Source organism: Leptodactylus fuscus, chromosome 5, assembly GCF_031893055.1.
Source record: "Leptodactylus fuscus isolate aLepFus1 chromosome 5, aLepFus1.hap2, whole genome shotgun sequence".
Lineage (NCBI taxonomy): Eukaryota > Metazoa > Chordata > Amphibia > Anura > Leptodactylidae > Leptodactylus > Leptodactylus fuscus.
In genome coordinates, this window is record NC_134269.1 from 100,314,630 (window position 1) to 100,386,718 (window position 72,089).

At 42.0% G+C, this 72,089-nt stretch overlaps 2 protein-coding genes across 2 annotated transcripts in view; both read right to left on the reverse strand.

Moving 5' to 3' along the window:
* Window positions 1–17,456: 17,456 nt before the first annotated feature.
* Window positions 17,457–40,726, reverse strand: RBM28 (RNA binding motif protein 28). Its single transcript, XM_075273879.1, has 19 exons — window positions 40,561–40,726; window positions 38,600–38,758; window positions 37,960–38,051; window positions 36,092–36,167; window positions 34,314–34,406; window positions 33,875–33,946; window positions 33,287–33,470; window positions 32,661–32,833; window positions 32,376–32,442; window positions 31,897–32,006; window positions 31,185–31,258; window positions 29,175–29,310; window positions 26,124–26,188; window positions 25,303–25,461; window positions 24,907–25,056; window positions 23,279–23,353; window positions 20,914–21,335; window positions 19,673–19,772; window positions 17,457–18,243 (listed from the first exon to the last, which is right to left on the reverse strand). Exons 1-19 carry the CDS (start codon window positions 40,676–40,678, stop codon window positions 18,103–18,105), a joined length of 2,466 nt encoding a protein of 821 aa, XP_075129980.1. The 5' UTR covers window positions 40,679–40,726; the 3' UTR covers window positions 17,457–18,102.
* An 18,753-nt stretch (window positions 40,727–59,479) lies between these two features.
* The window catches only part of LOC142204926 (transmembrane protein 53-like), a 15,544-nt gene continuing 2,934 nt past the window's right edge, over window positions 59,480–72,089 (reverse strand). Inside the window, exons 2-3 of the mRNA XM_075276256.1 lie at window positions 62,106–62,637; window positions 59,480–59,957 (exon numbers count right to left, since the gene is read on the reverse strand). Of these exons, the coding sequence (XP_075132357.1) occupies window positions 59,593–59,957; window positions 62,106–62,637 (897 nt within the window). The 3' untranslated portion in view covers window positions 59,480–59,592. The remainder of the gene's footprint in view (window positions 59,958–62,105; window positions 62,638–72,089) is intronic.

The window sequence follows — 72,089 nt, forward strand, 5'->3', positions numbered from 1 at the left end:
TCAGCCACAATGATAAATCTGGTGCATTTTATACCTGTCTAGTCTAAATATTAGATAAGATTAGTAAATCTGACCATTATGTTTCAGTAATCTGCTGCTGACATTGGATCTGTATTTATTCATCTTACTGCCTTATTCTTGGATAATGCACTCAATATATTGTAAATTGTATGTACATGGCAGTACATAGAGTAGTTTACAGGTGGCTTTGTCACCACTCCTGGCATGTCTATGCTAAATAATTGTATTCTTTAGAAAATAATAGAGATGAGCGAGTAGTATTCGATTGAATCCCTCGCTCCCATAGGAATGTGTGTCAGCGGCCGAACACCAAGGGGTTAAGCGCATCAATATATTCACTGCACTTAACTCCTTGGTATTCGGCCGCTTACACGCATTACTATGGGAGCGAGGTATTCGATCAAATACTACTCGCTTATCTCTAAAAATAACAATTCTGGAACGTCTTTTCTTGGAACTCTGCATTGTGCCATTCCTCTCCATTTCTCCAATGTATGAATTTTTTTATTTTTTTTATTTTTTTTAAATGTAGATTGTGAGCCCCATATAGAGATCACAATGTCCAATTTTTTTGTTCCTATCAGTATGTCTTTGTAGTATGGGAGGAAATCCACGCAAACACGGGGAGAACATACAAACTCCATGCAGATAAGATAAGATAAGATAATCCTTTAATAGTCCCACATTGGGGAAATTTCAGCATGTTACAGCAGCATAGTAATATAGGTACAGGATAATACAGAGTAATATATTACAGACGTAGACACACATAAGCTGAGAAGAGAAGATATACTAGGAGTCCATAGCAGCTAAGGAAAAACGGAAGAGAAAGAGGAAGACCTCATAATCATTAGTTCTCTGTGCGGAGTGATCTTCGCTTGGTCTGATGTAGATTATACAGCCTGGTCGCGGTTGGAAGGAAGGACCTGCGATAGCGCTCCTTCTCACACTTGGGGTGAAGCAGACGGTCACTTACAGTGCTGCCAAGTCCCATCAAGGTCCCATACATGGGGTGGGATTTGTTCTCCCGCATGTAGGTCACTACAGACAGTATCCTTCTGTCACCCACCACCTGTACTTGGTTCAAGGGGCTCCCCAGGACAGAGCTGGCCCTCCTGATCAGCCTGTCAAGTCTATTTCTGTCCCTGGTTGATATACTGCTCCCCCAGCAGGCCACACCAAAAAAGATGGCTGAGGCAACCACAGAGTTGAAGAAGGCCCTAAGAAGTGTCCCCTGGACTCCGAAGGCCCTCAGCCTCCTGAGCAGGTAGAGTCTGCTGTGGCCCTTTCTGTGCAGCGCCTCCAGGTGATCAGCCCAGTCTAGTTTATTATTGAGGAGCACGCCCAGATACTTATAGGTCCTGACTATCTCAATACATGTTCCTTGGATCTCCACTGGGGTTGGAGCACCTCTCCGTTTACTAAAGTCCACCACCATCTCCTTGGTCTTCCCAGCATTAATCCTGAGCTGGTTCTGCTGGCACCATACAACAAAATCCTGGTTTAAGTCTCTGTATTCCCTATCGTCGCCATCAGTGATAAGGCCTACTATAGCAGAGTCATCGGAGTACTTCTGTAAGTAACAGCTGGAGGAGTTGTGCCTAAAGTCAGCAGTGTACTGTGTGAAGAGAAATGGGGCAAGAACTGTACCTTGTGGTGCCCCCGTACTACAGATCACAGTGTCAGACACACAGTCCTCGGCTCTCACATACTGAGGGCGGTGAGGGTTTGTCAGGTAGTCTAGTATCCAGTTGGACAGGTGGTGGTCCACACCACCAAGGTTCAGTTTCTCCCTCTGTAGCCCTGGCTGAATGATGTTGAACGCACTGGAGAAATCAAAGAACATTATTCTCACAGTGTTCCCGGGTTTCTCCAGGTGAGAGAGAGCTCTATGAAGAAGGTGGATGATGGCGTCATCTACCCCAATGCCCAGCCGATAGGCAAACTGGAGGGGGTCCATAGCGGAGCTCACTAGGGGGCGTAGGTGTGTCAGGACCAGTCTCTCTAGGACCTTCATCAGATGGGATGTCAGTGCTACTGGTCGGTAGTCATTGTAGCCCATCGGGTTGGGTTTCTTTGGGACTGGTACCACGCAAGATGTTTTCCACAGTTGAGGTACCACTCCCAGCTTTAGACTCATATTGTACATGTGCGTAATAATGCCACCTAGTTGGTCACTGCACATTTTAAGAACTCTCGCACTTATACCATGTTGTGATGTTGTTCCTGGCAGGATTCGAACCCAGGACTCCAGCGCTGCAAGGCTAACCACTGAGCCACCGTGTTGCCCCTAATGTATGAATAATTTGACATGTGGTTGTTACTAGTTGAGTGTGTCCCTGCGCACTTTAGTTGGCCAAACAGTACTGACATTGCCCAATTGTGTACAGATATGGTCATTGTTGTCTGTGGCTGCCAATTTGCTTTAACTCATTAAGTGTCAAGTTAAACTTTGAGTGTGATCTGACTGTTTGTTACATAGTTGCTCATTATTCTTGTCTGGTTCACGGTATATCGCCCTATGCACATGACTTCGAGGATGTGAAGGGTACTTAAGGATTTGTTTTTCACAAATTACATTTTGGGTCTCCCACCTACCTATTTAGATGTTTTCACCTATGTGATGGGACCATCTTGCATATATTTAGTTACCTAGCTTTAGTTCACATTTCCAGTGTTTTGGTCTTAAGGCTGAGACCCCACGTTGCAAAAATGCAGCATATTCTGTTGCAGATTTTGCTGTGTTTTTTGAGCCAAACCAGGAGTGGATTGAGCAGATGGTAGAAGTATAAGAACTTCCCATATATTTCCCATTCTTTTTGTATGCATTCTTGGCTTTAGCTCAAAAAACCACAACAAAGTCTGCAACAAAAAAAGCTGCGTTTCGGCAACATGGGGCCTAAAGGTATGTTGATATGATACTTCATACAATTTTATTTTGTGAAATGTCCCGTCTTTTTATTTTTTCCTCAGTGATTGCAGTTTTGGACATTACCAGGAGCCCCCTGAAAATTGTTGGTTGTTCTTAATGTTGCCTATCAGTTTCAATTTTGGGATAGTGTAACATAAGATAAAAGCAAATCTCTCTGTCTCAATACAAAGTTTAAAGCACAAGCCAAAACTGCTGACAGAATATTTTTAGAAAGCCAGTAAAGAGTTTATACCTCAATTTTCGCATAAAATATTTACACATTACTTACAGTGCTGTAGGGAACTCGTCTGGTTGCCAACATAATAAGAAATAAATGCTGAAATACTGAATGTGCAGCAGATTTGCATCGGTAAGCATACCCATTCCATTCACTTTAAAAATGTTGATGAACTGTTGGCAAACTGTAGTGACAAGACGATATATATATGTATGTATGTATGCCGATTAGTCACAACATTAAAAACTAAAATTGTGTTGCCCCCCTTGTGCAGCCAAATACAGCTTTAATACATCACATTCAATACCTTTAATGCTACTGAAACCATTCCTGAACAGTTTTTCCATGTAGCAAGATGCTTTACCCACCTGAGATGAGAGCATTGCGATTAGGGAATATCACTGCCATTAATGGGTGAACTTCATGGCAACAATGTTTAGGTAGGTGATATGAGTCAAATAAATGTTTGCATAAATGCCAAGACCAAAGGTTTGCTAGCAATACACATCTCAAAGCACCACATTGCCTCCACTGGTTTGCCTTCTTCCCATAGTGCACCTTGGTGCCATCCTTTCCCTATGCCAGTAAGTGATGAATAAGCAGATAGATGGCTATGTGACATAAAAGAAAAATGTGATTTGTTACACCAGGACACTTGGTTCTATTACTTTATGGTTAAGTTCTGATGTAAAAATGTCTATTGTAGTTGCTTTAGTACTTTGCTTTGGTTGCTCTGGTTTGTGCGCTGAATGGTTTGTAGATAAGTTGAGTGCACTCTGCATTCTAACACCTATCACAGCAGTGTTAGCTTTTTCAGCAATGCGTGCTGTAGTAGCTCTTCTGAAGCAGCAAACCAATATGGCTTGCCTTTGCTCTGCACATGCACCAGTATTCAACTTTACTACATTATGATTTGGAGCTTTTTAAAATGTGCAAAAAAATTTCACAATCTGAATCCTGTAGGTGGGAGTCATAAAATTGAAGCAACATCCCTACGTATATAGTATGTAGACAAAAGTATTGGCCACACACACACTATACCTATGAAATCATAATCAATGGTTGTAAGTGTTAATATTGAGTTAGTCTTCCCTTTTGCAGCTAAAACAACTTCCAATCTTCTCGGTGGTTTTCTACAAGATTTGGCCTAGGCCTACCCCTGAAAATCAAGGCTACATTAATCCTCCTCCACCAAACTTTATAGTTGACACAATGTAGTCAGGCAAATAACGTTCTCTTGGTAATTGCCAAAATCGACCAGGCTCGACCATCAGACTGCCAGACTGAAAAGTAAGATTAGTCAAGACACAAAAGACGTTTCCACTAACTCTTGGCATTGTGCTTGATGTAAGGCAGCATGCATCTGCTCGGCCATGGAAAAACATGTCTTCAAGTTCCCAGGGAACAGTTATTATGTTGATGCCAGAGGCGGTCCAGAATTCTGTACTTATTGATCCAGCGTAGTGTTGCATCTTTTATGCATTATACATCTCAGCACTTTATAAATTTATGTGGTCTGCCCCTTTGTGGCCTTTTTGAACTCTTTGGTCGCTTCATCCATCTATTACGGTGTGGCCTGCTGGGGGAGCAGTATATCAACCAGGGATAGAAATAGACTTGACAGGCTGATCAGGAGGGCCGGCTCTGTCCTGGGGAGCCTCCTGGACTCAGTACAGGTGGTGGGTGACAGAAGGATACTGTCCGTGGGGAGCTCCATGCGGGAGAACAAATCCCACCCCATGTATGAGACCTTGACGGCACTTGGCAGCACTGTAAGTGACCGACTGCTTCACCTCAAGTGTGAGAAGGAGCGCTATCGGAGGTCCTTCCTCCCAACCGCAGTCAGGCTACATAATCTACATGATCATTTATGTCTCTTTTGCCTATGAAATATCTAGAAAAGAAAAATTTACAAATTGACTGTCAATGGTGACATTCAGTGAACTCTGTAGAACAATCAATTCTCTCTCAGATGTCTAAAGGCAGACTGCATCGCTACGTGCTGGATTATATACACCCATGTAAACATACACCTAGATTCAATGATTAAGAAGTGCGATCCAATACTTTTGTCCGCGTTGTGTATATAAGGCCACTGTTACAAATGGAATTTTTACCTTACATTTTTAAACAACGTTTTGCATTTCTGATTTTTTGATCAGCATTAGTCATTGCTGTAGGAAACATATCTCATACAAAAACACTAGTAAAAACTGCACATGTAATAGCATAATAAAGATGCAGCAACAATAGAACAATGGGGGATTTACTATTATTCTGGTCTAATATTGGTGCATATGGCTATTGACTTTTTTTTCCAAATAATTTTGACATGGGGGCATAGTTTAAGATGTGAAAATCTACACCAAAATTGCTCCAAAATTACTGTATATCATAAAATTACTAAGAGGTATAAAATTTGACTATACAGTCTAAAGATGAGGCAATATTTTGTCCCACTCAGTATAATATGCTCCACAGTGGCCCCACACAGTAAAATATGCCCCCCAAGAAGCCCCACACAATATATGCTCCATAATGGCCCCAGATAGTATAATAGGCTCTCCAGCAGCCTCAAACAATATAATAAGCTCCTCGCAGTGCCCCACCCAGTCTAATTTTACAGAGTGGCTCCACAGAGTATAATACACTCTTCAGCAGCACCACACACTATACTGGGCTCCCCCTACCCTCTCTCAGTATAATGCTCTACAGCGGCCCCACACAGTATAATACCCCACAGTGGACGCCCACAGTATAATATGCTCCCCACAGTGGCCCACGCAGTATAAAATGCCCCAAGAGCCTCAAAATTTATTTTGAAGAATATCTGTGAGGTTCGGCCCTCCGGTTAATGTTGTTGCTATTATTATACTCTTAGTATAATAATGGGAGACCCAGGGGAGGTGATAGAAAATAAGTCATACTCACTTTGCTTCACCTCTCCTGAGCATCCGTGTGTTGCTCCCCTGTCTGTAGCTGACATCACACGTCCATGATGTCACCACTGATGCCTGTGATCGGGCCTCAGTAGTCATATGTGGCACGCTGATGTTTGGGCCGCGACAGTTACAGGCATCATACTGTAATATGCCCAACATGACTGCCAAGGCCCAATCACAGGCCTCAGTAATGATGTCCGGAATGCTTGACTTTTGCTGCAGACCTGAAATGGTGAGAGATGACATTGGATGCCCAGGAGAGGTGAGTATAAACGTTTTCTATTTTTACACACCTTCCCTGGGCAGACTTCTACTGGAAAGTGACTAGGCATTTTCACTAAAATAATGCTGTTCCTGGTCTTCCTTTTTGCATTTGACCACACACTGAAACCAATGATCTCTAGTGTAGTTCTCTCTTCATTAATATTTTTCCATCTGAAGTGGATCTCTATACTTACCTAGATAAGTTCTAGCTGAATACTATCTTCTAAGCTACAGCCCATTAGAAGATCACAGGTTTTGCACACAGAATTATCAACGCATCTACTACATTGACTGAAACCTGCCTACTTTTCCCACCATACTTACCTCCTCATGGAAATATATAGGACATTTTTCCCGGTCCATAATTTCTTCATCATTGAGCCACAGATATCCGCAGGTTGCAAGCGTTCATGAACTTTTAATAAAACAACAATATTACCATTCTTAACAATTTGGTAATTTTACACCACCAGCTTTAGTAGCCTATTATATGCATATCTGAAACCATTACTTGTACCCCTGTGTCACTTAAGAAATGCACTAATGCAGCACATCTACTTAGAACAGGGATTTTAAAGTCTGCTGTGTGTTTGTTTAGCACAAAGTATACTTATCTTTATGCATTGTATCACTTTATATGTTAATTTTTACAAGCTGCTTTGCCTTTACACATAAATAAATTAAAACAAGTTGATCAAGCAATCTGATGTTTGAGTGAACTTAGAGTGCCATCCAGTGGCCACAGCAGAGAACAACAGTGCCTAGAAATCAATGAGATTTGACAAGGATTTATAAGTTGATTTTTACATCTATACCAAGAAGATTGTCATGTATGCACCCAAAGACCAATACCAAATGCAGCCCTTACTAATAAAAAAAAAAAAAAAAAACTGTCTAAGGAATATAAACTAATGATGTATGCAAACCAAAAGCCTACGCCCTATGCAGTTACCATTAACTGGAGATACTGTTTGTTTTCCAGTGCTCAGCATTGTCTTAGCTACAACCTATGAATGACACTTGTTTTACGCTAATCGATATTTGTAACTCTCTTTATATCCTCCTTATTCCAAGGTTCTTCTTCAGCTCCAGACACTGCTGCACTGGGCCTGTGATCAAAGCAAAATTAACCAATTAGATTCCACCATTTCTTCCAATCCAGATAATGATATATTTGATAGCGGCGCAGGAATGACTTGTAAGTCTCCGTATGCCTATGTAGGCACACACTCTCCCTAATGTGTATGATTATCCCCTGACCCTGATCTATAGTCTCTCACTCTGCCAAATTAGTATCCCTGCGCTATGCTGAGGAGGTCCAAAAGACTGAAACAGCGCTATCCATAGATGGGAATTTGTTCCTTTTGGAATAGAAATACTAATTTGGGAATTAAATCCGCATCATGTTAGTAGGCTTATTAACTGAGTCATGCATGATGTTAAGGAGGCTCTAGAGGGCAACATACAGAGGCACTGTTCTCCTAATTACATCTTGCAGAATAGATTTGCATATTTTATACAGTAGCTTTGTAAGGCTTGCTTCACATCTGTGCTCATACCCCATGCAGAGATTCGGTTTCCCTCTCTGCATGAATAATGCAGAGAGAAAAGTGCTGTAAGGCCTGGTTCACATCTGCGTTTGGTATTCCGCTTGGGGACCCCCGAACGGAATACCGGCTGCATTAAAAAGTGGTCAGCTAAGAAACTGCAAGGACCCCATAGACTATAACAGGGTCCATGTGGTTTCTGCTCAAATCATGCAGAGAGAAAAGCACTGCTTGAAATACTTTTCTTTCCGTATGATTCGTGCAGACACTGCGCGGAAAATACACAGACCCCATTACAGTGTATGGGGTCCGTGTGGTTTCTTAGCTAACCACCTTTTAATGTAGAAGAGACGACGAAAATCCAGCATACACCAGGCATGGATGAATTAAAAACTTGAATCTTTATTCTTCAATCCGTAAAAAACAACAAACCATCATATCCACGGGGAGTAACAAAGCTTATCACCGTTAGCTACGCGTTTTTCGTCGTCTCTTCTATAAGTATTCGGCAACGGCTCAAGTTCCACCGGTTTCCGTGCATCCCGGCTATGTGATTTTTTTTTTTTGTCTATCCAAGGGAGAGCTGGACTATATTTTTTAATTTTCTTAGTGACTAGAGATGAGCGAACACTAAAATGTTCGAGGTTCGAAATTCGATTCGAACAGCCGCTCAATGTTCGAGTGTTCGAATGGGTTTCGAACCCCATTATAGTCTATGGGGAACATAAACTCGTTAAGGGGGAAACCCAAATTCGTGTCTGGAGGGTCACCAAGTCCACTATGACACCCCAGGAAATGATACCAACACCCTGGAATGACACTGGGACAGCAGGGGAAGCATGTCTGGGGGCATAAAAGTCACTTTATTTCATGGAAATCCCTGTCAGTTTGCGATTTTCGCAAGCTAACTTTTCCCCATAGAAATGCATTGGCCAGTGCTGATTGGCCAGAGTACGGAACTCGACCAATCAGCGCTGGCTCTGCTGGAGGAGGCGGAGTCTAAGATAGCTCCACACCAGTCTCCATTCAGGTCCGACCTTAGACTCCGCCTCCTCCGGCAGAGCCAGCGCTGATTGGCCGAAGGCTGGCCAATGCATTCCTATGCGAATGCAGACTTAGCAGTGCTGAGTCAGTTTTGCTCAACTACACATCTGATGCACACTCGGCACTGCTACATCAGATGTAGCAATCTGATGTAGCAGAGCCGAGGGTGCACTAGAACCCCTGTGCAAACTCAGTTCACGCTAATAGAATGCATTGGCCAGCGCTGATTGGCCAATGCATTCTATTAGCCCGATGAAGTAGAGCTGAATGTGTGTGCTAAGCACACACATTCAGCACTGCTTCATCAAGCCAATACAATGCATTAGCCAGTGCTGATTGGCCAGAGTACGGAATTCGGCCAATCAGCGCTGGCTCTGCTGGAGGAGGCGGAGTCTAAGATCGCTCCACACCAGTCTCCATTCAGGTCCGACCTTAGACTCCGCCTCCTCCGGCAGAGCCAGCGCTGATTGGCCGAAGGCTGGCCAATGCATTCCTATGCGAATGCAGACTTAGCAGTGCTGAGTCAGTTTTGCTCAACTACACATCTGATGCACACTCGGCACTGCTACATCAGATGTAGCAATCTGATGTAGCAGAGCCGAGGGTTCACTAGAACCCCTGTGCAAACTCAGTTCACGCTAATAGAATGCATTGGCCAGCGCTGATTGGCCAATGCATTCTATTAGCCCGATGAAGTAGAGCTGAATGTGTGTGCTAAGCACACACATTCAGCACTGCTTCATCAAGCCAATACAATGCATTAGCCAGTGCTGATTGGCCAGAGTACGGAATTCGGCCAATCAGCGCTGGCCAATGCATTCTATTAGCCCGATGAAGTAGAGCTGAATGTGTGTGCTAAGCACACACATTCAGCACTGCTTCATCAAGCCAATACAATGCATTAGCCAGTGCTGATTGGCCAGAGTACGGAATTCGGCCAATCAGCGCTGGCTCTGCTGGAGGAGGCGGAGTCTAAGGTCGGACCTGAATGGAGACTGGTGTGGAGCGATCTTAGACTCCGCCTCCTCCAGCAGAGCCAGCGCTGATTGGCCGAATTCCGTACTCTGGCCAATCAGCACTGGCTAATGCATTGTATTGGCGTGATGAAGCAGTGCTGAATGTGTGTGCTTAGCACACACATTCAGCTCTACTTCATCGGGCTAATAGAATGCATTGGCCAGCGCTGATTGGCCGAATTCCGTACTCTGGCCAATCAGTGCTGGCCAATGCATTCTATTAGCTTGATGAAGCAGAGTGTGCACAAGGGTTCAAGCGCACCCTCGGCTCTGATGTAGCAGAGCCGAGGCTGCACAAGGGTTCAAGCGCACCCTCGGCTCTGATGTAGGAGAGCCGAGGGTGCACTTGAACCCTTGTGCAGCCTCGGCTCTGCTACATCAGAGCCGAGGGTGCGCTTGAACCCTTGTGCACACTCTGCTTCATCAAGCTAATAGAATGCATTGGCCAGCGCTGATTGGCCAATGTATTCTATTAGCCTGATGAAGTAGAGCTGAATGTGTGTGCTAAGCACACACATTCAGCTCTACTTCATCGGGCTAATAGAATGCATTGGCCAGCACTGATTGGCCAGAGTACGGAACTCGACCAATCAGCGCTGGCTCTGCTGGAGGAGGCGGAGTCTAAGATCGCTCCACACCAGTCTCCATTCAGGTCCGACCTTAGACTCCGCCTCCTCCAGCAGAGCCAGCGCTGATTGGCCGAATTCCGTACTCTGGCCAATCAGCACTGGCTAATGCATTGTATTGGCGTGATGAAGCAGTGCTGAATGTGTGTGCTTAGCACACACATTCAGCTCTACTTCATCGGGCTAATAGAATGCATTGGCCAATCAGCGCTGGCCAATGTATTCTATTAGCGTGAACTGAGTTTGCACAGGGGTTCTAGTGCACCCTCGGCTCTGCTACATCAGATTGCTACATCTGATGTAGCAGTGCCGAGTGTGCATCAGATGTGTAGTTGAGCAAAACTGACTCAGCACTGCTAAGTCTCTGCATTCGCATAGGAATGCATTGGCCAGCCTTCGGCCAATCAGCGCTGGCTCTGCCGGAGGAGGCGGAGTCTAAGGTCGGACCTGAATGGAGACTGGTGTGGAGCGATCTTAGACTCCGCCTCCTCCAGCAGAGCCAGCGCTGATTGGTCGAGTTCCGTACTCTGGCCAATCAGCGCTGGCCAATGCATTCTATTAGCCCGATGAAGTAGAGCTGAATGTGTGTGCTTAGCACACACATTCAGCTCTACTTCATCAGGCTAATAGAATACATTGGCCAATCAGCGCTGGCCAATGCATTCTATTAGCTTGATGAAGCAGAGTGTGCACAAGGGTTCAAGCGCACCCTCGGCTCTGATGTAGCAGAGCTGAGGGTGCACAAGGGTTCAAGTGCACCCTCGGCTCTCCTACATCAGAGCCGAGGGTGCGCTTGAACCCTTGTGCAGCCTCGGCTCTGCTACATCAGAGCCGAGGGTGCGCTTGAACCCTTGTGCACACTCTGCTTCATCAAGCTAATAGAATGCATTGGCCAGCACTGATTGGCCAGAGTACGGAATTCGGCCAATCAGCGCTGGCCAATGCATCCCTATGGGAAAAAGTTTATCTCACAAAAATCACAATTACACACCCGATAGAGCCCCAAAAAGTTATTTTTAATAACATTCCCCCCTAAATAAAGGTTATCCCTAGCTATCCCTGCCTGTACAGCTATCCCTGTCTCATAGTCACAAAGTTCACATTCTCATATGACCCGGATTTGAAATCCACTATTCGTCTAAAATGGAGGTCACCTGATTTCGGCAGCCAATGACTTTTTCCAATTTTTTTCAATGCCCCCGGTGTCGTAGTTCCTGTCCCACCTCCCCTGCGCTGTTATTGGTGCAAAAAAGGCGCCAGGGAAGGTGGGAGGGGAATCGAATTTTGGCGCACTTTACCACGTGGTGTTCGATTCGATTCGAACATGGCGAACACCCTGATATCCGATCGAACATGTGTTCGATAGAACACTGTTCGCTCATCTCTATTAGTGACCTTTTAATGTACTTGGTACTAAGTATAACAGTGCATTTGTACCTAGATTTCTTCAGTATCTTAAACATAGAACTTCCCCAAGATATAGTATAAACGTCTGTTATGTTTGGAACTTCCAACCGCAGGAGACAAGATGGAGAGGTGGACACACATAGATGTAGCTTTCGCCATTGCAGTTTAGAGGCGTTATGAATCCTAAGCACCTTGTTTCCTCAAATGCCATAGATGGAAGACCTAGAAATCAAACCCCCACCAGTAATGGGATATAATGTGTGTTGTTCCAGAAATGGCACAAAGTAAAATAAGTTTGAATGAGACTATTTGGAGTGGGATAACCTAACACTATGGCCCCATGGGAGTAGTACGTGTGCCGCTGATGCAAGAGCAAATTTTTCTAAATTATTTGAAATTGAGATGTTGTATTTCGTGCAATGGAACAGAGAATTGAAACAAAGTGGTGCACGAAAGTTTGGGAACCCTGTGGAGGTTTCTATACTTCTCAATAAATCTGACCTACTAAAAGTTGATAGAAAGAAACCAAATCATAGAAAAGGAGTTAAAAATAATAGCCTAGGCCATTTATTTATAGAAGAAAATGAAAACTTCACATGAATTTTGAGTGGTAAAAGTACAAGTGTGTTTCAATAAATTAGAGTATCTTCAATAAAAAAATTTTTTTTTTTTTTTAGCAATTCAATTGAAAAAGTGAAACGCATTATATTGAGCCATTACAAACACAGTGAACTTTTTCAAGTGTGCATTTATGTTTGACTAGCTGGTACCCGCGACTTCGTCTGCGGTGATTGTAGTAGTGGGTATATACAGGCGTGGGTAAAGTTTTCGTAGTGTGTATAAGGTATGGGATATGAAATGTAACTTTGTATCTTGTTTTTGCTATAATTCTGAGAATACGTGAGACTTTTGTGTTGAAGTTAATTTGTATTTGAGCTGCTATACGGTGTTGTGAGAAACTTTACATAGTGACTTTGGGACAGAAGTATTTGAAGTTAACACTTTGCCGCCGGTGGCATTTTTTGATTTTCGTTTTTCATTTTTGACTCCCCTCCTTCTAAACCCCATAACTTTTTTATTTCATATGAGGTCTTAATTTTTCCTGGGACAAATTTTTCTTCATGATGCCACCATTAATTATTCTATATAATGTACTGGGAAGCAGGGAAAAAATTCAGAATGGGGTGGATTTGAAGAGAAAATGCAGTTCTGCGACTTTCTTACGGGCTTTGGTTTTACGGTGTTCACTGTGCAACCAAAATGACCTGTCCCCTGTATTCTGTGTTTCGTTACGATGCTGGGGATACCAAATTTATATGGTTTTATTTACATTTTGACCCCTTAAAAAAAGGCAAAACTGTGTTAAAAAAAAAAAATTTTTTTGAAAAGTCGCCATATTCTGACAGCCGTAACTTTTTTATACGTGTGTGTACGGGGATGTATAGGGCGTCTTTTTTTGTGGGACCGGGTGTACTTTGTAGTTCTACCATTTTCGGGAAATTTTATTGCTTTGATCACTTTTTATTAAAATTTTTATCAGAATCAAAACAGTGAAAAAACGGCGGTTTGTCACTTTTGACCATTTTTCCCGCTACGGCGTTTACCGAACAGGAAAAATATTTGTATAGCTTTGTAGAGCAGGCGATTTCAGACGCAGGGATACCTAACATGTATGTGTTTCAGTTTTTAACTACTTTTATATGTGTTCTAGGGAAAGGGGGGTGATTTGAATTTTTAATCCTTTTTATTTGTTTTTATATTTTTTTTAAACTTTTTTTTTTGCATTTATTAGACCTCCTAGGGGTATTGACATGGGTGGGCGGTGTCGTGGATTGTCAGAGCAGTGGGGGTCGGCAAACATGGCAGCTCTGGAGCGTTAAAGAGAGCCTCCTGGAGTATCGGTAAGGTGAGGAGCAAAGTGGTAAAGTATATGTATATGAGATTGTGTGGGGTTAGGGGCTAGGCTGCAGAGGGCAATATGAATTTTGTGGCTTGCTATGGTCCAAAGTGTGTGAGATTGCAGAGATGGTGGTGTGAGTTTGGGTTTTGTGGGGGTCCTGGCACAAATGTATGTGCGCTATTGTGACGAAAAGTAGCCTATTGCGCAATCGGGTGTAGTGACTATGTTTGTGGAAAATTTCAGCCAAATCGGTCAAGCGGGTTTTGCGTGATTGAGGAACAAACATCCAAACTCACAAACTTTCACATTTATAATATTAATAGGATTATGACTCTTTGTAATGACTCAATATATGTTTCACTTTTTCAATTGAATTAGTAAAAAAAAAAATGATATTCTAATTTATTGAGATGCACTTGAATGTGATTTTTTTTTTCAGTATTTGATGTGACTCTAGTAATAACTACTAGAGATGAGCGAACAGTGTTCTATCGAACACATGTTCGATCGGATATCAGGGTGTTCGCCATGTTCGAATCGAATCGAACACCGCGTGGTAAAGTGCGCCAAAATTCGATTCCCCTCCCACCTTCCCTGGCGCCTTTTTTGCACCAATAACAGCGCAGGGGAGGTGGGACAGGAACTACGAAACTGGGGGCATTGAAAAAAATTGGAAAAAGTCATTGGCTGCCGAAATCAGGTGACCTCCATTTTAGACGAATAGTGGATTTCAAATCCGGGTCATATGAGAATGTGAACTTTGTGACTATGAGACAGGGATAGCTGTACAGGCAGGGATAGCTAGGGATAACCTTTATTTAGGGGGGAATGTTATTAAAAATAACTTTTTGGGGCTCTATCGGGTGTGTAATTGTGATTTTTGTGAGATAAACTTTTTCCCATAAGGATGCATTGGCCAGCGCTGATTGGCCGAATTCCGTACTCTGGCCAATCAGTGCTGGCCAATGCATTCTATTAGCTTGATGAAGCAGAGTGTGCACAAGGGTTCAAGCGCACCCTCGGCTCTGATGTAGCAGAGCTGAGGCTGCACAAGGGTTCAAGCGCACCCTCGGCTCTGATGTAGGAGAGCCGAGGGTGCACTTGAACCCTTGTGCACCCTCGGCTCTGCTACATCAGAGCCGAGGGTGCGCTTGAACCCTTGTGCACACTCTGCTTCATCAAGCTAATAGAATGCATTGGCCAGCGCTGATTGGCCAATGCATTCTATTAGCCCGATGAAGTAGAGCTGAATGTGTGTGCTAAGCACACACATTCAGCTCTACTTCATCGGGCTAATAGAATGCATTGGCCAGCGCTGATTGGCCAGAGTACGGAATTCGGCCAATCAGCGCTGGCTCTGCTGGAGGCGGCGGAGTCTAAGATCGCTCCACACCAGTCTCCATTCAGGTCCGACCTTAGACTCCGCCTCCTCCAGCAGAGCCAGCGCTGATTGGCCGAATTCCGTACTCTGGCCAATCAGCACTGGCTAATGCATTGTATTGGCGTGATGAAGCAGTGCTGAATGTGTGTGCTTAGCACACACATTCAGCTCTACTTCATCGGGCTAATAGAATGCATTGGCCAGCGCTGATTGGCCAGAGTACGGAATTCGGCCAATCAGCGCTGGCTCTGCTGGAGGAGGCGGAGTCTAAGATCGCTCCACACCAGTCTCCATTCAGGTCCGACCTTAGACTCCGCCTCCTCCAGCAGAGCCAGCGCTGATTGGCCGAATTCCGTACTCTGGCCAATCAGCACTGGCTAATGCATTGTATTGGCGTGATGAAGCAGTGCTGAATGTGTGTGCTTAACACACACATTCAGCTCTACTTCATCGGGCTAATAGAATGCATTGGCCAATCAGCGCTGGCCAATGCATTCTATTAGCTTGAACTGAGTTTGCACAGGGGTTCTAGTGCACCCTCGGCTCTGCTACATCAGATTGCTACATCTGATGTAGCAGTGCCGAGTGTGCATCAGATGTGTAGTTGAGCAAAACTGACTCAGCACTGCTAAGTCTCTGCATTCGCATAGGAATGAATTGGCCAGCCTTCGGCCAATCAGCGCTGGCTCTGCCGGAGGAGGCGGAGTCTAAGGTCGGACCTGAATGGAGACTGGTGTGGAGCGATCTTAGACTCCGCCTCCTCCAGCAGAGCCAGCGCTGATTGGTCGAGTTCCGTACTCTGGCCAATCAGCACTGGCCAATGCATTTCTATGGGGAAAAGTTAGCTTGCGAAAATCGCAAACTGACAGGGATTTCCATGAAATAAAGTGACTTTTATGCCCCCAGACATGCTTCCCCTGCTGTCCCAGTGTCATTCCAGGGTGTTGGTATCATTTCCTGGGGTGTCATAGTGGACTTGGTGACCCTCCAGACACGAATTTGGGTTTCCCCCTTAACGAGTTTATGTTCCCCATAGACTATAATGGGGTTCGAAACCCATTCGAACACTCGAACAGTGAGCGGCTGTTCGAATCGAATTTCGAACCTCGAACATTTTAGTGTTCGCTCATCTCTAATAACTACATCTTAATGTACATTGCTCACAAAAATTAAGGGAACACTCAAATAACACCTCCTAGATCCGAATGAATGAAATATTCTCATTGAATACTTTGTTCTGTACAAAGTTGAATGTGTTGACAACAAAATCACACAAAAATCATCAGTGGAAATAAAATTTATTAACTAATGGAGGCCTGGATTTGGAGTCACCCCCAAAATGAAAGTGGAAAAACACACTACAGGCTGATCCAACTTTGATGTAATGTCCTTAAAACATGTCAAAATGAGACTCAGTAGTGTGTGAGGCCTCCACGTGCCTGTATGACCTCCCTACAATGCCTAGGCATGCTCCTGATGAGGTTGCGGATGGTCTCCTGAGGCATCTCCTCCCAGACCTGGACTAAAGCACCTGCCAACTCCTGGACAGACATTCAACTTTATACAGAACAAAGTATTCAATGAGAACATTTCACTCATTCAGACCTAGGATGTGTTATTTGAGTGTTCCCTTTATTTTTTTTTTGAGCAGTGTATAAATGATTTGTACATATGAATGGGCCAAAATGTTGATGTGAGGGACAAAACAGCTCTATTATGTTGGTAGGTTTCCTCTCATCAACTATTCGCTTTAGGGCCTTCTACAACATTTCTATTTGATTAAAGTGCTTGTCCAAGAACTGGGAAACTCTGAGGTGGCTGGGGAAGGTAGAACATGCAAGGAAAAAAAAAATTATTATACTCACCTCATAAGTGCTCCAATGTCGATATCACCTTCGGCAGCAGTAGAATGTCTTCTCCATTCTCACTCCGGTGTTGAAATCTCGGGCATGCACAGTACCACTCTGCTCTGAGCAGTACTGCGCATGTCCGAGCGCCATTTTGGTGTAATTCGTTATATACTGCTCAATATGCTCAGTTCTATAGCTTAGTACAGTACAGAAGTGTAAGCATTAAAATCTGGAGTCTGATGCACATCGTAAACGTGAAGGGGAAGAGCTGGGTGAAAGGACACTCACTTGTAATGATGCAGCCAAATGTTAAGTATTTTCATTTTCAACAGTTCCGAGAAAGGCAAGTGTAAGACCAAAACAATTTACTAAATAGATGACCAGAAGCACAAGTGGGGTGAGGGCTAGCACAACGGGTGTTTATGCATCAGAAACTTCAATATGGAAAATTATTAAATTACCACATAAAAATTAAAATACTCTTTTCGCACGGCAGTAAAAAATATTTTACATAAAAGAGTTTTCTTATATTTGTACAGTTTGAAATAGGACTCTTATGAAAAATACAGGGCGTTCACAAAAGTCTGATTCATGGAGCCCAGAATGCCAGGACCACCACGATTCTGCTGTGCAGAAGCTGAACATGCAAAGCCATTTTGCAATTTTCAAAACAAAAAAAACACATAACACAGACACAGAGGTTTCCTTGCATCATTCTTATAGAATTATAAACGTTCACTTCTTCAAGTAGACTAGGCTCTCCAATTTCAACATTGGTGGTGGTCCTAGCAGAAACCAATCCAGCTATGGTATCAACACATCTGCAATATAGGAGTCCTTAGTTGGAAAAACTCTCCAAGTCAGCACTATAGCAAGGTCAGACATAAACCAAAATCCACTTTGTGGAGACAAAGGACAATGATGTACAGATATGATCGTCCTACAGCAATCAGACTCAGTCCTCAAACCATTTGCTTCTTTTGTCAGGTGCAGTGCCATTGGGCTTTCCTAGGATCTTGCGCTTGTACTGTTCCACTAGATGGTTGAAGCGAGTTTCTTCCTGGCTTCTTTGTTGCTTCTTTTTCTTTGTAGGTTCCTGTAATAGGAATAATATCTTAGATGGAGTCAATCATGTCAAAAAAGCCCAAATTCCCTACATGATGTCCACTTTCTAATTCTAAGGAGAGCTATCCTAGGATCCATCTTTAGTCTTTCCCTATTAGTAGTTCTTTGGGATTCCTCATCCCTCACCATTAGTAATAGTGCAAAATTACTCACCAGGTCTGCAACTCAACATTATTGATAGAGTAAAAAATACAAGCCAAAGTGTAGATGGCTTAACACCTAGAAGCTATATATTATATATAAAAAATGTTTGAAAAGACAAAAAGGATGAAAGCAGCACAGTCTATGTTGACTCCACCCATTCTAAATCATTTTTCCATGTGCCCCCACAAAGTATAATCCTCCTACAGTCACCCGTACATTATACACCCCCACATTATAAGGTTTCCCTCCAAATGTCCCACAGTATTAAGACCCTCTCCTGGTGCCTCAGTTTAAACTAGCAGAAACTAGAGTGGGACATTAAACTGCGGCAGCTGGAGGGGGACATTAAACAGTGCGGGTAGTTGGAGGGGGACATTAAATTGGGGGGCAAATAGAGGCAGACATGTCCCCTCCAGCTACCCCCCACGGTTTAATATGCTCCTCCAGCTACCCAGTTTAATGTCACACTCTATCTGCCCTCTAGTTGAATGTTCCCCTCCATCTGCCTTCAGTTTAACTGCCCCCTACATCTGCCCCCAGTTCCCTCCTCTTACTCTAGGTTCACACCTGCGTTCAGCTGTCCGTTCTGTGGTTTCCGTCTTCTGCATGCCAGAAGACGGAAACCACAGACCGGGTCCGGCCGTGAGCGTTTTATGCTCTCCGCTGCGAAACTGTTTTTTTTAATCCGGACAGAGTACTGCATGTCCGACTCTGTGTCCGGATTATAAAACCCGGTTTCGTGGCGGAGAGCATAAAACGCTCACCGCCGCTCACGGCCGGACATCTTTCTCACCCATTCAAATTAATGGGTGAGAAAGACTCCTGCAGGTTTCCGTCTCCTGCTCTATTTTATGCAGGAAACGGAAACCTGAAGTACGGAGTGCCGGGTGCAGATGTGAACGAGCCCTTACTCACACATGCTGTGTCTTTGCTCCTTATCTTCCTTCAGTTTCCATTCTCAGCAGTTTGCTCTGTGTAACAGCATCGACACCGTCTTCTGTGGCTCCACCCACTAACAAGTCTTCGCCTATCCTAGTTGAGCTAAAGGGCCTGTGATGACGTCATCAGGTCCTTTAGTAAATTTACCATTCGGCATCTACTTTTATCCCACAAGCTATTACGGGCCGGCCAGAACCAGTCAGAGGGCCAGATGTGGAACGCAGGCCGTACATTGCCCAGGTCTGGTCTAAGGTTATGGACAGGTGGGAACTTTGTCTGCGAGCTATAACAACCCAGGACTATGACTAAAGACATACCTGTGCTACGGTCGATATGAGCCTTTGCTGATTCCGACTCTGTCCAGGTGGTTTTAGTTTCTTTGGTGGAGGTTGTTGAACCTTAACCTTGTCACGTGCCCTGGGGAAAGAGACACCATATGAGTAAGGCTTTCTGCACAAGGCTCCAGGAGAGGTTTTACATACACTTTTCTGTATGACAGATGAGAACATTTCCATAATAGAATAGGAAGAAGTATTGACTAAATATAACAGACTTTGCTAGAAAGTTTGGCAGGTCTAAGTGCAGGCTCTTTAGTTTTTAATACCTTTCCTCCTGCAGCCATTTTTCGCTTATTAACATCCAAAACTTTGTAAAATAAAATATGGTGACTCTAAAGACTTTAGATAACCCATAATCTTATGGTTCCCGTTTATTAAGATGTACAAGGCATTTGCAAGCGAGTTGCTTTTTTAAATTTTTCCCACTATGGCAGTGACCAGATAACTAATATATATATATATATTTTTTTTTTTTTTTATACACCTAATCTTTGGATAAGCCAGAAATATCTGGTTGGTGAGGACCTGAAAATGGGAGCAGAGCTACAGAAATGGTAGCCACAATGAAGGGCAAGGATCAACTTGGAGTTTCTATTTTTAAAATCCATCCAAAAGATATGGCCTAGAGAAGACTACAAGTAAATTGTCTCTTATTTCCTAAATGAGGGGTAACCCTTTATATTCTATGAGAAGTAAAAGCTAGTTAATTTCAGGGGCTGTATCTTTTGAACAGGTGGATGGATTTTAAAACTAAAAACACCAAGTTTATCAGGGGTGCATACAGCACTGAATGTATGGCATTTAGCATTTTGTATTTGGTGACAGATCCTCCAGCTGCAGGGGGGGGAATGTGGAAATAGCCTGCAAAGGAATTCAATTAAAAAATAAAAAAAACACCCAAAAAAACACAAGTCAACACTTTCCGTTCTATTTCACTGGTTTGTAAGCAGATCCTTAGACATTTCCAGAAGGCAGTAAGTATTGTACAGTAATACAAAGTCACCATAGATTGGAAGCACCCTTGTAAGTGGCAAGTCTAAATTCCACAGAGGACCTTATAATGCATACCTTATTTCTATATAGTCATAACAAAATTTCAATAAGACTGGCTTTTTAAAAAATAAAAAAACACACTGATGGATTTCGTTACATAAAAACAATCAGCTCTAGAGAAGAGAAACAGAAGAAAGTCAGCACTGAAGGCCTTTATGTAGCATTACCTTATCTTGGGACCTGTATGTGAAGGCATGGGTAGAACTTTCCTTCGCTTTTTGCCATCTGGAAGCTCTTCTTGCTCTACTTCCTCCTTAGATTGGAAACCTGACCATTGAGGCTTAGCAGATGACTCCAATTTGCCTTCCATTTTCTCTCTCTCAGTATGAGCTGGATGTGGTCTTTTCATTGCTTTCTGGGAAGCTGAATTTGTTGGTTGAGACTTAGGTAATATTTCCTGTGCTGTTTTGGCTCCTTTGTCGGCATTTGTGTTATTTTGTGCGTTTGATTTAATCTTTTTTTCTGGCTCGGTGTTTGGTGGCGATTTGCCCTTCTTATTTTTCTGTTTCTTTTTCGCATTTGTCTGTGCAGGCGCTGCCACATTAGTACAGGCTGCTTGCTCTTTAGCCTGTTTCTGCCTGAGGACCTCCTGCAAATTGATTGTTGTAAATTACTTACTAATATGGCACGTCATTTCACTAGTGCATCACAACAGCAGTCAAGAAACAAAGCACACCAGACATTATTATAGTCTCATGTTACTGTACGTCATATTTTTCTCTATGGGATATTGTGCTACATGTTCTATCCATATTATTTCAGTCCATCACAAAACACAGTATGTAAGATAGACTTAATGATGAAATCACTTGGTTGTGGACATCTAAAATCATGAAATACATTATTCTCACACAAAAAGTAAGAAAATCTGTTTTTAGCAACAGATCTTACGGTTTTTACATCTAAACAAACTCACATCCTAAAGACTTACAAATGTGAATACCTTTAAAAAGGGGATGCTGGGATAATCTGATAATTATGAATTAAGCAAAACACCCCCTCCCTTCTTCCTCTAAATTACTCATTGTTGCAAAAGTCATGTGAAGTGACTGCCCCATGGACATTTTCACTATGTAGCTTGGAAAGGAGAAGAAAGACGACTTCTTACTTCTCCTCTGGGCCTCCAAAGTCCTGTTGGAATACAGGATTCAATACTGACTGTATTGACCAGTCAGCTTACATAGTATTATGGGTCTTTAGACTTCACCTTATAGTGTTCACTCTTTAATATGACACACACATATTAGATAGATTCACACATATAAAACTATACTATAGAGACCAAATTATTAAACTCACACAAATTCAGGCGTTTCATTTAGTCCCATTGCCACAGGTATATAAAATCCAGGACCTAGACATGTAGTCTACCTTTACAAACATTGGTCAAAGAATAGGTTGCTTTTTTAGAGCTTTGTAGGTTCACTTGAATTGCTGGGTGGTAACATAATAGTATGCCAATGTTGCAACAAGTCAGTTTGTGAATTTTTTTTTCCCCTCCTAAATATTTCAGGTATAATAGGCATTATTGAATAGTTGATGCATTTAGAAACCACAGCAACTCAACTACAGAGTAGCAGAACACGTAAAGTTACAGAGCAGGGTCGGAGCAGAATTTTGATGCATATAGTACATAATAGTAGACAATGCTCTGCCAACTCAATAACTGCAGGGTTACAAACATCCTCCGGCATTAACAGAAAACCGATTGCTGGGAGCTTCATGGTATGGGTTTCCTTTGGATGAGAAACTGCATGGAGGACTTACATCACTAAACATAATGCCAAGTATCAGATGGAGTAATGTAAAGCATGCCACCACTGGAAACATGCTACATATTGAGTAATAAACCATCCTTTGCCAGCAGTCTCATGAAAGAGTCTGAACAGAAGGACTTTCTGAACCATATTCTTTCAACTTTGTGTAACCATTATGATGAATACCCTTTTTTTATTCTAGTATGACTATGTGTCTGTGCATAAAACCAAAAAAAGGTATGATTGTGTGTGTTTGATAGGGTTGAGGTCTGGGTCCTGTTAAGGCCAGTCAACTTCTTCCATGCCAAACACTTTTGGAATTAATTGGAACAAAGACTGTGAACCAGGCCCTCTATCATCCAACATCAGTGTCTGACCTCACAAATGTTAGTTTATTTTTGTCAATTAATAACATGAAGTGAAAAAACAAAAGAGAAGTGTAAAATCACATTAAATATTTGGGGTGACCACCCTTCGCAAGAGGAGTTCTGGAAGTCATGAAATGGCCCCCTCAGAGCCTTATCTCATCATTGAATCTATCTGGGATTACATGAAGAGACAGAAGGATCTGAGCAAGCCAATTTCAGAGAAGATCTCTGGTTAGTTCTCCAAGATGTCTGTATCAACCACCCTGACTATGTCCTCAAGACTGTGTGCAACCGTACCCAAAAGAATTGATGCTGTTTTGAAGGCAAAGGAAGGCCACACCATGAGACAGCATGAAATGAAATACCGAACACTGAAAATTACATAAATGTGTAAAGCTGTTGCTTACTAAACTGCGTTGCGCTCTCCTCTCCTTTATCCTCAATTTATTCAAATCCTCCAAGGAGAACTCCACAATTGGTCTCTAGTTTGAAAATTAGAAAAACAAAATGAATGTTACAGGTACGTATGATTTATGCAACATGTCCTATAAAACAAATGGTCCAAACAATGACAAGTTCATTCATAGGGAAAGGATTACAAACTACTGTATTTTTCGGACTATAAGACGCACTGGACTATAAGACGCGTTTTTAGAGGAGGAAAATAGGGAAAAAAAATTTTGAAGCAAAAAATGGTAAAATATTTAATATATGGGAGTTGTAGTTTTGCAACAGCTGCAAGGCCACATTGACAGGTGACCCTGCAGCTGTATGGGGATGCATAGAGTGGTTTTTTTTGCGGGGCCAGCTGTACTTTTTAGTTATACCATTTTGGGGAATATCTATTGCTTAGATCACCTTGTATTGAAAAAAAACCCGGTGGTTTATGATATATATATATTTTTTTTTTTTTTCTAGGGACAGTAGGTGATTTAGAACTTTTATTTATATTTTTAAAGTTTTTTTTTTTTTTTTTTACTATTTTATTCCCCCCCGGGGGCTTGAACCTGCGGTCACTTGATTGCAAGTCCCATAGACGGCAATACAGCTGTATTGCATTCTATGGGACATTCTGTCTATTAGTATTACGGCTGGTCATAGAGACCAGCCGCAATACTAATACAGCAGTGACAGGCCTGGGAGCCTCATTAGGCTCCCGGCTGTCACCCGAACAGGTCGGCTCCTGCGATATCGCCGCGCAGGAGCCGGCCTGCAACTCTACAGGTACGGGGCCGGTGGGGACCGGCCCCAGGGGAGAAGGGGCCACCGATACTGACCCGGCATCCGCTGTACTAGAGAGGCGGATGCCGGGCGAGGGATAGACGCTGGCACAGGTGCCGGGCCTGAGACATCGCTGCGCTCCTCTGCCCTGCATGAAGCCAGCGGGGGGATGGAGGAGCGGAATAGCATCGCCGCTGCCGCTGCTGGCTTCATGCAGGGCAGAGGAGCACAGCGATGTCTCAGGCCCCGGCGTCTATCCCTTTCCGGCTTCCGCCTCTCTAGTACAGCGGGTGCCAGGCGCCACATTCGGACTATAAGACGCACCCTTCTTTTCCGCCCAAATTTGGGGGAAAAAAAGTGCGTCTTATAGTCTGAAAAATACAGTATGTCCGGTCTACATCAAATCACATCACTACTGGTTTCACAGGCCACACAGTTGAGTCCTCACAAAACCGGTTTTGAACAGGGCAGGGATGATCAATTTATAAAGCCAAAGGAATTATGGAAGACGGCCTTCAGTCCTGGCTGAAATGCACAGAGCAAGGGGTTGCTGTGTCATTTACATTCAAATAAAGAGTATAGTGCTTTGCCAAGGCATCACCTCTACAAGGTAATGTGATTAGGTTTATAATAAATTTACTGTTGTCAGACTCCTTTTAACATAAATACTTTAGGTTAATGTGCCACTAGCAGCAATCTGTACTATAAAAGCATTACATATGCATGCCAGCAAACATCATCCTACTCTTTTACATTATTGCCTAACAGCTTTTATGATCAGGCATACAAGCCATTACAGTTGCTAAAATCTTACCTTTTTAGGTCCAAACACATCTGGATTGTTGTTCATCTGCCTCAGAGATGCCAATGCATGTTCATGGTCGGCAAATTCCACAAAAGCATAACCCAGAGACTGGCCCTTAAGATTTCCTCCCACACCTTTCAGGTCTCTCATCACTCGACACTGTACAAGAGAGCACAAAGTTAATATAAAACAAGGTAGCAAGAATTTTGCAATCTGACTCTTCCCCATCATGGGCTGGCTTGGCTGCATGATAGAAACTTTCTGCTGAATCAAGTGTTTTGTTTTTTTTAAACTATGCACTGCGCAGCCTAAAAGAAACTGCCCCTGTCCCAAAGGCTCTCCCATTGTTTACAGCAGATTTTTTTAGGTAGATTTTTTTTAATTTTAGAGATTTAATGATCTTACCTCTTTGATTTTTACTGAACGACCTCCACCGGCTGCTTTCAGAAACAGTTGGCGTAACTGTTTGTCATCAACCGATTTGGGAATGTTGTGAACACACAGACGAGTCTTGGAGATAAAAATATTCTGATTTCTCAACTTTTGTCGTTTTACCTCTGCAAACTGAAAAATAAAACAAAATATAAAATTACCTGAGGATTCGAACACCGGTCTGCTGCCGCTACAACACAACAACATGCTGCCAATGGAGTTTTCAGTGTATTACAACTTTAGTCTTTTTTCATATAAAAACCAAATAATACAGGAACTGGTATTTAGAAAGGTGTTAACATCTCAGATTTATGCACAAGACAGATACAGGTCCCAACTATCTCGAGAAAAGGAGTTAGGCCAGTTCAGTCATTCTACTATTTCTATTCACTTCCACAGAAATTGCAAAAACAGTCAAGTAATGCTTACTCCCGCTGTTTTTGGAACTTCCACAGACATGAATGTAGAAAGCTGAGTATGCATGGCCATCTCTCAAATCAAAGCAAGCAGTGCTCACCAAACCATGCGCAGGGAAAAGTCTCAGACTACCCCTGCACAGAAGTGCTGGGGGAATATTGAGGGGAATAAGGAGGGGCCTGGAAATTGGCAGCACAGTGAATGAAAAGGAGGGAATCAGGTAACTCTAGAAAACACTCCCTTGGTAACACTACAATTTTATGTCACTGTAGGGCTGGTCTAATTATGGAAACATGCGATATGTAACAGTACAGCAAATAATTTAGTCATATAGAAATCCTTCTATGGAAATTCTACCTGTCTCCCCTAACTCTTACCCGATTTCTTTTTGCCATATCTTCCGAGCTCACGCCTTCTGCAGCTTTTGTTCCTTCTCGAATCACTAAAGGTCAGACACACAAAAGCAAAACTATTTTGATAACATCTAAACATGTCAAATAAATATTTCAGCAGCTTCGGTACTTTCTACTAAACATACTGTAATTGAAACAAGACAAGAATCCCTAATACATGAAGCTATGCCTAACATTTGTAGGTTTTTCATCTGCTATGAACCATATACACACTGTTGCACGTTCCACTGAAATCTACCAATGAAATTCCACATACTAAAATATTGTGGGCTAACTACCAATAATCTCCCAAATTACCTTTTTATAAGCAGTTTTTTCAAGATATTAAATTATTAGGCAATTTTCTGCATAGGCCACCACTGTATGATCGTTTGGGAGTTCTAAGTCCTCTCTATCCTCAACCATTATCAAAAACAGAGTTATATCCATATCATCCATTGTACTGAAAAACAGCAGGGCTGCAAAGCTCATCCACTGGTTACAATGAAGACTCTTATGCTTTGCTTTCTGAGAAGGAGAATTCTGGAGAAAAGCAGGCATACAGACTACAGTATCCCGCTGGCTGAGTAAAGAGGTGGAATGACCCCAGTAGAAAGATAACGTAAATGGAGAGGGGATTTTCCAATAAAAAGGCAACAGTCTACAAATTTAAAATCACTTGCTAATCTGCAAGGTATAATAATTCTATACATTTTAAAAGGAATATCACATTGCCTGCAGACAACTAAATAAATGGATTTTTGCACTTAATGTAAAATCGTTTTACCTTTGTATTCATTGAAGAACACAACAACATAGGTATAGACCTGGCTACTAAGAGGTCGACACTAGAAATAGCAAAAGATGTTGGCTCAACCTCTGTGCTATACCCTCTCCACAGACACTATGCTAACCAGCATGAGAGAGAAACAGAAAAGAACACGGAATCAACACCATCAAAATGTCCTGAACCCAAAAATGAACCAAAACAAGGTAGGACCCCAATTAATACATTGAGAAAAGCAGGGAGGGAGAGGAGAGGCAAGGCGAAGTGAAGAGATAATGTACAGGCAAGCCAGATCTCTGGAAAGGAAAGCAGCCATCTCCCCATCCGAGAGGCCTCAAAGTAAGGGAAATCCTTCATGCAGAGGAGGGTTTGCAAGAGGAAGGCCTGGAGGGCTAGGTGTGGAATGGAATACCTGATAGAGGTGGAATGGTAGCCTAGGAAAGCCTAACTATTGTAGAGCCCACTGCAGGAGGCAAAAAAAAAAAAGTGTGTAATAATAAAACATCTAAAACTTAACTTTTATTCAGAACTAGTGTCCTAATAAAAGAGAGTGAAATGTGTAATGTGCTTGACTGTGTACTGCTGCACAACTAAAGTAAATAAACACCACTTATAAAAAATAAAATACCGTATATACTTGAGTATAAGCCGACCCGAATATAAGCCGAAACCCCTAATTTTACCACAAAAAAAACTGGGAAAACTTGTTGACTCAAGTATAAGTCGAGGGGGGAATATTAACCCCCTGTGTGCCTCACATAAGAGTTACTGATATGTGGGACATATAGAGGTAATAATTAGGTATCTTCATAATTAAAGACCTTCATTAGTACCCTCATGTGTCTCACATATTAGTAACCCTTATATGGGGCACACAGGGGTTAATAGGAGGGACATGATGGGGTTAACTGTTATTAAAGTGAGGCACATGGCGTTACTGAAACTAAATTAATAACCCCAAATGCCTGAAATTAATATGCATAGTAACTAAAGGAAGGTACCTGTGTGTGTCACTTTACTGCAGCTTCCTTTCCTCCATACAACAGACATCTTCCATAAGACACAATGAATCCTGGCCACTCATCTGCAGGGTAGATGCTACATCGTAGTGTGCTAAAGGACCTCTGATGATGTCATGACCATGTGATCGGACTCTGGTGTGGGCGGAGCTACTAGGATTTAGACTCAACCTTATCTGCAGATGTTACATGCCAGTGGCTACAGGACCTTTGATGACATCGCAGGCACGTGACCTCATGACAAGCCAATCACAGGGCAGTAGAATTAAAGGACCTCCCCCTTCCAGTTTTCTGTGCTCCGTGGACCCTGACTCATGTATAAGCCGAGGAGAGCTTTTTCAGCATAAAAAATGTGCTGAAAAAGTCGGCTTATACTCGAGTATATACGGTATTCAGACGGATAATGCAGTATTCAAATATATGCAATGGTGGGCTATAAATTGTATTGCCCAAGCATAACTATTATGAAGTTGCAAATTTATCCTGTGAAATATTATTGCCACTTGTTATTTATGATGTTTATTACGACAAGAGAACATTATGATTTGGGCATTAGAATATACACCAGTGCCCTGAGGCTTTGTCCACTTAAGAGACACACTGTTTTCGGGAAAAGGAAAGGAAAGAGGATGTCAGATTTCCTAGTGAAAGGCAGGGGGGCTGTCAGGGTTAAGCCACTGTTCCTGTTAGATATGATCAAACGCCATGTGGTTGGGGTAAAACTAGAGAAGTGTTGTGACTGTGGCTGAAGGATATGATCTGGGTTCTCCGAGATGTGCAAGGTATCTCTGACCGCATAGATGAGCTCCCGCTTAGCAGCGGATATAGAGGTGCCAAGCTGAGGCCCTGAGTCAGAGGCGTCCCCAGGGGGGCAGACAGTGCATGAAGTTACAAGGTTCTCTATGCTCTCCCCTCCAATTAATGAAATCACAGGTAATAAATCACTCCCACATCTGAGGTCACATGACTCTCCCCCCATTCCTGTTAGCAGTGAACAGACAGGGAGATGCATCATAAGAGATGTAGATTTACTTTGGATTCACTTCATGTACATAACAGTGATACAAGGGGTCTCAAGTAAAATAAAGCAGAGAAAAAAAGTGCACAAGGGACCAGTAAGTAAGTATTTAGCACTGCTGTGGAAGTATTTGCAGATAATTTTTGGAAGCTGGATAACCCCTTTAATTCTATAAAATGTTGTTATTTTCCTAGTGACAGTACTGTACTCACATCCTTCTCTTGCCAAGTATAAGTTTCTGGTTCCTGTAGGTTTTTTCACTTTCTTTTGATTTAGCTTTCCAGCTTCCTCGCGACTCACAGCCAGGTCCACAAATAGCTTTCTTCCAGCAAGCTTCAAACCTCCGTTCTGAGACCAATAAGGAAATGTGTTTTGTGTTAAGTAAAACAAAAATCTAAGTATATTGCTGCAAAACTGACGTACATTACAGAACTTATGCAATCAAAAAATGTTGCAAACAGCTTGCATAGTATGAAAGGAAGGAAAATTTAAAAAAAAATTAAACTAAAACTAAACATTCAGACAACTTTTGATTTTCTGGCAGTATTTGTGTCATTAAGAAACGTACTGAGCACTGTTCCTGCCTCTCACTGAATGTTACTGTGTATGGAGAAGGAGTATGTGGTTGTGCAACATGGAGAATAAATGGGGGGGGGGGGGGGTGTCACATCAAATAGTAATATCTCAGACATAAAACGTACAAGATTCTCTTCTATTGCTGCATATAAAAATCACATCCCCGACTGCTTTTTTGAAGGTTGTTAGATAGGTTATTAAAAGTAGATCACAATGTTCACGACACATACCCCAACAGAATAGCAAAAAAAAGAAAAATATATAGGAATTTCACTATAACTAATCACATAGGATGGGGAACAGCTTCACCTAGTCATGCAGTCACTCCGCTAAATCATACCTTTTGGCATACCTGACATTTCCCTCACTGTCTGACGTCAGCCTGATACCCTAGCTAACGGTGTGATTTAGCGCATTGACTGTATGATTAAGTGAAGCTGCCCCTCCGTGACTGGTAAAGGTAAATTTGAGTAAGGTTTTAAAATCTTATAACTGGTCTTTACAGCAACTTAAAACTTAGTCAAATTATTTGAACACACACATGTAGGTAACAGTTTAGGGTGGAAAAAAACCCTTACAGGTTTCCTTTAGTGGTCGATTGGAAGCCTATGAAGACAAAAGACTATCACCGCTAAAAACTCAACAACTGCCAATGTAAATGTAACCCCTATTTTAATTTTTGACTCTCCAACTTCCAAAAAGCAAACTTTTATTGTTCCATTCCCAGAGCCTTATGGGCTTACTTTTTGCAGGACCAATTGTACTTCATAGTGACACCATTTAATATTCTGTATGATGTACTGGGAAGGTGAAAGCAATTCAGTAAAAGGTGAAACTGGAGAAAATCTGTGTTTGTGCAAGCATAAGGAGTCTTCTGTACTTTTCATTTATACCAATTTTGGGATGGTCTAGTGCTTTGATCTCTTTTTACCTAACTTCTCATGGGAGACATAACAGCAAAAAAAAAAAAAAAAAGGCGTTTCAGTATCTATATTTTTTTTTCATTGTATGGGTGAAATATTTTTAAGTTTGTAGGCTGGGATACCTAATGTGCATGTATTTCGCTTTACTTATATACTTTTATATATGTGTACTATGGAAAAGGGAATGTTTGGGATTTATTTTTTTTTTTGTTACTATCATTTTTAAACCCCAAGGCTTCTTTAACCCCAGGGAGTTAAATAATTATAAAATTGGTAAAATATTGACATTTATATTCTACGCTTCAATAGGCTCCCAGTTGTCAAGGCAATTGACAGCCTAGGATTATTATTAGTGATGAGAGAGTAGTATTCGACAGAATACCTCACCGGCATAGGAATGTGAGTAATCAACCGAACACCAAGGGGGTAAACGCATCAAATATTCGAAGTGTTTGGTCGATTACACGCATTCCTATGCCGGCAAGGTATTTGATCGAATACTACGCGCTCATCACTAATTATTATGCCTCAGTTAGGGGGGGTTAATGCACACGATCAGTGTGGGAACTGATGCTGGGTCTCAACTGTATAATACAGTGGAGATGCAGCGGTCGCTCAGCTCCTGAGGGAGTCATATTTAAAATACCAGACGTGATGTACTATTACGGTGGATGTCAGTAAAGGGTTAAATATGTTGGCCTATTTTGTCCAAAATAACCATACCTCTGACTCATCCTTAGCAGCTGCAAGGCATTTCTCAGCAGACTCTTTATCTACAAACTGCACAAAGGCACAACCTACAAAACGAATAGAACAGTAAAATTGAAAGGTAAACAAATACTTAAATGCAATAATGCTGCAGAAGATCAACCACGGGTTTCAGAAATTTCACCTATTGTTGGCAGTATCAAGGTTAGGATGATGCTATTATCTTCAGAATTGCTGAGTGTAGAATTCCCCCTCACAGCTAGATTTTTTGTATGAAAATATGTGCACAAAGGTTCTTACAAAGTCATGCACTTAGCTTACTAAATTTAGATCTGGTGAAGTCTCTGGTTTTGTAAACAGCTATCCATCCTTACTTGACAATCATTTCCTCCACCTTTAACAAAGTACTGTAATTTACAGGCTGCTGTAAATACATTTTAGGCTAAGTTCACATCTGCGCATAGGTCTCCACTAAAACAGCAGTTATCGTGGACCACAGACGATAATGGGATCTGCTGTTTTTATACTAAATCCAGCAGAGGGGGGGGGGGGAAGTAGTCCATTGTGCAGGACTTTTTGCTCCACCAATATTTACCAGTTACTGTGGAAAAAACTCTGGCACAGATGTGAGCTTAAAATTAATTCTGCTTTATTTAAGCTATTTCCAGGGTTTAGTAACGCATGGTGAATTTATTAGACAGGCCCATTCACATAATAGCGGGCTTACCTTTAGAGTGCTCTGTATCAGGGTGTAACACTATTCGGACATATTTAATTTCTCCATATTTCAGCATCAACTCTTCAAGATCTTCTTCTTCAGAGTTAAAAGAAAGATTCCTATACCACACAAAGAACAAAAAAAAAAAAAAAAACAGATTATGAAATCTTTTGCATATGCTTCAAATCCAAATTGACTTATTAACTGGGGCAAGGGTGCAGAAATCCTTCTATATTGTAAGCTCTTGCGAGCAGGGCCCTCAGTCTCATTGTGTGAAAGGACTTTCTTTGTAATGTATCTTTCTGTCTATATTTGAACCCTACAAATTGTACAGTGCTGCGGAATATATTGGCGCTATATAAATAAAATGTATATTATTATTATTCTATATTACATCACTCAGCAATGGGTTTTTCTTTTAGCCCACATTTGCCATAACCAAGTTCTCTCTTCACAAACTGAAATCTAGACAGAGATAAAGCAATCACCTTATGAACAACGTCTTTCCTTCATTGACATCTGATGGCAACCCTTTCTTCTTCACTTTAGTTTTAACTAATGTAGAAAGAACATGTTAACACACGTCACAACAGTAAACACATATTGATTTATTTATATACACACAAACTATGGGTAAACAAAAAAATACAAAAATCTTGAGATGTGAGGAATCTCAAAATCATGACAAAATTAAAAAAAAGATTAAATTTTAGTGTGTGTTCATTTAAATAAGATTATTGTATTGGGGCAACCATTTTAACATCCTGGTGTACCTTTCTTTTTACTCTCAGACTCAGAGTCTTCTGACTCAGACTCATCTTCCATATCGCTCTCCTGACCAGAGTCTGCAGATTCTGCATCATCATCATCATCACTATCCTCATCATCTTCATCATCACGATTCTCATCCACTTTGCTTTTGGTAATCTGAGGTTTTCCAAGAGGCCTAAAGAGCATAAAACTTTTACAAAGCAGTAACAAACACAGACATGTATACATATGTTAGTCCGTTAAAAAGGGGTTATCCCATAAGAAAGGTGATAAATGAGTGACTGCTAGAGGTGTCACCACTGGGTCTCCTATCACTTACTAGTAAGAAGGTTAGATACTATCCTGTGGTAATCAAACCCCTACAAATCAGATATTTATGGCCTACCCTAAAAAAATCTTGGATAACCCCTTGAGATGTATATCCTGAGACAGTGTGTGCCTCCACCACCCTGCATAGTCACCGGTATATTTCAGATGTTGGTCAGACTGATAAATTAGTGTACTAGTTCCTATTACTTCACCAGTGAAGTTTTCATTTTAGAGTGGAACACACAAACTTGCAGACTGCAGAATTGGTGGAAGAGAACATGAATTCTTAAAAAATGCATGGCAATAAACTATTCATTACATTTTATGGCCCTTTGCTTTCTGTTGTGAAGTTTCCATCTCTTCTTCGGACTCCTCTTCCTCACTTGAATCTTCTTCCACCTCAGAGTCTTCTTTTAGAACAGTTTTATCTCCATCATGTAATGAGTCTTCAGCATCTGAGGAATCTTCATCCTGTTCCAACTTTTTGCTACTTTTCTTGGTCTCTGGAAGAAATGGAAGAATAACATTGCCATTATACTTCTGCCTATTGCTGAATACACTCCTGGCTTTAGCTTTAAAAATAAATAAATAAATAAATAAATAAATAAATGTAGGTTTTCCACAAAATGGGGCCTGAAGATGCTTCTGCACTTATTTTGAGTTAGGCAGGTGACAATTAATGGAGAATTACATTTTCTTATGTAAATTCAGTAGAGAAGGCGGCTGTATATGCCTTTTTGCTTCCTCCTCAATTACATCCACATTATTTACAAGAAGGTTCAGTTTAATCTTTAAGTTTCTCATGATTTATTTAACTGAAGAATATATGGGGGTAATTGTTATTTTTACTTTCTATGGTGATGAGCCTCTCTGTCTCAATCTTTGCAGCCTTTATCTGATAACTCACCATCGGTTGTTACTCCCCGAGTTGCTGTGTATTTATCCTTTGCAACAGCCCAGTCAACAGCAATAGTTCGGCCTAGAAAAAATAAAATTATTATAAGAAAATAGAAAGTCTCAGACACTCAACTCCTCAACAAACCTTTTGACTAATACACCCCCTGCTTTGTTTACAGAAATTCAGATTTTCTTTTTTCGGCCTTCTGAAATAATGTCGCCACAAAATGAGCTCTCTGTTAGGCGAAGTGTTTCAACAGTAAAAGTAAAATCATGATCACACCACAACTGCAATGTTTCCCTCTGGGCCCTACAGACCACAAAGTTATGGTTTATCATGACAAGTAAGTGATATTGTGTCTTTGTATAGACTGTGCTTGTGAAATGAGATCTTTTCTACATCCCAACATTATAACCACAATAAAGCCGTTTTATGCGAGTCTGCTCACCTTTGATACTCTTCATATTTGTTCCTTTCAAAGCCTTGCTTGCCTCTAGCATGTTCTTAAACTGTACAAAGGCAAATCCTCGCATCTTCCCATCTGTTAGACAAAGCAGATTTATAACTTGCACAGCTACACAAGACATTAGTGGTGAACTCATATAGCTATGCGAAATAATAATGTGGAGAGAAAGATCAAAGTTCTGAATGTACAATAAAATTCTAAACTACTTAAAGGGATCCTATCATTCACACAACATTTTTTCTAAGTACCACGTCGGAATAGCCTTAAGAAAGGCTATTCGTCTCCTACCTTTCATCGTCTTCTCCGCGCCACCGTTCGCCTACAATCCCGCTTTTTCTCAGTATGCAAATTAGCTCTCGTAGCACTGGGAGTGGGCCCCAGCGCTCAGACAGCACTGGGGGCGGCCCCAATGGTGCGAGAGAATTCTCTCCAGCGCCACCTCCATCTTCATTCTCTTCTTCTGACGGTGTCTTCTTACTTCTAGGCCTCAGGCCTCGGGCAGAGCAGATTGCGCATGCCTACAGGCCCAGAGAAAATGGCCGCTTACAATACTATGCAAGCGGCAGTTTTCTCGTGGCCTATGTGCCTGCGCGGTCTGCTCTGCCCAAGGCCGGAGGCCTTAAAAGTTACAAGCCACCGCAGGAAGAAGAGGCTGAAGATGATGCTGCTGAAGAAGAAGAGGAGGTGGCGCTGGAGAGAGTTCTCTCACAGCATTGGGGACGCCCCCACTGCTGCGAGAGAGCTAATTTACATACTGACAAGAACCGGGATTGTAGGCGAATGGCGGCACGGAGAAGACAACGAAAGGTAGGAGAAGAATAGCCTTTCTTAAGGCTATTCCGACGTGGTACTTAGAAAAAAAATGTTGTCTGAATGATAAGATCCCTTTAACACAAGATGGTAAGTAACTGACTAAACAGAGCACAATCTGACTAATGGTATTAACAAAATGTAGAGAAAAATACAAGATTTAAGTGTAAGAAAGCAATTTTTCTTATAAATCAATAATGGAATGGGAAATATATAAGAACTTCTTATAATTCTACCTTTTGCTCAAAATATGCGGCTTTGGCTCAAAAATGGCAAAAAAAAGCTGCATTTCCTCAACATGGGGCCTTTGCCTTAAGGAGATACTTTTGAAACTCTGCAGCTGCATTATAAAGGTACAGGTTTGATGCATATATGGCTGCCGACAAGCAGGCCATGTGTGATATACAGTCACACATTTGGTAATGAGACCAATGACCATGGTCTTATTTTATACACTAGAAGTAACAGAATGAATGACAGCAAGGAGAGATCTAGAAAACCATGAAGAACTGATACAGAAAGTATCATGGAAAGTTGTACAACTTTTCATTACACAAACAATAACATTTGTCCCTCAATATTGGTATAAAAATTAACTACCCCTATTGAGTCCCCATATACACACCATATTTTCCAGAAGTGTACTATGTTTTGGTTTATTTCTTTTTAACAAACTGACCAATTCATTTCTATGACTGCATCCACACAACCGTGATTTTCATGGGTTCATGTAGAGGCTATGAACCCACGCTACAAAACTCAGTGCAGTTCAGGTGCTATTCCTGGACGTTTTGTGGTCCAGCCTCTTTCATTCAAGTCTATGTGCATTGGATAAAAAGGATGATTTTCCATGGACCTGTACATGAGGACGGCTGCCTGCATGTAGCATTACAACATTCTATGAACTTTGCTTCCTCAACTAAAACATCATTCAGTGATGAAAAACCGACCTGGCTTTTTTGGAATGTTGACCTCCATCACAGACCCAAAGGTGGAAAAATGTGTCTTGAGATCTTCTTCAGAGCACTATCATGGGAAAAAATAGAGCATATATGAGTACAGCAATAGGTGATAATTTAATGTTTAGTAGTGTGTGTACAAAACCCCCCCAGAAATGGCATACACGCCATATTAACATATGTAATATTCAATATTAAAGAAACAAATGACCTCCATAGACATTTGGCCACATCTGGAACAATGTATCTAGGGAAACTCATGCTGAAATACTTTATTAACTCATTACATATGATATAGTCTCAATTAACCAATTAATTTAGTGCTTGGCCTGCTTTCACATGTACTATCCCAGTGCATTATTTTTATTTATTTTTACAAATCAATATCCAATGCAAGTGCCATTCATTTTTTCATTCATACATTGCTGTCTTTATTTTTCAGAATAACCTAACAACGAATCTGAGAGCGTCTATGAGCTCTAAGGGCTAGTTATGGGGGAGGTATGGCGCATTTTGGTCCCAATTGTGTCGCGGGCCAAAATGCGCCTGCAACAACTGTCGTGGCTTCCCCCTGCGGAGTAGGCTCAAATAAATGGGCCTAGTTTGGAGGGTGCTGACGCTGGGGCTGAGTCAGCTGTGGAATCCGCCTGTAGAAAGGGCAGCTCGCTTCTTTTTTCCGTGAGCGGGAAGAAACCACTCACGGAAAAAAGTTAGCTAGCGGTCTACATAGACCTCTATTGTGAGGGGGTGGATTATGACGTGGATTCAGCGCCAAAATCCGCCCCATCTTGCCCTGTGTGAACGAGCCCTAAGAGTTATTCACAATACAAAGACTATAGTCACACAATTGTGCTACCAAGAAAACAAACATGAAAAACAGCTGAAGACATCCATCCTTCATGTCCATGAGAAACATTTTGACTGATACCTCATAGACCACAGTCTATTCAGGGATACGTGAAAACAACATGTAAAAAAAATATATGTCCTTTTTTGTTGATGGATTGTTCCCACGATTCATCAAAATCATGGACATCTGACTAGTCGTATAGACACTTTGCATTATGAAAATGGACATTATTGCTAAATTAAAGCTACCTTCATAGATATCCTGTAAACCTATAGATATTGATTGGTACCAGAATAATAATAAACCCACTAGGAGCATCAAGATATGAAAAAAACATATAGAACACATAAGAAGCTCTATAATGTCGAACCTTTTAGAGACTGAGTGCCCAAAGTGCACCCAAAACCCACTAATTTATCAAAAAAGTGTCAAAATAGCAATTTAACCTTAAGGATCCATTCACACAGAGAAAAATGGTGAGGAATTTGGTGTGGCATTTCAGCGCTGAAAAAAAGCCTCCCATTGACTTCAATGCGTTTCTTTTTCTGCTAGCTGAAATTCCACACTAAATTCCTCACCATTTTCCTCCGTGTGAATGGACCCTAATACTGTGCAGATCCACAATTACGGACCCACAAAGGTTATGTAAATGGAGCTTCACTGAGCTTTCAATGAAAAAAAACAACTTTGTACAGAAGGTAATAGTCTCTGCATTTGGTACTTTTGAACAATTAATATTCATTATTTACATCACACAGATCTGTGTTATAGTGACCGTGCAATGTTATTACAATACACCGCACAATAGTGCTCTACGGTGGCCCCCACACAGTACAATAGTGCTCCACGGTGGACCCCACAAAGTACAATAGTGCGCCACGGTGGCCCCCACAAAGTACAATAGTGCTCCACAGTGGCCCCCACACAGTACAATAGTACGCCACGGTGTACATACAAAAATAGTTTTAAAATTTTTATGACATCCATAGTCTTCTTCAAGACATTATACCTTAAAGCTCAGGTTCCGAATAATTAGTCTGGCTTTTTTGGGTGGGACTTTGACATCCTGAGGCTTGCTCTGTTTTGCTTTCTCTGGTGTTTCTGAAATCAGTAACAAAGTAAGTTTTAAGTTTTCAAAAAATATCATTTTGCTGATGTAATACATCATATTGTTATAAGCTTTCTTTAAAATATTCAAAATTGTAAAATCACTTAAAAGAGAACCTTTCATGTTCTCAGGGCGCATGCGGTGTAATACACCGCTAGAAAGCAGACAGTGCTCTGAATTCACTGTACTGTCAGGAGTAGGAGAGGAGTTCCTCACCACTCAGCGTCATGGCTGGCTGGTAAGGAACACCCCCTCTCACAGTACAGCGCAATAGACGATGCTGTGAGGAGAGGTGTTACATACAGACTGTCTGTCAGAAACGCCCTTCTGACACTGAAGAGCTACAGTAAGGGCACCGATAGCTCTTCAGCAGGTGAATATAACGGGTAAGCCAATAGTGCTCTGAATTCAGCACACTGTTGGCTTTCTAGCGGTGTATTACATTGCATGCGCCCGAAAGGTCCTCTTTAAGAACTTGAATTGGTGGAAGAGGTGAAAGGTTCTCTTTAAAATAACACTATAATCCAATACTTAAACATACCCTTTGTTTTAGCCTTTTTATCTTTTTCACGCAACTTTTTCTTGGCCACCATCACCTCGATTTTCTTCCCATTGTACTCTTTGATTTCTTTCAGCGCTTTTTGTGCATCCTCCAACATGGAAAATGTAGCATATCCAAGACCGCGACATTTTTCCAAACCTGCATATATAAATAAGTAAATAGTACAAAGTTACAGACAACACCTTCATCGTTTTATAACTATAACATTTCTATTTTGGTAAGTAACAGAACCAATATTTTCCTGCACTTGCATCGGCAAATTAAGAGTCTGATCAGGACTTCTGATGCTGTAAAGCTCCATGCACATGATCAATCTGGAACCTGAACTCACAGAAGGATATTAATATGTCTGTGAAAGTACATACAGCACAAGGACATCATTTTTGTGTCATTCATGCTGTTCCAACTATGGACCTCTCATGCACACAACCAGTCTAAGTCCGGTGTCAGCGAGCGGAGGTCTGGACCTCTCTATACACTTTTAATGGGTATGTACACTCCTATTTTTAATATTCTTACAAATTGCTTTTCTCTTACAAGGTGTATAACTATTAGCTATTTAGCATTTACACAACTGTATGAATAGCATTTTTTCCGCTTCATAGATTTAACACCTTGTTTATTTTTCTACCAATATAGGATGCTACACACCTAAGTGCACAACACCTAGCAACCACATTGATCATATAATCTGATCTTCATCCACTGCACAGTGGGTAATTCCAGATTATTGTACCTTATATAATTTTGCTAAAAAGAAGCAAGAAGTAGAGACCAGCTGGGGACCTGGGAAGTGTTGGAACCAGAGCAGTGGGGAATTGCTAGCTAATAACAGGCTCAGGATAGGTTCTTACCTGCGCCTATTTAAAGTTCGAGATTTCCATCCCCGAATTCACTTGCAAGCAGAACTTTTCTCTCTGCATTTTCCGGTTGGAAACCCAGTGGACCCCATTATAGTCTATAGTCATTCTAGGTTTCCACGGGTAACTGTTTTTTAAGCAGATTAGGTTTCCATTCTTCTGGTCCCCAAGCGGTCCCTAAGAACGGAAAGCTGAACACTATTGTGAACCTAGCTTAAACTACTTATAAAATAATAATAATTATTATTATTTATTTATATAGCACCATTAATTCCATGGTGCTTTACATTTGACAGTTTACATACGATGCACAAAATATACAGGTAGATATAATACTAACAATGACTGACTGGCACAGTGGGGTAGAGGGCCCTGCCCGCGAGGGCTTAATCTTTAAATGTTTGAAAAAAGCTTGGATTGTTGTATTTTTCTTCACATGGAAATGACAAAAAATAAATAAAAACTCAAAGATTTAATTCCTTTACCAATGCAAAATCGTACATCTAGCTAATGGTTCCCACGAAGACGTCAAGAGTTATCATAGTTGAATGAAAATTGCCAGCACCTATAGACAATCTAATGTCTCTGACCTACACACAATAAGGTATGCTCACACAGGACTGATGCATTGTGGATATTCCACAGCATAAAATCCAGTGTAACCAGTTCAGCAAAAAAAATACATGAGATGGTACAGTTTTCACTGCAGGGTAACCACAGCATTGTCCTTAGGTCTGGGCAATTAATTGAAAAATAACCAAAAATCGAAAGTCAGCTTATTTACTGGATGTCAACTAACTCACATCGATTATTTCACCCCCATACCATCCTGCCATTAGAGCAAATATCACTAAGTGTACACTATCCAGTCAACATACCCTTATGTTAGGCCAGCAACATACCAGCATTATTAGCAAAGACACTGTTACACGATGGCTAGTTCTCAGTGTTACAATACTCAGCCTCGCTGCACTTCTAGGAGATTCCCTGCTACGATGGCTACATTACTGTATATGGGGCCCACTGTTGTGCTGCTGCCCGGCCGTACCCTGCCTAGAACCACGAACAGGCGGCCATTACCTTTCTCTCGGACCACGAAGCACTGACGGAGAGGACCGCTCTCACTGAAGATCTCCTGCAGCCGCTCATTGGTGGCATCTTCCGGGAGGCCCCGGATAAATAACGTAAGACCTGCCATCACTGGAAGTGTATCTTCAGTCTAAACCACGCTTCTCCAGGGCGCCGCCATATTGGCCGGAAGTCCGTCACAGTAATCATTCCCATGCTGGCCTCGCACTGTAACTTTGCCTTCAGTTCCGGTATTGCGTTTGTTCCTTCTTTGCGACGGAAAACTACACAATACTTCCGGCTTGTATAGCGGGTATACTTTACTTTTGGATTTAGAAGCAATGACAGAACTTGCACTAGCTGCAGGAGCGTAAATAGGAAAAAGTGGGCCACATAGCAAACTTTTGATATGACCCCCCCCTCGATAAATGCCCGATTTGCACACACTATTATGTCCTCTACAGTGTTCCCTTCACCAAGTATAAGGTCCTTTAGTGGCCTCTATATAATATAATGTCCCACAGAGACTCCTCCACACAGTATAATATCCCATAGTGGCTCCTTCATACCATCTAATGTTCTATAGTGGACTCCACACAGTATAATATCCCATAGTGTTTGTTTGTAAATACTGCAAAAAAAATTTGGGTGAACTAACCATGAACTATTGTTATACTCCGGAGTATAATGATCAGAGGATCAGGGTAGGTGATCAAACATAATAAATGATGTTACTCACCTCTCCAGGGCTCTACATGGTCGGTCTTCAGCCTCTTCAAATCATGGGGGCTGTAATTGGGCCTCATCAGCATGACTCACATGACCACTAAAGCCCAATTACAGGACTCAGAGGTCTGTGGAGTATTTGAAGAGGCCCATGAGAGGTAACACTCTTAGTTATGGTTAATTACCTCCCCTGGGCCTCCACTCATTATACTCTGGGGTCTGAGGACCCCAGAGTATATTGATAGCAGTTTCGGATGTGGGTTAAAAACAGCTTTTTTTTTTTTTTTTTTTTTTTTTTTAAATGTGTTTTCCTCATAGACTTGTATGTGGGAGGTAAAAGTGCAACAGAAAAGCAGTTAAAAAAAGCAAGTATTTTTTCTGCATGAGTTCACTGAGAAGGAGTCCAATATATTTGATGCAAGCTTCCACATCCTATCATCAATCTATCAACTATAGTGAGGAAAGCGTTGATCATAGGTTAAAAAAAAAAAAAACATAATCACCTGTCCTGGTGCTCTGGTGTGTGGTGCGGTACTGCTTCTCCGGTGTTTTATTAAAGTGGAAGTCCCTGCCGGATGTGACTGCTGAGGCCAATGAGCAACCTAAGGAAAGGGACCTGGATGTCACAGTGCGTCTGGGACTTCCACCGCAAGAAAACATTGGAGCAGAAGGACCAGACTGCACAGGAAGCATTGGGGACAGGTGATTATGGGTTTTTTTTTCACCTTCTCTGGCCTAGTATAAAAAGAAAAAAATATTATTCTGGACAACCTCTTTAACCGCTTCAGTACTGGGCCAATTTCTACTACAGCACCAGACACATTTTTGGGTTTTTTGTATGTGCAGTTTTGAGGGCTATAACATTATAATCATTTGGGTAAGGGGGGTGTTCACACTTGCCCCCATGTCTTCCCTGTGTCACTCCTGTAGGTCCTGCATGTCTGACTTTGTCTCCAGCCGCAAGTGGACACCGACGGTCTGCTTTTTAAACTCATTCAAATGAATGGGTTTTAAAGCTGACTGCCAGGAAGCCATCCTTTGTCCAGTTTTTCAGGGATGAGGATGGAAACGCAGAGGAGTGACACAGGGTGGACTCCGGGCGCAAGTGTGAACACCCCCATATTCAGCTAATTTCTGCATCCTTTTTCGGTGACACATAGGGCTTTATTTTTATGTTGTTTTTATTTTTGCATGTTTTTTTCATTTTTTTTTTGTATACCCAGAAAAATATAAACAAACAAAAAAGTAGAGAAAATGTGTCTGTTTTTCGCTTTTTTAAAAAAAAAAATTTAATAACACAAAGTGCTATTTAAAAGCTTTTTAAAATAGTCTTTCCTCTTCGTAATTTTTATTTTGTATTGTGCCCTCGGTAATGGGGCTAGAACCTGTAATAAGGACTTGTTATTGGTGTATCATTTTATTTATTTTTTTAATTATTTTACTTTAATATTTATTTTTTACTTTTCTACTTCTTACTTTCTTAATTTCTTTTTTTACATTGTGTCCCCATGAAGTCATAATAGACCTTTGGGGTCATCTGATCACAGGTTTTTTTGATGGAGGATACTGATCTCTCCCGTAACTGGAACTGATACATCTAGCCCCAGTTGAAGGAGGAATACAGCCTCCTGCCCATAACTACAGAGCTGATCTGGGTCCTGTAAGACCCAGTTGCTCTAACAGCCTCTGATCCCAGCTAATCATGGGACCACCAGGTCAAAGGATAGCCGCATCGTGGCTGCTCCCATAGCTGTGTATACAGCGCTCATTTAGCGCTGTGTACACAGCGATCGGGAAGGTAGGGACGGTAATAAACCTTCCCTGCCCTCTCTAGGGGAGCTCCACCTGTAGTTACAGCCAACTCCCCGCTTCTGCAGCTGCAGCAGGAGCCCCTCTCCCAAAGTAAAAATCCAATGGGTAGTCCTGGATGTGGTAAAGTCCAAGAAGGAATGCGGTCATCTTCCCAACTAGAGTGTCACAGTCCAGTGGCGGGTTCCCATGGCACCCCTATTAGGAATCGCAGGTCTAGGAAATAGATCCCACACACAAAGAGATAACAGACACTGTCCTACAGTTAAAGGGATTCAATCATTTGAATCCCATTTTTTTTCCCTGACACGTAGGAATAGCCTTAAAGGGGCTCTATCATTGGGAAAAGGCATTTTTAGATAAGAACATCCTTGCATAGCCTTTAGAAAGGCTATTTCATACCTACCTTTAGTATGTAAATTGCATCAGAAGATTTTGAATAAGTTCGTTTTTATTCACATGTTAACAAGCTTCGACCATGCATCAGAAGTGTCTGTTTGCACTGTCTTCTCTATGTGTATGCACAGCAGAGATGAGTTATCAGCACAACAGCCTCTGCTGTGCATACACATAGAGCAGACTGTGATTACAGACACTTCCGATGCATGGTCGAAGCTTATTAGCATATGAATAAAAACGGACTTATTCAAAATCTACTGGGGCAATTGACATACTAAAGGTAGGTGTGAAATAGCCTTTCTAAAGGCTATGCAAGGATGTGCTTATCTAAAAATGACTTATCTAAAAAGGCTATTCTTCTCCTACCTTTAGAAGTCTTCTCCATGCCGCCGTTCCATAGATATCCCCGTTTTCTTCAGTACGTAAATGAGTTTTCTTGCAGCACTGGGAGCGTTCCCCAGCGCTCAAACAGCACTGGGGACGTCCCCAATGCTGGGAGAAAACTTTCCAGCCCCGGCCTTTGTCTTCTTTGCCTCCCCGCGATGTCTTCTTCTGTCGGCCTCTTCTAGATTTAAAATTCACACAGGCACAGTCGGCCGAGGAGGGTGACAAAATAAAAAAACAACATCTGTCTTCAGCCCTTCGGTGTTTCAGGCTGCTATCCAGTCCAGTGCCACCCAGGGGATCATTCTGATGGAAGGTTACATGCAGGGAGGACTTCCGCTGGTCCAGGGTGCCCAGTGGAAGTCTTCTCAACACATGACCTTCCACCAGAACGAGCCCCTGGGTGCCACTGGAACGGACAACGGCCTGGAACACCAAAGAGCCGGGGACAGTTGAGAGTATGTTTTTTTTGGGGGGTGGGGGGAGCCACCTTCCTCTACCTTCTGTCAAAAATATGTAACTCCTGGACAATCCCTCTAAAGTGGATGTCCAAATTCCTAAAAACTTTTACTAATGGGTGGAAATAATCAAAGTTTTAAAAAATAAATATATAAAAAAAGATAATTCATCATTTAGAGGTCCTCAGTTGCAGCAGAGTCCCTGCTATTAATAGTCCTTAGTGATGTCTCCTGATGGCATTTCTGGTATGCAGATGTGTCACAGGCCTCAGCAGTGATTTGTAAACAAATGACATGTGACCAACCGACCTCAGCAGTCACATACTGTTTTTGAAGAGGTCACCTCTGACGCTTGTGCTTGGCACACACAGCATATCACTGTGTCACTAAGGGAGCGTTCACACTACCATCGGTGTCCGACATGTAGTGTCCGCTCCTAGTGTCCGCTCAAAATCTGTCACGGACACTAGGAGCGGACACTAGATGTGTCCGTGACACCTGTCATTCACTTGAATGGGCATCGGGTGCGTTCTTTTGCACTCCGTGCCCGTCCTTCCCTGTCCGCAAGAGAAGATGTCCGACTTCTCAAGCGGACAGAGGAACCCTGCATGCAGGGTTTTTCTGTCCGCTTGAGAAGTCGGACATCTTCTCTTGCGGACAGGGAAGGACTGGCACGGAGTGCAAAAGAACGCACCCGATGCCCATTCAAGTGAATGACAGGTGTCACGGACACATCTAGTGTCCGTGACAGATTTTGAGCGGACACTAGGAGCGGACACTACATGTCGGACACCGACGGTAGTGTGAACGCCCCCTAACATCACCGTAGCAGCCATCTGACATACAGGAGTATCCCAAGGTGCACTGTTCAATCCAGGATCCAAAAGTGAAAAAAGTATTCTCCCAACTGAAAACTTACCAAGACATGGCTGTTCACCTAAACTGACAGATCGAGCAAGGAGTGCACTGGTTAAAGAAGCAGCCAAGACCCCCATAGAAATCCACATCTCAAGTGGGAGAATCTGTCCACAGAACAACTATAAGTCATGCACTCCACAAATCTGACCTTTATGGAAAAGTGGCAAGAAAACCATTGTTTTAAAGAAAGACATAAGAAGTGCTGTTTGGAGTTTGCCACAAGCCAGTGGCGTAACTAGGAATGGTGGGGCCCCGTTGCGAACTTTTAACATGGACCCCACCCCCCACCCGACCGACGCCAAAGACCTTGACCGACCCCCTCCTACACATTCCTGCACACAGTATTATCCCCCATAGTGGCCCCTGCACACAGTATTATCCCCCATAGTGGCCCCTGCACACAGTATTGTACCCCATAGTGGCCCCTGCACACAGTATTATCCCCCATAGTGGCCCTTCCACACAGTATTATCCCCCATAGTGGCCCCTGCACACAGTATTATCCCCCATAGTAGCCCCTGCACACAGTATTGTACCCCATAGTGGCCCCTGCACACAGTGTTATGTCTCTTAGTGGCCCCTGCACATAGTATTATCCCCAATAGTGGCTCCTGCACACAGTATTATGTCCCACTGTGGACACTCATAAACAATTATTATACTCTGGGGTCTTTTCAGACCCCAGAGTATAATAATGGGAGACCCAGGGGGAGAAAAACATTTTAAAAAACTCTGTTACTCACCTATCTCACCGTCTCCTACGCTGTCGGCCTCCGAAGTAGTCGATCTTCAATGACGTCAGACATCACATGACCCGGGACGCAGGCCAGGGTCATGAGACATCAGACGACTAGGCCGAAGTCTGCACAGATCGTGGAGAGGTAAGTATAATGATAGCAGCGGTAGCGGCTGTCACCGGGCCCCTAATGTCCCGGACCCTGTGGCAGCTGCCTCTGCTGTTATGGCGGTAGTTACGCCACTGCCACAAGCCATATAGGGGACTCAGCAAACATTTGGAATAAGGTTCTCTGGTCAGATGAGACCAAAGTTGAACACTTTGGCCTAAATGCAAAGCACTATTTGTGGTGTAAAAGTAACACTGCTCATCACCTTGAACACACTATCTCCACTGTGACAGTTAGTGGTGGCAACATCTTCAGCAGGGACAGGGAAACTGGTCGGAGGTGATGGGAAGATGGATGGAGCTAAATACGGAGCAATCCTGGAAGAAAACTTGTTGGAGGCTACAAAAGACTTGAGACTGGGAAAGAGATGCACCTTCCAGCAAGACAAGGACCCTAAGCATACAACCAGAGCTACAGTTGTATGGTTTAGATCAAATAATATTCATGTGTTAGAACGGCCCAGTCACATTCCAGACCTAAATCCCATTGAACTTCTTGTGGCAAGACATGAAAATTGATGTTCAGACTCTCCATCCAATCTGGCTGAGCTTGAGCTATTTTGCAAAGAAGAATGGGCACAAATCTCAGTCTCTAGATGTGCAAAGCTGGAAGAGACAGACCCCCAAAAGACTTTCACTGAGTTCAATGGTAAGAACGCTTCTAGATTGACAAATAGATTCACTGAAATAGCTCTAGAAACTAAATAAATAAAATATAACTTTTATTAATAACAATTAAAAAGTTAATTTAAGTGCTTTCAAATACCAAAAGCACCAGTGGGTATCAGTTATGGTCACAAATATATACATGTGCTCCAAACATGTCAATATGTATAAAACAATTGTGTTACCAATTATAGTGGTTTGTTGCAAGTCAGATAGAAATACTCAATATGAGGGTACAAGTGTAATGTGATCAGAGCCAACTCTTGTATCAACTGATCTACACCCTGCCTTCCTCAACCAAAGAGTTACATGTCCTATAAACAAACAGCCAGGTGTGGATTCACAAAATGCATGTAAAGCCTAACAGAGCTTGTCTCCCCCGAGGATACTGGCCTAATGCCACACCAACGGGATCTGGCAAGCCTGTCAGAGCTTAGTGAGTATCCACAACCATAAAGCTGCCTGCCTATTATTTAGACATGAATCTAAATAAACTGACTAGCATATTAGCCCAACGCGGCGTTTCTTCAAACTTATGAGTCATCAGGGGCCGATAGATTTGAGCAACAACATGGGTATAACACCCTTTTCAAATGCAAGGTGACCGCACAGGACCGCACTGATGTCGGCGGATGTTGACCCCTTAAACCTACAAGTCTGAATATGATGCTTGAGAGGGTAATCTTTAAACTGTGCTGCAGTTTCCTGCAAAGCAGATGGCCCGAGCACCGATGTGGATGTGCAGGGTAAGATTATGAATGGGACACACCTCTAAAATAGTACTTCCCCTGTTGGGTCCCAAAGGTGCTAGTGATATGAGATGAGAATACCACTTCAACTCTAAAACTTTTAGTTACCGCTTACCGGAGGAATAACAGCCCTAAAATAGAAACTGCTGCTCTTAAAAGTTTGATATTATGCATATTAAGAAAATATAAATAATAGTCATACATTAATATATAGGGTCTAAAAATATACATTATCATAGATAGTCTTCACTCTTTCTAAGCAAAGATTAACCTAACAATCACTGTATGAATCTAATATTGTGAGCTTTTACTACTATTACATATGTGAGCAGGTAAGAACTGTATGTCCTGCTTTCTGTTTGCTTTGGGTCACACTGACCCAAATGACACTTGTTTTCTCAGATAAATTCTAATATGAACTAAGAGATCCCATTGTACTCTGCACTTAGGTCACTAGGCATGCATTTATATCAGAGGGTTACTCTGGAGGTAAGCATTTCAGTACACTATAAGCAAAGAGGCTCAAAACAGGACTCCTCTAACAATAAAAAGGAAGATCCAATGTCATCAGAAACCAGTAAGTTCTTGAGAGCTCTGCTGAATACAAATACAACTTAAAGGGAGTCTATCATTAGCTATAGTGATTTTTAACTAAGCATATACAGTATAACATGATAAATTTTACTATCCAAAACTAGCTATAATTAATAGCAATCCAACAAAAAAATAAAATGATTAAAAACATGTTGTCCACCAAGTGCTATAAAGGGGTTTTCTGGGAGTTAAGGGAGTCAGGGAAGCCGGGTCATACACAGAAGGTCAACGGAGTAGTCAAATCAGGATCCAAAAGGGAGGTAACGGAGGAGAGGTCTGTAAAGTAAGCCAGGTCAACAATCCAGGGAATCCAAGAGCAAGGCAGGAGACAGGTGAAAGGGAGCAGGAAGGAAGCAGGAGAGGCTCATCGCTAGGGAGCAGATACCGTGGTGTAAAACGAATAACCAATGGCGGGCCAAAACCAGAAGCCTCAGGCCCGCCGCTGATCCCCCTGGCCCCGGAAGTGCCGGTCCCGGCACTAGAGAGAAATCGGAACCTCCGCACATTCAAGCGGAGGCCTCCGGCCTACCCCAGCGCCAGAAACAGTAGTGATCCCGGCGCTGGACAGGGATCGGGTTTCTGTAGAGGTAATCATTTCAGTATCAACAGATGGCATCTTGAAGGAATGGCAGGTGTTATAGTATATGTATATACTGTATATAGTGCCATTATTTTCCACAGTGCTTAATGTCAGCACTGTCCCAAGTAGAGTGTACAATCTGAATTCCCTATTAGTGTGACTGGAGTGTGGGAGGAAGCCCACACAAACATGGGGAGATCAGACAACCTCCTTGCAGATGTTATCCTTGGCTGAATTCAGATTCTAGCTTTGTATTTTTCTATTATGTATTGATGTATGGTGCTATTTGCGTCTTTCATCCCACACTTATGCTGACATTTATAGGGTTATAGAATATTTGCATAGAGAGGTGTGGTTATTACTTGCTCCAGTTACCAATAGAATTTGCAAACATTGTTTTGCATATTTTTACATATATATTGTATGTTGTCGCAGTCCCCCTTCCTATCGTTTTGCTTTCATGTATCTTGTATTTCAGTGGAGGGTCGGATACACTAGTATTTGGATTTCTGTTCATTGGGTCCACCCAATCCGTTTAAAAAGGAGTTACCCACGGAAACCCATGGACCGCATACTATATAATGCGGTCCACTGGGTTTCTGCCCGAAATCGGCATAGAGAAAAGTCTTGCTTGCAGGACTTATCTCTCCGTATATTTACAGCGGAATATGGGATGGAACCCCCCTACAGTCACTCAACACTAGTGTGACCACAGCCTTGTATTATATACCCTTCCCCACTCTTTGTGTCTTTTTGTGATGCTTTATCGTCTTTATGTATTAGTATTTATTAATATTTTAGTTAATAAATATATTTTTATATGCAATTATTCTCCTGGTGATTTTTATTGTAAAGTTTATATAATGTAGGGAGTTTTCTTGCTTATATATAGTTAAGGTATCTTTGATGACACACTGCACCTGGGAAGTGAAGGAAGTTGACTTCAGATGTGGACAGGGGTTCGATGTGACATCATCAGACATGCACAGTGCAGTTAGTGCTGAGGCAGAGGAGAGAGATGTCAGTCAGCTGGCGGGGGCAAAGCTGAGCAGCAGATAGTGAAGTACGATTTTTACAAGAATGGAGCAGCGGTCCTGGATAAGAAATACATAATTGTAAACTGTGCTGACAGCCCTACAAGTTACTGTAATTAGTTTATATCTCAATTTTGTGCTGACAGACTCCCTTGAAAAACCATACTATATCCTTGGATCTCTTCCAAGGGGTCCTGTATTGCTTTTTTTGTTGGGAAAATACATGGGATATTTAATATGGATAGATTACATACAACCTTAAATAAACACTTACAGACTAAGAGATTTGGGGAAACTTTATTCAGGTAACTCCATCGGTTACAAAATTGGTAAATTCACAGAGTGGCATCTTAAACAATAGCTGTTTGGAAATGTGGTCATTGACATCTGGAGAAACCTAGACAAGATCTATTGAGATGAGGTGGGACGGACACTGCTGGATGTCTTCATGAATTCTGTTATCTTTATTATATTCAATATCTGGCTGTAACCACTGATAAGATGTACTATTTCAAGTGTTAATACATAACTACCTATTATTATGTACACATCATAGTCTTTAGCACATACAAAGTTAGTATGATTGAAAAAAGACATACACACATGGACAAAATTGTTGGTACCCCTCATTTAATGAAAGAAAACCCCACAATGGTCACTGAAATAACTTGAATCTGATAAAAGTATTTTATAGTCCGTATTTTTCGGACTATAAGACGCACCGGACCATAAGACGCACTAAGGTTTTAGAGGAGGAAAATAGGGGAAAAAAAATTTTAAGCAAAAAAAATTGGGAAAATATTTAATAACCTAATAATATAATATTTCACCAATGTAAATAGAATCGGGGGTTTTCGGACACAGGGATACCAAATGTGTATGTGTTTCAACAGTAATGTTTTTGTTTTATATGTATTCTAGGGATATGGGGGTGATTTGAACATATATATGTGTATATATATATATATATATATATATATATATATATATATATACAGTGTGTATATATATATATATATATATATATATCATACACAGGTTTGGCATCATGGATTGAAAGAGACACCCTGCAGTGAAGCTATGCAAGAAGAGAAAAAGGGGCGGGCCAGACGGGTGAGGGAGGTGTGGTTTTCTAAGCAAACTTGAAAACACACCTCTTTCACCCGTCTGGCTCGTCCCTCCTTCACTGCCTCTCAGATCTTACTCCTGCAATGAAGCCACACAGGCAGGGAAGTAGGGGCGGGCCAGACGGGTGAAGGAGGCGTGGTTTCAAGCTTGCCGAGAAAACCACGCCTCCTCCCGTTTGGCCCGCCCCTCCTTCCCTGTCTGTGGCTTCATTGCAGGAGCCAGATCTGAAAGGCAGTGAAGGAGGGGCGGGCCAGACGGGAGAAGGAGGCGTGGTTTTCTCGGCAAGCTTGAAACCATGCTTCCTTCACCTGTCTGGCCCGCCCTTACTTCCCTGCCTCTCAGATCTCGCTCCTGGTATGACGCGACACAGGAGGGAAGGAGGGGCAGACCAGGCAGGCACCGTGCTGCTCTCCTTTTGATTCACACAGACGGGACACAGAAGCTGCACACGCTGCATTCGGACTATAAGACGCACACACATTTTCCTCCCATATTGGGAGGAAAAAAAGTGCGTCTTATAGTCCGAAAAATACGGTAATAATAAATAAAAATTCTATGAAAATGAAAAAATGAAAGTCAGACGTTTTTCTTTTCAATAATTTTTATTAGTTTTTCAAAAAATAAAAACACAGTAGAACAAATGGTCACATGAAAGGGACCATAATAGCAAAAAATGGTAGAAAACAATTGTGATTCATAGACGTCTCTCAGTGAAGACGTTAATTGTACATCAGTATAGAGATGATAACACAGATACCATGTGATCAGGAAAAAGAAAAGAAAAACATGTGAAGGCTGAAAATAAGGCAGGGGAGAACCTAAAGGGAAAGGGAAATCAGGTCCAACCCATGAAGACAGACAAAACAAACATTTAGGGTGAACATTTGGTGTCATTAATTGCAGTTTGAAGGTAATGGAAAATTCCAAGGGATGGAATCGTCTTGTTAGCTAATTGAAAGGGAGAGGGCGCGTTGCTTTTCAACCATGCTTCAACAGAATTTTTTAAATAATAAAACTCATGAAACAGGCCTGGACAGAAATGATGGTTCCTGTAACTTAATATTTTGTTGCACAACCTTTTGAGGCAATCGCTGCAATCAAATGATTCCTGTAACTGTCAATGAGACTTCTGCACTTCTCAACAGGTATTCTAGCCCACTCCTCATGAGCAAACTGCTCCAGTTATCTCGATTTTGAAGGGTGCCTTTTCCAGACAGCATGTTTCAGCTCCTTCCAAAGATGCTCAATAGGATTTAGGTCAGGGCTCATAGAAGACCACTTCAGAATAGTCCAATGATTTCCTCTTAGCCGTGCGTTTTTGGTCATTATCCTGTTGTAAGACCCATAACCTGCGACTGAGACAAAGCTTTCTGACACTGGGCAGCACATTTCTCTCTAGAATCCCTTGATAGTCTTGAGATTTCATTGTACCCTACACAGATTTAAGACCCCTGTGCCAGATGCAGCAAAGCAGCCCCAGAACATAACAGAGCCTCTTCCAAGTTTCACAGTAGTGACAGTGTTCTTTTCAAGATATGCTTCACTTTTTTCCTCTGTGAACATAGAGCTGATGTGCTTTGCTAAAAAATTAGATTTTTGACTCATCTGTCCATAGGATATTCTCCCAGAAGCTTTGTGGCTTGTCAACATGCAGTTTGGCAAATTACTTTTGTCATATTCAAGTTATTTCTGTGACCATTGTGGCTTTTTTTTTTTTCATTAATTGAGGGGTACCAACAATTTTGTCCACGTGTTTATGCCCAACATGTTCAACCAAGGGATGGCAAAGGGCATTACAGTCTATACACTTCCATAACCAACAATGCTGTTTTGCTCTAAAAAAGGCATATAATCCTTTTTCAAAGCTGTCAGCTGTCACCAGTTCCTGGGCTAGGCTATTCCATAGATTCACAGTCCTTACAGTGAAGAAGCCTTGTTGGCTCTTGAGATTAAATCTCTTTATCTCGAGAGAGTGTCCCGTTGTCTTTTGAGGGGATTTTACATGGAACAACATTTCCCCATATTTCTTGTAAGGGCCATTTATATATTTATACAGATTTATCATATCTTCATATCTTTAAAGGGAGTCTCTCATTGCCTTAGATCTTTTTTTTTTTAACTAAGCATATCTTCACATAGCCTTTAGAAAGTCTATCCTAGTCATACCTTGTCATTCCTTGATCATCGCATCCATTTTTTTTAATTAACTTGTTTTACATGATATGCAAATTACTCTTCTGGAAGCTCCGAGGGTGTTATCCCTGTGCCCCGAGCACGCCATACGTTATCAGCCGCCTCAGTTTCTCACTGCCCAATTCTTGAAAGATGATTCCTCCTTCTACACCTCTTCCCTGCTTCCAGAGCTCCAGAGCAGCTAGTCACATACAGCACAAGCAGCAGAAGCAGTGAAGAGGCGTAGGAAGGGGGAACATCTGTAAAGGAAGGCTAGTGAGAAACGGAGGTGGCTGATGACGCAGGGATGCTCAGGGCACAGGGATAACGCTTCCGAAGCTCCCTGAAGAGTAATTTGCATATGAAGAAAATAGGTTTAAAGGGGCTCTATCAGCAATCTCGTGAAATCCCGCGCCTGCGTAGTAGCGCTTCTTCCGAATCACTGCTGCGCAGGCTCAGTCCCCGTAGACGTACGTGGCAGTACTGCGCATGCACAGTACAATCGCGAACTGACATTAAGTGAAATGGCAAGTGAGCCTGCGCAGTAGCGATTCGGAGGGAAGCGCTACTACGCAGGCGCGGGATTTCACGAGAAGAAGCCGGAAGAAGACACGGAGAAGAGGGCGTTACTCCAAGAAGACAGAAGAGGCAGGCGTGCCCGAAGATGACGTCGCACCGTGCACCCCCGCCCAGGGTGCACGTTCAAGTAAGTTTTGCATATGTGTTTTTATCGTTTTATTTAAAAACGGGACCGGGGGTTAATAAGATTTACGGTGCCTGAATAGCCTTTTTAAAGGCTATTCACGCATATGTGGGGCTCTATTAGCATGATTTTGCTGATAGAGCCCCTTTAATTCAAAAACAGCTGCGAGGATCAATGAATGAATGACAGTTATGCCTAAAATAGCCTTTCTAAAGGCTATGTATGGATACGCTTAGTTAAAAAACGATATAGCCATTGAGACGCCCTTTAATATCAATCACTACAAATACTTATATGATATAATGTAAAACAAAACACTCCCAACAATAATGTGTTGGACCACTGGGGAACCATATACTTTGTGTGAATCATGATACTTTTTGTATGTGATAGGTGGAAAATATAGGATGGTACACTGCCTGGCCAAAAAAAAAGTCGCAAGTGTTAATATTTAGTTGGGCCACCACGAGCACGAATAACAGCACGTATCCGTCTCGGCATGGAGTCTATAATGTTCTGCAGTATTGCCGAACCCTGTCCAAACCAACAGAAGCTGCCCCAGATCATGACACTGCCTCCAGAAGCCTGAACAGTAGGCGCAACGCAAACGGGATCAAGTGTTTCGTGTACTTCTCGTCGCCCCTGGACACGACCATCGCTCTGGAACAATGTGAAACGTGATTCATCTGACCACATGACCTTTCTCCACTGCTCTAGGGTCCAATCCTTGTGCTCTCTTGCAAATGACAGGCGCCGACGTCTGTTGGTCTCTGTCACCAATGGCTTTCGTGTGGCGACACAACTGTTGAGACCCATTCCTTTGAGTTCTCGTCGCATTGTTCGCTCCGAAATGTGTCGCTCCGTCGAGTTGAATATCTGTGTGAGCTCAAAGGTGGTTTTCCGGTGGTTATTCTTCACCAGTCGCTTTAGGGACCTACGATCTCGAGTTTCGAGTATAGTCTTACACCCACACTTTTTGCACGGTTGGAGGGGGGTTCTCCACCATCTCGCCATGCTCGTGTGAGACGCTAAACAGTTCTCTGTCCGATACCAGTTACTTCGGCTATCTCCTTGGTCGATTTCTTGGCCTGATGCAATCCAATGACTTGCCCCTTCTGGAAGGCACTAACATCTCTTCCTCTGGTAGCTCTTCCATTGGTAGACGTCGCTTCACACCTTTAATTATGATCTGCACTTGACAGGCTACAGCTCAATTATATATATTCAAGAATATATGCAAATTCCTGTCATGAACAGATCATAATTATATCAGGGGTGGAACAGTACCTTGTTGCACAACGCGACTTTTTTTTTTGGCCAGGCAGTGTATAATGCATTCAAGAGAAGCAGTTTTGATGTGGTTTTTGGTGAGGTTTTCTAAAATGATATTATTATTATTATTTATTTATTTATATAGCACCATTACATATTCCAAATAAAATTCAAAAACTGCATTAAACAACACATCAAAACTGCTTTTTTTTTGTTAAAAATAATTTAATAGGGGTGCCTGAGGAAATTCTTTTTTCACAGGGGTGCCCAGAGCGAGAAAAAGTTGGGAAACACTGATCTCTCTATTTTTGATTATATCAATCACCAGAAGAGCTTCGTGACAAATGACAATGCTTTTACAAGTCCTGTAAAGTACAAGCTGTACCCAGAATCTCTCAGTAGTGCAGCCCCAGGGCCTGTAACTTCAAGTATCTGTTATCTCAACACAGATGTAACAAAATTAGGCTCTACATAGCTTTTGTCTTCTCACCAGTAGTATTTGCTCTGAGCCTTCCCCACTGTATATCATGTATGCCACTGTGTCTATTGATATAGATAAACAAAGCAGATCACACTTTCTTATATAGCAAAACATATAGTGACATAAAATGAACCCACAGTATGCTAAATGGACACCCTTGGCATACACTGTGTGTGGTGTCTGCGTGCTTTTACAGCACATATAAGTGAAAATAATTTTTACATGTTTAATAAATGCCATTTTATCAGTTTGTCCAGGGGTCAGCAACCTTTTTTTTTGTCTGTGGTGCCTGTTTTGAAAAGAGAATCAAAAGATGAAATAGACAGTGTGCCATTCGATAATTGTAGCAACCGATTAGTTGATTAAACTTAAATTTCATAGTCATCCTTGTTCCTGACTTAGTTTTTTTTAATAGTAAAATTAATTTGACTAGGGTACAGTCCCGGACACTACGGCATCATACAACATGCTCACCCCATGCAGCCTCCCCTCCTTCCGACTGTACTGTATTTCTATGGCTCATTAGAAAGAGGTTGCAACCTGGAGCAGCAGAGATTCCTGTGCCAGATAAATATGCACTGGGTGCTGACTCTGGCACCAGTCTATGGGGTTTCTGACTCCTGTTCTAGTAACTCACTTTTTATATTTAGTTAAACCAGTATCTTAGGAATTAATTAGATATACGCATACATGACATATTCTTGATTTATATTCATGATGTATTTTTAATATTTATTATCTAATTATGTTGTGTTACATAAGTTACATACATTAATGATTTCAAACACATTACAGTAATATAAGAAATATATTTTATATGAAATTTCTTAAAAGTATTACTATAAAATCTTTATTACACAATCCTTCGTGTTGAACAGATCAGAAAAGCATTGCCTAAGGCACATTGTATCATTCAATGTTATTACAAATCAAGCTGCATACTAAATAAAAACTAAGAACGTTTTTACGTGTTGAGAAAATAAATGTGTACAGAAAATTTCGGTTAACAAATTGACATTAAAAAAGAAAAAAAATCTTCAACTTTTGGCACGTCGTTCATTATTTTAGGTTGATTAATTTCTTTCTTTCTTAGAGCTACAAGTCCTAACACAAAGTGTAGTGGGGTTTAGACTTCACATTTTGCTGCTGTGTTGTGGTGTTTTATGCCACATTGTTCATGAGTTACATGAATATCCACACAATTTATAAACATTTAATACATGTTTTTTAGTATGTTTTTCAGTGCTATAAATGGGAGCTGAGCTGCTTACCTCTGCACAGCCACTACATAGTCATCTGCTTCTAGGTGAGTATACCGTATAGTTCTACAGGGTGTCAGACCTCCACTGAGCTAATATAAATGAGCTTTCCTAAGGATAGGTCATTAATATTCAAAGGCTGGACAACCCCTTGAAGAGTGCTTTAAAGAGGACCTTTCACCACATCTGGGCACAGGCAGTGTTATATACTGCCAGAAAGCTGACAGTGCGCTGAATTCAGCGCACTGTCGGCTTTCCCGATCCGTGCCCAGTGTAAAGCGCTATCGGTCCCGGTACCATAGCGCTTTACAGTCAGAAGGACGTTTCTGACCATTAGCCAGAGACGTCCTTCTGCCTCGAGGCGCCAATCGCGCTGTGCTGTGGAGCCGGGAGGAACTCCCCCCTCCCGCTCCTGATAATGCTCGTCTACGGACAAGCTGTGTGAGCAGAGGGAGGGGGCGTTCCTCCCCGCTCCACAGCACAGCGCGATAGGCGCCGCGAGGCAGAAGGACGTTCCTGGCTAACAGTCAGAAACGCCCTTCTGACCATAGAAGAGCTACGGTACCGGGCCGTAAGCTCTTCACACCGGGCACAGATCGGGAAAGCCGACAGTGCGCTGAATTCAGCGCACTGTCAGCTTTCTGGCAGTATATAGAACTGCCTGTGCCCAAAAGTGGTGAAAGGTCCTCTTTAAAATAAAGGTAAGTTTACTTGAAGTTTTTTGTCAGGCAGGGAAAAAAAAAATCTGCTTCAGGCTAAGGCCCCATGTTGCGGAAACACAGCTTTTTGTTGCAGATTTGAATGCAGTTTTTTGAGCCAAAGCCCGAAATGGATTAAGCAGGAAGCAAAAGTATCAGTACTTTATATATATCTCTCATTCCTCTGGTAGCCATTCTTGACTTTGGCTCAAAAAAACGCAATAAAATCTGCAACAACAACAACAAAAAAAAAGCTGTGTTTCCACAACGTGGGGCCTTAGCCTCAAGATTTTGAAGTGGTTTGTAAGGCTGAGGCCCCACATTGCGGAAACACAGCTTCTTTTGTTGCAGATTTTGCTGCATTTTTTGAGCCAAACCCAGGAACGGCTGCAAAAGTAATGGGAAATATATAGTAAGTTCTTACACTTCTACCTTCTGCTCAATCCACTCCTGGCTTTGGCTAAAAAAAAAACGCATCAAAATCTGCAACATTTCCGCAATGTGGGTCCTTAGCCTGAAGCAGATTTTGGAATTTCTTAATTTTATTTGCCTAGCACAGAGTTCTGTTTAGCAGTTTTTGCATAAACTGCATCAAAATTCTTTTGAGTTTTTTTTCTGTCTCCCAGTAATTTCTAATAGTGTTCAGGCAGAATATACTTCAAAATAAGATCCAAAAAACCTCAGTGTGAACATACCCTCAGACTGCATTTACAGTACCAGCAAAGTGGATGGGATTCTGGCTATTCCCACTCCCACTCATTGCAGAAAAAAAAAATCTGGAAAAGAAAAAAGCTGCTTTTTCAAAAATGCTCACATTTTTTTGAAAATCATACCATGTCAATTACTGGAAAGAAACCCTGGTGTTTTCCATATAGTTATAATAGGGGCAGAATGTCCACAGAGGAATACTCTGCAGACTTATGAAAAATGCTGCAGAAAAAAAGTGTGATGCGTTTCCACCATGGTTTTTTACACCACTTTTCTTTTTGCAGGCTAAGTAAGGCCTTACCTGCAAGCTGCAAAAATTAAGACAAGACCGGGACCCATTTTAATGTAGGAACCTGTGCAATAACCAAGTATATGTTTGTTTTGTATTTTTTACTTGAACCAATATTGTAATCTTGGTAATACAGTCACTTGATAAGCAATCTGAATTAATTTGCATGTCCTACAGTACTGAATGTTAGGCAAAATGACTAAAAATGTAAAGGGTTATTCCCATCTTAGAATTTATGGCTATATCCACAGGACAGGTCATAAATGTTTTTATCTTGAAAGTGGGGCCAACCACTGCCAATAGACTATAAAATATATGCATAGATAATGCATACAATAGTGTACATTGTATATATAGCATACAATTTATTTAGATGTTTGTATTATTTTGTCTGTTTATACCAGGAGGTAGTGAAAAAAAATTGTCATAAAGGCTATAAGATATCAGAGAGAGTGTTACATAAATCTACTGCCATGTTTAAAAAAAAAAAAAAAAAAATTACACACACCCAACATTGGTCCACATTTACTATTAGCCAGCATGAATTTACATAGTCTTTAGAACCTGAGAATGTGGCAAATTTATCACAGTGGCTCAGGCTGTGAGATAACATTACCTATTGGAAGACCTAAGTTTGGGCGAGCCATGTCTCCTTTTGACTATGTCCTCATTTATACAAGCCGTGGCACTTGTGCATCTATTTTGAAATATGAACCAGAAATGGCACATTCTGAGTGCAAATACATTAGTAAATCTGCCCCATTGTTGCTTTTACAATGTTGCAATTTATTCATGACTGCTCTTGCAAGTCCATGGCCATATTTGCACATGTACATGGTAACACACTTATGTAGACTTCCGACAGTGTAAAATCTACTAGAGCCCCCTCAATGTTTTCAGTATATTTAGAACTGGAGATTTTTAGAAGTTAAGAAACTTACATTCAACACCAAATAATGACAGTATGCAGGGTAAGCAGAAAACTGATATGCTGGATGGATTGTAAAAGCATCCTGAGAAACATCCTGAAAACCATACATTATACTTTAGTAGTATAACCACTTTAATCCAGTTTACGCTTCAGGACAGTAAAAGAATCGTGAAGCAACCCAGCTACAGTTTGCTTTTTGGCACTGTGGCTTGCAGACCATTAATGAAGTTATTCAGGATATCCGTGTACTCCTGTGTATGCTCTCGAAGATGCCCTGCATGTACAGATTTCTCCCATTTCTTTCCCTGCACTTCGATACCTTTCTTCTCCCAGTCTTGCTGAATCATATCAACCATAGTATGGTCACTCATTGGGTCATTTATGCAGTAGAAGAACAGGGCAGGGCAGGTGACTGGGTTTTCCCAAAAGGCTTTAATTCCTTTATCGTAGTAATCTGCAGTATGGGACTTCAGCAGCGAGAAGTAAAGTAGTGTTCCACGTACAATCAAGGACCGTAAAAGAGGCAAAGAAACAACGCGTGCCACTCCTGCAAACACATAAAAGTATGGGTAAGTTTTACATAGAATGGTTAATTCCACAGACATAATCATAGGGGATGTAGGGGATGGTCAAAATGCTCACTATACCCCTAGATAAATCACTTGAGGGGTATAGTTTCCAAAAAGGGGCTCTGTAAATGAGACAAGACACCTGAAAACTATTCCAGCAAAATCTATTTTTCAAGCGCCCACTGGCGCCTCTTCCCTTCAGCACGCTGCTGTGTGCCCAAACATAAGTTTACATCCATTTCACCACCATATTGTTTCAATTTCTGTGAAGAGAATTAACAAAGTTTCCAAATTCTATTTTGAAAATGGGACGATTTATTGGGGTTTCTAATATATAGGCCTTTAAACCACGTCGGAATAGCCTTAAGAAAGTCTATTCTTCTCCTACCTATCGTTGTCTTCTCTGTGCCACCGTTCGCCTACAATCCCGGTTCTTGTCAATATGTAATTTAGCTCTCTCGCAGCACTGGGGGTGGGCCCCAGCGCTCAGACAGCACTGGGGGTGGCCCCAATGCTGCAAGAGAACTCTCTCCATCACCGCCTCCTCTTCAGCAGCGTCATTTTCAGCCTCTTCTTCCGGCGGTGGCTTGTAACTTCTAAGGTCTCCGGCCTTGGACAGAGCAGACTGCGCATGCCGATAGGCTACGAGAAAATGGCCGCTTGCATAGTATTGTAAGCGGCCATTTTCTCGGGGCCTGTGGACATGCGCAGTCTGCTCTGCCCGAGTCCTAGAAGTAAGAAGACACCGCCGGAAGAAGAGAATGAAGAGGCTGTTCCTGACGAAGATGGAGGCGGCGCTGGAGAGAGTTCTCTCGCAGCATTGGGGCCGCCTCCAGTGCTGCGAGAGCTAATTTGCATACCGATTTAAACCGGGATTGTAGGCGAACGACAGCGCGGAGAAGACGACGAAAGGTAGGAGAAGAATAGCCTTTCTTAAGGCTATTCCCACGTGGTAGGCAGAAAAAATGTCGTCTGAATGATAGGATCCCTTTAAAATCCATTTCAGAACTAAAGTGGTCCCTAACTAATGTATTTGGTAAATTTTCATGTAAATTTGGAAAATTGCTGTTACACTTGTGTAAACGATGATTAAAAGATGATGCCAACATAAAACAGAAATATGGTAGATAATAGTTATTAACTCATTATGGCAGTCTGAAAAGCAAAGGGTTTCACATTTTGAAAATTACCAATTTTCTAAATTTCCATCAAATTTCCTATTTTTTTCTTTCATAAATAAATGCAAAATATATTAATCAATGTTTATTGTTTTGTGTTGCCAAATTTCCGAAAAATATTACCTAAAAATCAGGGTATGTACTGAAATAAGGAGATGAACAATACTTACCTTCTGTATTCCCACCTCTGTGGGACACTCATTTCCCCCACCAGGGTTTGTTGACAGGACTGCAGTATGTGACCATTGCACATCACTACCATTAGGGCAGTGGTTATTAACCGGGGTTTGATCAAACCCTAGACCCTATGCACGGTTCATTTTGTGTACCAGTAAAAAAACATATACCTATGTCTTGAATTTGGAAAAAAAATCATATTTTATTTATCACTAAAGAAAGGTTCAGTGAATGTGCATATGAAACTGGTGGGTTCGGTACCTCAAACAAGGTTAAGAACCACTGCCTTAGGGTATGTTCACACAGTTTTTTGGAGTGGATTTGAGGCTCCCATTGACTTTAAAGGGAGCCGCTCGCTTCTTTTTTCCGCTAGGTAGTAGCAGGAAAAAAGAAGCGAGATGACCCTTCTTGCCGGGGAATTCCACGGTTGAATCAGCCACAGTGTCTGCAGCACGAGGCTCCCTCCACATTAGGCCCATTCATTTGGGCCTAATCTGGAGCGGAATGCCTCAACGGGATGCCAGTGCACTGCACCGGCATCCTGTTGCGGCTAGCCGCGCCGAATGTTCACACGCGGAATGCAAATTCCACCATGAGAACATACCCTTAGGCACCTCCATCTCCCTATGCAACCATTGAGATACCACTGTAACTATCAACAGTGACATCTAAAGGGTTATTTATGCTTTTATAAAATTAACCATCTGTTCACAGAACACTATTGCAGGTAAAAACAAACTCACTCATATTAAGCAGTGAACGCTTATTTACCTGTTGCCATTCTTTCCATACTGCCAACCACAAGGCTGTCAAATACTTGACCATGAATCCTCCCCAGCATTTCCCGCTGCTCCTTGGAAGACCCCACCAACATCTGTGCAAATGTGTAGCCTCCAATGGACATTGCATGGAGGTAAAGTTTACGGGAACAAAGGTCCTTTTCTACCATCAGGATATCTAACAAATGTTCTGCATAATTCAGACCTGTTTTAGGCCACAAAAAGTGTGATAATGAGCTTTCTGCCACCAACACATCAAAGCCCAGTTTAAAGTACAGCTGGATGTATTTCTCATGGGATCGAGCATTGGAGCCCAGCCAAGGAAGGAATAACACCAGTGGTCTAGCAGATGGACAGTTCTCACATACTTCTGGGTTGGTGTACAACGACACTGACTTAGAATACTTTTTCACAAGAGGAGGCAATGAGGTAGTCAAAGCTTGATTGTGAGCGACAGATCCAGAAGTTGCTTTCATGGTAAGGTAAGCAGGTAATACGCTTGCGTGATGCTGCAGAAAACGAACCTGTAGTAAAGGAACAACCACCAACATTAAACCTTGTTATAAATTACAAAATAAAATATTTGAATGGATCAAAGTGTGTGTATTATATCAAAATAATCCTACACAAAATATAGACCCTTGAAGAACTTGTCTCTAAAAGGAGTTTTCCCATTAAGGACACTTATTTCCCATCCTATAGATAGGGAATAAGTGTAAAGATTGCTGAGGGTCTGACTATGAGCTCTCCCAGCAATCAAGACTTAAACTTCTTCATGCTTCCTTGTGAATGAACCCAGTGCACTTGTGGACATGCTCTCCATTCACTGCTATGGGCCTGCAATCTCTGGTGACCCCATAGCAGTGAATGAAGCACCAATCACGCAAGCTCACTGGGGTTTCCCATTCACAAGTAGAAGGCATGGGTGACTTTCGTTCACCCTTCTACCTGATCGCTGCATTTGAATCCTCAGCAATCTGACACTTATCCCCTATCCACAGGATAAAGGATAAGTGTTCTTAATGGGACAACCCCTTTAAAGGCGCAATGCACAAAAACTTAAAGATCAGTGTCTTTGTAAACGGATAGCATTGTGTTTTTCTGTTTCCATACACCCATCTGTGTTTTTTACTGGTTTGTGTATGTATGTGTAAGTGTGTGTGTATGTGTGACTATCAGCCTGGATGAAAAACTCAGGACAGGTCCTATTACTGTTCGTTTTGCAGTCCGGGCTCATTCATTGAAATATATGGGTCTGTGAAAAGAGTGGATGGCATACAGATATTCATGTGCTATCCAATATAATGTAGCTTTAATACATGTAGACACCTTATTCAGACATCTGCGCTGGAGGTTGTAGATATTGGTGGGAACAGTTATTAAAATCAAGTAATTATTAGCCTCATTGTGGATGAGAACTGATGTGAGTAACGAAAATGTCTGTACAAAACTGTGGAATATTCTGCTGCTAAACAGGTAACCTAAATGAATAAATATATACACATAACTGCTTTCCCTATGGAAGTATGAAAACTACTTGATAATTCCCTATTAGGCTAAGACCCCACGGGGCAACCTGAAGTAAAAAGCGCTGCGGGAAAAACCGCGACGGCAACGCATCATAGTTCTTCCTGCAACACTTTAGATTTTCCTCTGCAGACTTTCTGTTTCACTTATACCTATGGGGAAACCGACAGTGTTTCCATAGATATAATTGACATGCTGTGATCTCCAAAATCATGCCAGTTTTGGAAATCGCGGCATGTCCACACCGCGGTTTTTACTGCAAAGTCTGTAAAACGCTGTGTTTTTTCCCACAGCGTTTACGCCGTGTAGGGCCCAGGCCTTAGATTACGTAATCACCAGGTGCTCCCCTCCCATGCATGGCAGGGCTGTTTGGTCTTCGCACACCCAGATCATTTCTGTCAGAGACTAATATCACACGGGGGGGGGGTTCTCACAGTAACTGAAGTCGAAGACTACAACATAAACCATTGGGCTCTGTGTGTAATTCTTACTTTAGCTGTCAACTGCTCAACACTAATATATACCTTGCATAAATAACAAATATATGCATACATAATAAAAAAAACTAATTTAAAATATAAAGAAAATTAATTGACAAAAAAAAAAAAAAAAAGATTCAAATCAAATCAAAAATGCTTTATTGGCACGTCCGAATAGGTATTTGGCATTGCCAAAGCTAGTAAAGTGTGTGTGTGGGGGGGGGGAATGACCCAAAAAATCTAAACCAAATCATTTTTTTTTGCTGTGTTTTACTACGTGACCTTAAAGTGTTAAATTGCTGTGAAAAGTAAACATTGGCTGTATCAAAGCCAATTTTAGGCTTTAGCAAATGAGTTCCATTAATTATGTAATTCAGCAGTGAGGCATGAAAAGCAAAACAAAGTATTACACAACATTTTATGTAAGAGAGAACAAACAGCAGCACCGAGCTGTACATAGTGAAGTAACGTCAAGTAAAGATGGTATTAAAAAGGTAGAAAGACTATCACCTTCAGGAGTTGTGAGGAATTCACAACTACTTGTAAAGCCCCGTTCCCATGGAGTAATGCGGTGCTCAATCTGACACATAAACACTAGAGATGAGCGAACACTGTTCGGATCAGGCGATCCGAACAGCACGCTCCCATAGAAATGAATGGAAGCACCTGTGACGCTGACTTTGCCGGCGGCCGGCGTCACAGGTGCTTCCATTCATTTCGCTTCAAAACAGAATCCCATTGACTTCAATGGGTTCCGTCTTACGTGCGCTACACATTGAAATCAATGGGAGGCTTTTTAACCCATTGATTTCAATGTGTTACGGGCGTTAAACGGAACCCATTGAAGTCAATGGGATTCTGTTTTGAAATGCTCACTCTGACACATGTTTACGTGTGAGATTGAGCGCCGCGTTACTCTGTAGGAACGGGGCCTAATGGCGTTAAAACCACTTATACAGGGGGTTCCTACCTGGGAGATGTTTAGCAGAAGGATCTGTACCACCAGATCGAGGTGTCGTCGATAAGCCAGAAGGACCAAAAGGAATTTCACCACGATTACCGCGCCTCACCCAATGATGTAAATCAGTTGAATCTTCTTTAACCCCTTAGCGACCCTTGACGTAACTCTACGTCATGGGTCGCATGGGGCTGTATGGAGCGAGCTCACACGCTGAGCTCGCTCCATACACGGCAGATGCCGGCTGTATAATACAGCCAGGACCTGCCACTAACAGCAGCGGTCGGTGCCCGAGCCGATCGCTGCTGTTAACCCTTTACACACTGCGGTCAAACGTGACCGCAGTGTGTAAACGGCGCCGGCGGCATGGGCGCCGCCATGTTTTGCCGATCGCCGCCCTCCTGAACGTCACAAGAGTGCGGTGATCGGTTGCTATGACAGCCGGAAGCCTATTGAAGGCTTCCAGGCTTGTCTCTGCACCAGATCTATTAGACGATGCCAGAGGCATCGTCTAATAGAAGTGCTGCGATTCTGCTATTCACTGCAATACTGTAGTATTGCAGTGAATAGTATGAGCGATCAGACTCCCTAGGTTTCAAGGTACCTAAGGGGTCTGATCATAAATGTAACAGAAGAAAAAAAAAAAGTTTTTAAAAGTATTAAAAAAATAAAAAAAATATAAAAGTTCAAATCACCCCCCTTTCCCTAGATCAGCTATAAAAGTAATTAAAGAACATTAAACATAAACATATTAGGTATCCCTGCGCTCCAAAATGCCTGAACTATTAGAATATTAAAACATTTATCCCGTACTGCGAACGGCGTAGCGGCAAAAAAAATAAAAACAGCCAAAAAGCGTTTTTTTCAACATTTTGCCTCCTATAAAAAATTGAATAAAAAGTGATCAAACCATCGGATCTTTCCCCAAATGGTATCAATAGAAACGTCATCTTGTCCCGCATAAAAAGACACCACAACCAGCTCCATAAATGGAAATATGAAAAAGTTACAGGTGTTAGAACATGATGACACAAATTTTTTTTTCTATTTTGCAAAGTTTATCATTTTTTTAAAAGTATCAAAAAATTTCAAATACTATATAAATTTGGTATCACCGCGTTTGTACTGACACGTAGAACACAGGTAACATGTCATTTGTACCAAACAGTGAACGCTGTAAAAATTAAACTCATAAGAAAATGGCGCAAATGCATTTTTTCTCCAATTGCGCCTCATTCTGAATTTTTTTCCAGCTTTCCAGTACATTGCACAGCATATTGAATGGTGCCATTACAAAGTACAATTTGTCCCGCAAACAATAAGCTATCATGTGACTCTGTGAACTGAAAAATGAAAAAGTTATGGCTCTTGAAATGTGAGGAGGGAAAAACGAAAATGCGAAACCAAAAAATGGCCTGGTCCTTAAGGGGTTAATGATTGTCAAGTATCACACAACGCGTTTTGGGGTTTGCCACCCCTTTCTCAATTGTATAGACAAAAACAGCGCTAACCATAGAACGAGAAAAATATGCAAATCTGTTTTCCAGGGTGTAATTAGGAAAACAGTGCGTCTGTTTGCTGTCACTTAGGACAGCCCCCTTCACATCTTGCCTGACCTTTTTCAATTAATAACATAATGCAAAAGGAAAATGTTTGTTTTGGTACCGTGTTAACCAGTGGTTATAAAATATAAAAAACAAAAAAACTTTGCAAGTCTTCAGTAGGTGATACCTTTTTTAATGGCTAACTCATAATGATATTCAAAAAAATATTAAAAAAGGTATCACCTACTGAAGACTTGCAAAGTTTTTTTGTTTTTTATATAACATAATGCAGGGATAATTGGCAAACTAGTATTTCTATTCCAAAAGGAACAGTTTCCCAGCTGATAGATTCCACCAGAAACTCCAATAAAAATAAAGGGGAGACAGAAAAAAAAACCTTTCAAGAGGATTTTAAGGAATTTTTCCCCAAAAAAGTGATTTAGGCAAAAAAGAAAAAGTTACAAAATCTGCTTTAGAAACTTTAAAAAAAACCAAAACCTTCAAAATCTGAAGAAAAAAAAACAACTTGCCAGTGTTTTTTTCATCCAAAGCCAGAAGGGGGTTGAGCAGAAGCGAGAGATTTAAGTGTTCCCTTTATATTTCTCATTCCCTTAGTAGCGACTCCTAGTTTAAAAATAAATAAATCACAGCTATTCTGCAATGTGGGGCCTCAGCCTTAGTCGTAGATTCTGTTACCTTAGCAGTATAATTTAAGGATACTGCAGAACTGTGCTATGAAAGAACTTGGATAATAAGAATACTAGGCCTCAGTGTAAAGGGAAAACAAGTTCCTAGAAAGTTTGTTCCATCTGCTCTAGGGCAGATAAGAACTTGCTTACTCTGCATGTTCCAACCTGCTTAACTGTTTAGTTCACAAATCTGCCAAGTTCACAAATCTGCCACCACACTAAAGAAGTGATGCTAGCAAGTAAATTTATTACACATGTGTTATACGCATACTGATGTCCCAGCGCCAATTCATAAATTTGCAGAGTGCTGCGGCAAGGGGGGAGGGGTGTTTGGGTGGAATCTTTGTACTCCACTACTGATAAATAGAGATGAGCGAACACTGTTCGATCAAATAGATATTTGATCGAATATCAGGCCGTTCGAGGTATTCCAATCAAATACCACGAGGCAAACGCACTAAAAATTTGTATCCCCTCCCACCTTCCCTGGCGCTTTTTTTGCACCAATAACTGTGCAGGGGAGGTGGGACAGGAATCGGAAAAAGTAATTGGCTGGCTAAATCAGGTGACCTCCAATTTATATGAACAGTGGATTTAACATTCGGTTAATTTGAGACTGTGAACTATGTGACTGTGAGACAGGGACAGATGTACTGGCAGGGTTAGCTAGGGATTACCTTTATTTAGGTGGGAATGTTACTCAAACAGCTCTTTGGGGCTCTATCTGGTCGGGACCCCTGTCAGCTTGTTATATGCACGAGCTGACTTTTTCCCATAGGAATGCATATCGCAAGCTGACAGGAATCCCAACGTAATACAGTGACTTGGGCATGTTAGATGCCCCCAGGCATGCTTCCACTGCTGTCCCAGTTGCATTCCAGGGTGTTGGCATCATTTCCTGGGGTGTCATAGTGGACTTGGTGACTCTCCTGAGTCGAACAGTGGGATCCCCTGAAACAAGCATTTTCTCCCCATAGACTATAATGGGGTTCGATATACATTCAAATAGTCGAATATTGAGGGGCTAATCGAAACGAATATCGAATATTTTACTGTTCGCTCATCTCTACTGATAAACCAATGTTGGTTCATCTGCAGCAGGGAATGCAGAAAGTGCAGTTTTTGATGGTTGAGTGTCAACAATTTTGTGCCAGTTTTTTACTGTCAATGAAGAAAAAAAATCAATCAGATGAATTTCATGGGTCTTTCATTTTTGACCCAACCCACTGATCCAGGAATAGACACATTGATTTCAATGTGTTTTCAAAACAGACATGCGATGGACGGTGCAAAAATGGACATTTGTGTAAGGATTGGAGTCAGGGTCAGGCAGTGCAAAGTGACACAGATGGGAAAGCAACACTGTGCAACTAATGACAAAAGGGGTCGCAGGCCCTGCAGCTATAACTATGCTGTAATATCTGAGATGAGGCAGACCAATGCACTTCCTAATTGAAGTGCGCCTACCACGACTCCTCACGCTTCTATCCCGGCGGCTAGGATAAGGGAAGAGGAGGCCCTGAAAGTGCTAGGGACTGGAGTCATGGGGGTCACACCTAAACAGAAAGCACAGTGTAACTGCAATGCAAAACAAAAGACTAAGGGAGCGTTCACACTACCGTCGGTGTCCAACATGTAGTGTCCGCTCCTAGTGTCCGCTCAAAATCTGTCACGGACACTAGGAGCGGACACTAGATGTGTCCGTGACACCTGTCATTCACTTTAATGGGCATCGGGTGCGTTCTTTTGCACTCCGTGCCCGTCCTTCCCTGTCCGCAAGAGAAGATGTCCGACTTCTCAAGCGGACAGAGGAACCCTGAGGGTTCTTCTGTCCGCTTGAGAAGTCGGACATCTTCTCTTGCGGACAGGAAAGGACGGGCACGGAGTGCAAAAGAACGCACCCGATGCCCATTAAAGTGAATGACAGGTGTCACGGACACATCTAGTGTCCGCTCCTAGTGTCCGTGACAGATTTTGAGCGGACACTAGGAGCGGACACTACATGTCGGACACCGACGGTAGTGTGAACGCCCCCTAAAACAGCATGGAACCAGGGAGGACCACAAGTCCCAGCAAGACACAGAAGAGAAGGCGAGGTCAGACGAGCAAGAGGTCAAGCCAGGAGATATAATAAAGGTACCGAATCAAAAGACAAGGGATAGTCAAAAATACAAGCCGGGTATATACCAAGGAACAGACCGAATACAAACAGACAGGGAAACAGACTGAGCAGGGGGACCAGGAAACCCAAAGTGAATGGCTGGCAAGGATCCATGCCTGGGTGGGGATTAAATAGCAGCAGAGAACACACCTGATGGCTAACGGCATGGAGACTGAAGGCAAGGAAAAGATTAACCCTTAATGACCTAAGCACACCCAATAGAACTCCTAACACATCTCCCAGGGAGACGCCGCGCAGCAAGGAGACCGCGGCGACTCCGTATCCTGACAATTTGTTTCTTACAGTCGTGTGAATAATCCTTTACACCGGTTACATACAACTGTGGCCGTGTTCAGTGTGCTATCTGTGCATTTCACAGACAGTTAAACATGGTGGTGGTAGTGTGATGGCCTGGGGCTGCTTTAAGACCTGAACCATCTTACCACTTCTTAATGGCTCAAAAAAAAAAAATGAAGATTTTGGAGTGGCCTAGTCAAAATCCGGACTTCAGATATTGTGGCATGACCTTAAGCTGGCTGTTCATGCTTGAAAACCCTCCAATGTGACTAAATTAAAACAATTCTGCAAAGAATAGTGGGCCAGAATTCCTGCACAGAGATGAGAAAGACTCATTGCCAGTTATAACAAGTGCTGGCAAGGATGGCACAAGCAGTTATTAGGTTTAGGGAGCAATTACTTTTTCACATAGGACCAGGTTTCTTTGGATAGTTTTTTAACCTTAATAAAATTAAGTTATTGAAAAGCTGCATTTTGTATTCACCCAGGTTTGATATTGAAATGTGTCTAATAACTTGAAAAATGGGAGTATGACAAAAAAGTGAAACAAATCTGTAAGAGGGCAAATACTCTTTGTCGGTATGCAAATGAGTTCTCTGTTTGAGCGTTGGGGCTCGCCCCCAGTGCTACGAGAGAACTCTCTCCTGCGCCGCCTCCATCTTCTTCAGCAATGGCCTCTTCACGCATCTTCTTCCGGCGCGTAGGGGATCAAAATTCAACGCATGCGCAAGTCATGTCTGCCAGCTAGCCTCGGGCAGAGCTGATTTCACATGTGGGTGGCCAATTTTTTGTGGCCGCTTAAGTGAGCATGCGCAGTACGCTCCTGTAGTTCTATGGCTGCCCGCACGTGAAGTTGGCTCTGCCTGAGGCTCGCTGGCAGAGCCGACTTGCGCATGCGTTGAATTTTGATGCCCCCCTGCGCCCCGGAAGAAGAAGCATGAAGAGGAGATGGAGGCAGCGCTGGAGAAAGTTATCTGGCAGCATTGGGGACACCCGCAGTCCTGTTTGAGCGCTGTGGCCCGCCCCCAGTGCTGCGAGAGAACTCATCTGCATGCTGACAAAAACCAGGATTTCAAGTGAACGGCGGCGCGGAGAAGACATCGAAAGGTAGGAGAAGAATAGCCTTTCTTAAGGCTATTCCGACATGTTAGTGAGAAGAAATGAGTTTGAATGATAGGATCCCTTTAATGTTCACAATTGCAATCTAGATGGATCATGGACTGCATTGGAGGAACTGGTGCTATTTTCAGATCACTAGTTCCTTTCAGTAAGAGGAAACATTATTATTTACATCCAGAGGCTGAAGAGACCTCAGATAAGGCAAACTTGTCCGAACAGTAATTGTGCCCTAACTGCAGGCAGCAACAAATACTGAAAGACTCACATTACAAAGACCTATGTGTATTATGAAACATTACAGAATTTCAGAGAAAACATAGTCTGACAGATAGTAGGACACAGAGAAATTGGTTGGATGGGCGTCTCCCCTCTAACCTGACAAGTCTACATTTGTGTCTAGGCAGAAACCTGTCAATCAGGCTGAGTAGGAAGCCGCCCAGCAGACACTCCTTACTGTGCCTAGCTCTCGAAGATCCTTGTAATTTAGAAAACCTCAAAGGTTTCCTGCAAACGGGGTAATAGAATCTAGAATTCCAATCCATAGTTACAGACCTAAACCCAGGTGGGAGACCCAAACTCCAAGCATCAGAGTGATCCACAATGGTAGAAGACCCTGCCTGCTGACAGGGCCACTGTCCCATAATAGGGATTCTAAGCATGATACATCACTATAATGGTTTGAGTCTGAGTCTCCTTCGGCTTCGTTCACACGCAGAAAATGAAGAGGAGTTTGAGATGGGCATCCACTTCAGCTTCCTCTTCATTTTCCGTTCCCACACCCTCATACAATAGGAGGAAGAATCATGGTAGAAGCCTCATGAAAGTCAGCAGCAAATTCCACTGTATGAACACACAAGGAGTCCATTCATACGGAGGAAAATGGTGCTGAATTTGGCTCCGAATTTTCCGAGCTGAAAAAAAACGAGATGGTGTATTTTGACAAAAAAAGCATCAAAAAATGCATTGCGTCAAAAGGTTTTGCTGAGCTTTTTTGAGCGAAAGTCAGAAGAGGCCTTAAAGAGATTCTATCATTAGAATCTTATTTTTAACTAAGCCGACATTGGAATACCCTTGAGAAAGGCTATTCTTCCCCTACCTTTAGAATCCTTCTCCGTGCTGCCGTTCGGTAGATATCCTGGTTTTCGTTGCTATGCTAATGAGTCTGCAGACAGCACTGGGGCGACCCCTGTGCTGCTTGAAAA

Coding starts and splice junctions, on each gene's coding strand:
- RBM28 (XM_075273879.1), bottom strand. CDS start 40,678: ATGGCAGGTCTTACGTTATTTATCCGGGGCCTCCCGGAAGATGCCACC. Junction 38,052..38,599: donor TAAAAAGGCTAAAACAAAGG/GTATGTTTAAGT, acceptor TACTGATTTCAG/AAACACCAGAGAAAGCAAAA. Junction 32,834..33,286: donor AAAGCAAAGGGCCATAAAAT/GTAATGAATAGT, acceptor TATGCTCTTTAG/GCCTCTTGGAAAACCTCAGA.